Source organism: Ziziphus jujuba, chromosome 9 (assembly GCF_031755915.1).
Source record: "Ziziphus jujuba cultivar Dongzao chromosome 9, ASM3175591v1".
Taxonomy (NCBI): Eukaryota; Viridiplantae; Streptophyta; class Magnoliopsida; order Rosales; family Rhamnaceae; genus Ziziphus; species Ziziphus jujuba.
In genome coordinates, this window is record NC_083387.1 from 21976223 (window position 1) to 22037170 (window position 60948).

Consider the following 60948-nt stretch of genomic DNA (forward strand, 5'->3'; position numbering starts at 1 on the left):
CATTACCATGACCAGCTTAATACAAGTTTTTCAATTTATATTCACACTCAATTATTGATGCTTGTTGATGTGTTTTGTATTTTAAAAGTAGGAAACTTTTATTTACACCTTTACAGATTTGTTATTATTTTAGTTTGATTTTATATTTTTAAAAAATTATTATTAATATTTTTTTAGTTATATATATATATATATATATTAAAATAGATTCATTTACTAATTTTTTTTCCTTTTTACCTATTAAATTTAATAGTTAAAGATAAAAAAAGTTAAAAATCTATAATTTATAATTGAATAACGTTGAAAAATATAATTTTTATTAATTATTAAAATTAACTGATAAACATTGATAAAAACTGATAAAATAGTCTCTTTTGATAATTTTAAAAAACTGAAAAAAAAAGATGAATAATGATTTTAAAAAGCGTATTATTTAAATGAAATAATGATAAAATTAAAAAAGTATCAATGAAATTTTCTCTTTTATAAATTTATAGTAGAACATATATTGCAATGCTATCCGTTTTATACATAATCTTTTCAAATTATCATTTATCAAAAAAAAAAAAAAAAAACTTTTGAAATTTTCAAATATAAATTAAGACTTTTATTTTATTGGACGAAAAGTATAAATTGAGACTGTGAGAATGTACTCATGTTCATATTACAATTTAATTAATTTTATTAATTTACATGAAAATAAGACAATTCATATGTGAAAATGTTCAAACGAATACGTGTATAGAACAGGTAATATTGCAACAAAACTAAAATGCATATAAGAGATTGTTTGCACGTAATCTCTAAAGTATAAAGACATGCAAAATTGGTAAAACATAGGGAGTGACAACAAGGTAAGGAAATCGTTTAAATCAAATAGTTCTTATAAGCAAATGTTAAAGATCGGTGTTGGCATAGGTAACGACCACCATAGCCGCTTCCCATTCTTTTTTATCAGGACGTAGAGATAGCGGAGCATCATCCTCAGCAGCATCTAGATTCAAGGTCCTCTGCCACCGTCGCCGGCGATTCCAATAACCGGCCGGAGGATATCGTCAAAATAGGCGACGGCGATTCTTCAACCAGTAGTAGAAACATGGAGCAGCAGTCGAAGATATGGCTGGGTTCAAGCTCCGATTTCTGGAAAGAGGATGACAACAATGTGAGGGACGGTAATAAAGACGATTTTCGTTTCGTTCAACCAGGTCAGTCGTCGTCGGCCTCGGCATCACCGGAGGATCCGCCGTCGAACCTTATCGGTCAGTTTTTGCATAAGCAGAAGTCGTCCGGCGACATGTCGTTGGATATAAATTTGGAGATGGCTGAGCTCCGCCACGAGAGGAATTTGCCGCCGCTCGCAGAGTCTCCGGCGAAGAGGAGATCTTTCAGTCAGTCGAAGGAGCTCAAGGTTTCGTTCCACCCGACGACGGCGGCGGCAGCTTCGAATGACGACGTCGAGATTGGTCTCAGCGAGTCGGTACGTCGCCGGAATAAGGACTCCACCGAGGAGGATAGCAGGGGTGGTAGTGGTAGAGGTAATGGTGACAATGAGGTCGTGAGGTGTACGTCAAACGCAGAGTTTGAGCGCGAGCTTTCGTTTCAGAACAAGTCCAGTTTGTTAAAGCTGAAGAGAACCAAGTCTAGACTGATGGACACGCCGGTGGAACCCGAAAATGAAGCGGGTCGGGTTCCGAAATCGGGTCAGATGATGAGATCGGGGCACCTTAGATCCGCGATGCTGGGTAAATGGCCTTTGGATGACGAGGACGATGACCTCTCCTGGGAAGATGATTTACCGGATGAGTGCAAGAAAGCTAATCTAAGCGCATTGACACTGCTTCAATGGCTGAGTTTGATTGTGATCATTGGAGGATTCGTCTGCACTCTCTCTATACCCTTTTTGAGGCGTAAGAACTTGTGGAAATTGAAGCTGTGGAAATGGGAAGTCTTGCTTTTGGTATTGATTTGTGGGCGTTTGGTTTCCGGGTGGGGGGTCCGGATGGTGGTGTTCTTTATAGAAAGGAATTTCCTTCTGCGGAAGAGGGTTTTGTATTTTGTTTACGGGCTTCGGAAAGCTGTTCAGAATTGCCTTTGGCTGGGTCTTGTTTTGCTGGCATGGCACTTGCTGTTTGATGAAAAGGTTGAGAGAGTGACCAAGAGTGATAAACTTAAATATGTCACTAAAGTCTTGGTGTGTTTGTTGGCGGGTACCTTTGTTTGGTTGGTGAAGACCCTGATTGTTAAAGTTCTAGCTTCTTCTTTCCATGTTATTAAATACTTTGATCGGATTCAGGAGTCTCTTTTCTATCAGTATGTAATCGAAACCCTTTCGGGTCCGCCATTGATTGAGATAAAGAGAACAGAGAAAGAGGATGAGAGGCTTGTGGATGAGGTTAGGAAGCTACCGAATGCTGGGGCTACTATCCCTCCTGATCTCAAGAATGCTGCTTTCCCAACAGCCAAAAGTAGAAGGGTGATTGGGAGTGGAGGTTTGCCGAGAAGTCCTAGAAGGAGCATTAACTTTTCTCAACCATTGAACCAGAAGCTAGATGATGGGATAACAGTTGATCACTTGCACAAGCTGAATCCTAAGAATGTGTCTGCTTGGAATATGAAGAGGCTAATGAATATAGTTCGTCATGGTTCTCTCACTACACTGGATGAGCAGATTGAGGATTCCACCCGTGGCGATGAGAAAGCAACCCAGATCATAAGTGAAGTTGAGGCAAAGGCTGCAGCTAAAAAGATATTTCAGAATGTGGCTGGGCATGGGTCAAAGTAAGCTTCTTAGTTCTTTTCAATATAGTTGCTCTATTAATTGCCTTAAGTTGGTGTAATTATAATAGTTATTGTTTGCCTTGTAACTTATCTTCCTCCCATCCCACCAATGCTATCTGTTGTGTTACGCGTACTTGATCAATTTTTTCAGCCAAATTTTGATAGAATTTGTAACCACAAGGGACATCCCAATCCATGGATACATATATACGTATATACTGTATCAGCTCCATGACACACCCAAGATTGGTTATTTAGAGTGTAAGTCCTTGTGTCGTTGCCTTTAAAGCTTAGTATCACCACTGGTAATCTGCATAATCATACATGTATTAGGGCTCAACGTACTTTATACAGGGTTCTAGCTGTTCTTTGAGAATCTTTGTTCGTATACTTAGTACGTTGTGTAGCATACTAAATATGACAAACTTCAGTTTATTGATAAGCTCAAATTGAGTTGATGGCCAAAGGTTCTGATCCGTATTTTGATTTAAATTTTGTGTGGAATGAAATTCAATACTAGTGCATGAATTTGGTAGTTTATTTATTTCCTATATATATATATATATATTTGGTCTCTGTTTGAGTCTCAACTTTTGTAATTGTAATTAAAGATCATTGGTTAATTGAAGTGTCTGGTTAGACTAGACATATACATGTATTATACGCCGCTAGTAGTGTGTATATTTAGTATGTAAGAAATAAAATATTCCCAGCATCCTTTCCCCATTTCCGGTGTTACCATGTTATCGTGTTCAGTGCAATCAACTGAATTTGTTAATAGTTGGAAAGCAGGAGGTGACAAAATATTATGTACCAAACCTTCTGGTCTATATACTCCATAGAATGAGTACAATTTTCTTGCATGCTTACATCTCATTTTCTTTATTTGGACCCGACATGAGAATATCACTATTTTGATCTGAAAGTTTGTTTCGTATGTTTATAATATCTTTTTTGACTGATTGTCTCCCACCCAATTGAACTCTGCTTTTGATCCTACTCTTCTTTTTAATGTAGTAATTATTTTCATTTGACTGTTTCCTCATCTAAACAACTTTGTTAACTGTATTCTTTGGCAGGAATATTTACGTACAAGATTTAACACGTTTTTTGCGAGATGACGAGGCTTTGAGGACCATGAGTCTCTTTGAAGGGGCATCTGAGAGTGGAAAAATCAGCAAAACTTCCTTGAAGAACTGGGTGGTAAGAACGAGGCACCAAGTGATTTTGCTCAATTTGTTTCTTAAAAAATGATCGTATGGCACAATTCTTGTATTTGTCTTAGGATGTTGAAAGTTTAATAAGCTTCAAGTGGAAATTGCTTTTAAATGGCTTTTATGTTAGACTTTGTCTATGTCAAGAATATAGCAACAAAGTCTCCTTTGTTCATTATTCTAAAACTTGACATCCTAATCTGGTACAAGAAGATTGCATCTTCTGACTAGTTTAATATTCTTAGCCTACATGAAATGTAGGAAACAAATATGATATATATGGGATCTGGTTATATCACGTTATTTGATTTAGTGTGGACAACAGTCTTGGATTTGTAAATTCTTGGAGTTTGAAGTCTTATATGCTCGGTCAATGTAATGAAGTCAAATGAGTGACAATTTGCGTACTTAATTGGTCTAGTCTGGTGTGGTTAGGGATTTTAGATATTTTCCACCTTAACCCCTCTTGCATTTCTCTTTGTTCCTCTCTCTCTCCCCCTCTGTTCAGTCTTCATATACTCTGGCTAAAATTTGAAAGGAATCAGTTTAGATTTAATGGATTTGTCTTTATCATTTGTAAATTCTCTTTCTTCAATAAGGTGCACACAGCCACATACAGTTACAATTTAAGCTTTAATAAAACTGTATTTATATTTGGCAGTTACTACTTTGCTAATGTGATGCATCTGTTCCAGGTCAATGCCTTTAGGGAGCGAAGAGCGCTTGCCTTGACGCTGAATGACACAAAAACTGCTGTCAACAAACTCCATCAAATGGTTAAAGTAATGATTATTCTCCTTATAGTAGTTTTATGGCTTCTCATACTGGGAATTGCCACCACCAAATTTCTAGTGTTTGTCAGTTCCCAGCTAGTCCTTGTCGCATTTGTTTTTGGAAACACATGCAAGACAGTATTTGAAGCAATCATTTTCTTATTTGTGGTTCATCCTTTTGACGTGGGAGATCGGTGTGAAATCGATGGAGTTGAGGTAATTTATCATCTTTTCTTGTACGTCTGTGCTTTGCCATTCACTTGTGTGTTTGGGGCGTGATTTGTTTACCAATGACTTTCAGATGGTTGTAGAAGAAATGAACATCTTGACTACAGTTTTTCTAAGGTATGACAATTCGAAGATTGTATTCCCGAACGGCATACTTTCAACTAAACCCATCAACAACTATTACCGTAGTCCCAACATGGGAGATGGTGTTGAATTCTGCATCCATGTGTCTACTCCAGCAGAGAAAATTGCTGCCATTAAGCACAGAATAACCAGGTATGCATGGGGCGATTCTCCATGCTTACTTCTACTTGTAAATTAGTATTGTATGCATCTGATTTCGTGATTAATTTCCGTTTTCTTGCCTTTGCAGTTATATCGAGAACAAGAAGGAGCATTGGTGTGCTCAACCAATGATTGTAGTAATGAATGTGGAAGGTCTGGATAGGGTAAGATTTGCAGTGTGGCTAGGTCATAAAATGAATTTCCAAGATATTGGAGAAAGGTGGGTGAGAAGATCCCTTTTGGTTGAAGAAATGATGAAGACTTTCCAGGAGCTTGATCTTCAATACCGCCTCTTCCCTGTTGACATTAACGTATGTTCCATGCCTTCTGTGACCTCTACACGAGTCCCCTCTAATTGGACCGCAACGACAAGCTGAAGTAAGAAACACAGAAGTGAAAATCTTAATTATCTGATCTCATTGGGAAGCATATATTCATTCCCTGGGCAGTTTCGACCCTGCATAGAGTTGTCCATAGAGTTGGATGCTGTAGAAAGTGCAGAGCGTGATTTTCTGTCCCCTTTTTTTTTTTTTTAGTTGAAAATATAGAATATGTATTATTATTGTGCTTTAAAATAACATTGGTAAATCAGACTTAAAAGTTGCCCGAACCTCTCTTTCTATAATTCTATCTGCTGTAACTTGATCTCTGATATCTAAAATGTAGGTAAACAAGTTGCTATTTTGGCGAGCCAAAAAGAGGCTTCATAAAATAAATAGATAAATAAAAGCTAGAAGTTTAGTGACCTGTGAGCCAAAACCAAAAGTCTTTTCCCTTTTTTTTTTTTTTTTTTTTTGGGAGAAAAATCAAAAAGTTTTAAAGTCAAAAAAGTATTTTTTGCGGGCAGAGTTCCCGTCACTTTTAAAGAGGCCTATATACGTATAAACATATATATATATATATATATATATATATATATATGTAAATTACCTTTTCAACTTTCATTTGAATTTTCCCTTCTGAATTTTGCTCGTAGCAGTTCTCCCCTAAATTTCAAATTGTCTCGTCTCCTTTTTTTTCCTTTTCTTTTTGTTAGTAACTAACAAAATTGACCATGTAATATTCTTTTTTGTATTTGTATAAACAATATATGTTCTAATTGTATTTTTTTTAAACAAATTTGACAGAAAATAATTTGAATTTTTTTTTATCTCCGTGTTTTTTTTTTTTAAATTATAAATTATTCTAAATATCTATTATCCTTATGATTCGAATTTATGTTCTTATGGCATTAATAAAAATACTTAACCACTATAGTTATCATCTTCATCTTCTATGTTGTTGTTCAATATATATATTTTTATCAATTGTGATTCTAAACAAGTTATAATTTAGATTATATTGTTTGTATAAGCAGTTAATTTAAATATTAGACAATTAATTCTCCAAATTCCAACCCAAAAAAAATTAGAAAGGAACAATTTGATATTATGAGAAGTTTAAAGGCCAAATTGGAACATGATTAAAAGTTGAGGAGGTTATTTTTGTAATTCATTCTAAAAAATGATAACTATTTTGGGCTTTACTAAATGTAAATAAAGGTGTGTATTTAATTTAATTTAATTTTAATTATTTATTCTTTTTGGGTTTTTAACATCAATGATTTATGTAATTTCAATATTTTTACACTTATACCATATGGTACCAAATTAGCATCATTATCTCTGAAGTTTATAAATGATGCACCATTAATTCAAAGCCTTTTATGCCGTGATTTTTTTATCTGCCTGGTTAGTATATAAAGGTTTTGGACTAATATGATAAAACTTCATAAAAAGTTTTCCCCATAAATTAAAATAGGAAAGTAATGAACTAGAAATTCTATTTTTCCCCCAAATTAAAGTTTTATAATAAGAAAATCAATGTATAACTAAATGTTATCCATTAATAATTGTTATGTCAACAAAGATCCCTTTAATAATAATTTTCTATAGTAACAAATAGCAATATATATATATATATATATATTTTTTTTTTTCTGTTTGGTAATGAGGAAACTTTAATTTATTTATAGGCAAAATACAGATTAGTACCCTCTACTTTTATGTTTTTTCAATTTAGGGTTTGTAAAAAAATTTGATAGATAATACCATCTATTATTCAAACTATTAAAACCAAATGGCTTCTATTAAAAAGTTGATCATGTGAAGATCACATAACAAATAAAATAATTGTTTTTATAATTTCATGTTTTTTCAGAGAAATTTTTTAGGAAAAATAGTGTAAAAATTGAAAATACAGAATAAGGGAGGAAGAAGGAAGTAATGAAGAAGAGAGATGAGATGTCTTTAAATAGCTCGATTTATTCAATGGAGTTGCTATGTAATTGTGACAGACCATGACCTGCTGTGGTGAGAACGTCAATGACCAACGCAAACCTTGGAAGGAGATTTGACTGATGTGATACCCATAAGGTATGTTTTAGGTTTTGCCAATCTTAGGATGGGTTTTTGTGGTGATGGAGTTAAAGGTTTTGCCAATCTTGTAGATAATAAATCCGACTTAGAAAATTATTTTGGATTCAATGACTGGGGAAATTGTTATAGATAGAAAAAGGAAGTAAAATAATAAGTTTTAAATTAATTGATTATTCATTTTTTAATAAAACTTGCTAAATTCCATTTTAAATTCCTAAATTAATAATTCGTTATTGGCTGCAATATACTTATATATATATATAAGTATACCTAATTACACAACTAATAAATTGTCAATGTTTGTAGGATGTTAAAGGATGCAATTTGCTTAAATGGATTGATGCACCTATATCAAATAATGCAAATGATGTGGTTGATCATTTAAGGGGAAAATTCAAAAATTGAAGGATAAAATTGGAGCATATAGGCAACAAGAGAGGTATCACAAGAGAATGATAGATGATTATAAGGCAGAGTTATAAAAATGGATGTCTTGGAATAAGCATATGGAAAAAAAAATGTTCGAAACTTGAGGGCAAAGTAAACAACTATGTAATCAAAGTTATTAAGCTATACTTTATATTAACAGGAATTGTGATAGTTCTTATGCTGTTACTCTGGAGTGGTTGTAGTTGTGGACATAAGACAAATAGAGATTATTTGTATTTGAATTAGTAATGGTTGGTACAATTGTGTAGATGAATGTTCAATGTTTTTTAGTTGTAGTGATGTATTCAATTTGACATTAGACAATAGATGTTCAATGGAAGGTGTTTTGTGTTATGTAGTGGAGGGTTGATTTCGTTTGTATTCCATATTATATGATTATGGATGACCTTATTTACTAGCTTATGGTTGTTAGTCATTTTGATAATAATTCTTAGGTAAAATTGTTTATAATCCTGTGTAATAGAAGTACAATCCAATTAAGAACTATAGCAGTTTATTTGTTTTTATGTTGTTTTGCTTATTACTAGTTAGGGCCAGATTGTTTATATTTATCATTGAGAATGACTGAAACTATATCAATGCTCATTTCAAACAAGATAAGACCTATTTCAAATAGTTCATGTCCATCATAGATCAATAGACTTTTGAGTACAAAATAAAAATAATTCCTGTTAATCTTAAGTAGTGGGGAAATTTCAAACTAAATTAATCTAAATATATAGAGAAATTATATATTTAAATATACTTGAATATATTGTTTAGCACAATATATCATTCATCCCTATCTAATATAATAATAGGAGCACCAAATATGTCCACACAGATGCTAAATATGTCCTTACAAATGTATTCATACAATAACATACCATTTAACAGCTAAATATTGGAAAACATACTATAAAACCCTAAACATCAACTACAATCCATTTTCAATTTGGTTGAGACATTGATTTCGCTCTTCCTTTGCCTTTGCCTTTAGAAATCCTTCTAGAAAATGGTAGTTAAGTATTACTTTCTGTCTTTGGCTCTGTTGGTCGCAGTTGTTGGTCATCATTAAAAATACATTTGCTTGCACTTCCTTTTCCCTCTACATCTTCCTCTTCCTCTTCCTTAGGTTTCAGCTGAGGACCCTTTATCTATCTCTGTATTATGTGTGGCAATCTGCATAATATGTTAAAACAAAAATCAGTAGTCTGTGTGACTATTTAGAAGCAACAATTTACATTAAGACCATAAACAAAAGCCACAAAATATAGTAGTTACACTAACAAGCATAAAGGCAATAAAAGACTTGAGAAAATCTTAATCTTAAACTACATAATCTCATCCAACGCTTTACATAGCTTTTAATGCACTTGCAGGTGTTAATACCATAAATCTAACATGATAGCTTAAATATAATAAGCATGGGATATTTTAAATTAGAAAAAAGTACTTCCAGTTGCAAAGGGAACTGTAGTTGCAGGTGCCATAGTCGTTGAGTTCCCACTTACTACGCCATCATTTTCATTGCCTCCCTACATAAGTAATAAACATGTAAGAATAACTCATATGACTACAAATGTAACAATTACTTATATTGTATAAATTAATTTGAATATTACTATATCTGTAACACCCCGTCCCGAACCATGTCGGAATTTTTGCACGTTGACCGTTGACCAAGGGGTCAAAAGTTGACTTTTTGACCCGATTGGAATTCTAGGTTGACTGAGGTACCGTTACGAAGTACACGTTGGCACGAGTTCGTAGACTAGTAGCACGTTGAAAACAGAGCTACGGTTTGAAAGTTATGAGCAAGACAAGTTGAGGTCCAAATTGTCCAAGGGGTGCCAGAGTTGACTTTTTATTCATGCAAGGTTGAGCTTTGACTCATGCATGGTTGTGAAGTACTCGTCGATACGAGTCCGTAGACTAGCGGCACGTCCGATTTGGACATATAGTTTGGAAGTTATGGACCTATAGAGTTTTTCAAACACCTTATTATTTTATTTTTTTTTTTAAACGCGTAACGATGTGCCACGTGTGACTTAATGAAGGTGACCATGTGTCACCATGTTGAGAAGCCACATGTCAACCATGTGTAATATCAAATTATTTTTATTATTATTTTGTGTAATTATATTATTATTTAATTATTTTTATTTTATTTATTTTATTTTATTTTCTTTTTCTTTTCTTTTCCCCACGTGGGAAAAACACCCTTCCCTTTCTTTTCCCCTTCCTTCCCTTCTTCTTCCCCGAGCCCGACAGAGACAAAACAAAACGCAGACTTTTTCTCTCTCTCTCTCTCCTTTGACTCTCTCCCTCTCTTTGTTTGACCGACCGGTTGGCTGGATTTCAGTCGTCGAAAAGCCACACGCGCCGGCCACCGGTGTAGCCCATCTCCTCACGATCTCAGCCTTCAAATTTCACGGCCAGTCGCCGCCGGACGCGCCCAGATCGGGCCGGTGAAGCCGGCGGTGGCCGGTTACATTTTTCCGGCAATTCTCGCCGTTTCCGACCAATCCAGCTCGACCCATACCTCTATTCCACCATTTTTGACCCCTATGAGTCCAAATATGGCCTCCAATCTCAAAAATTCGAAGCGGTTTGCGAGATACGAGGAATTGAAAACCGGCCGAAGCTTTCCGGCCAAATTCTGGCCACCTCCGTCGGAATTGGGGTCGATGGAGACCGGATTGGTAATCCTCGTCGCTCAAGCTTCGATTCGGTATATAATTTGTCAATTTTGAATAATGTTTGTGTTTGACCCCCCGGGTACCGGGTATTATTTACCCGATTAAAATATTAATTTATTTAACTGTGTATGAATTGTGTTCTAGGAGCACCGGTGAGTTGTGGAATTGATCCCATGGTGGATCATGGTTTAATTGCGTGCTCCAGATGAGTGACCCACCTTTGAAAATGTTTTTGGGGTAATTAATTGTATTTATGTGGTATTAAATTGATATCTGTAATTGGTGCTCATGTGGTGTATTTTAAATATAATCGGGAAAAATATTATTTTATATATATATTTTTTCCATTGGTGCTAAATGAAATTTTGGGGTCATTAAGAAATTCCCGATTATTATTTTATTGTGATTAAATGGTATTTATTACACATGAGCAAGTATTTTCAGTAATTGATTGTGTCTGGATTTTATATCATTTTTGGGCAATTAATTATGTTTAATTGGTATTTAAATTATGCTCATGTGGTACATTTTGGTTATGGTTTTATTGTGGCTTAATTTATTTATTATTCATGAGCAAATTATATTTCGGTAATATTCGTACGTGATTTTAAGTATTAATTTCGGGCATAATTGGGTTAAATATTTTATGAAAATATTTGTTTAAATTTTATAAATTATGCCCGCGGTATTTTTATTGTTGAACCTCGTACTTCGAGAAAATTGTGGTTTATTGTTATCGATGTTTCGTAACGATTTGTTAAATAAAAATATGTGGGATGGTAAGTGTGAAATTTTGATATATTTCCCACGGTAATTTTGGAAAACGGTACGGTTGGTTAATAATAATTATTTTAGACGCACTCATACAGTATTGGTGTTCTGGTGTATGGACACGTGGTAGCGCGCAAGTATTATTTCTCCCGTGGTTGCCATTGGACTGGGCAGGCAAGTTTGATATTGGCCACAGCCGCTCCTCCCTTGGCTGGGATGATGGTTTCAGCAGCGGTACTGTCGGGACACCGAAGTGCCGTTTGCAAGTTTCTCTCTTTAATCTCCCCGCCAGTCGGTGCTCGGGACGCTGGGTATCGGAGGGCATCACTGGTATATGGTGTGGTGCGTCAAGTGTAATTTTCAGATAAAGTTTCAAACCCCAAAGGTGTTCAAAAATTATTTACTATAATTTATTGCAGTTTATTTATATTGGGGTATTTATTTATTTATTTGTTGTTTATTAAATTATTTGGTCCCTTGGTTTTCGGGAAGTACGAATATCGGGTTTTGTAAAAATGTTTTAAAAGGGGAACATTTCCAACTGAGTGAATAGTGAGGTTTTTGAGAGAAATTGTTACCTCAATTATTTATTTATTTATTTATTTAATTGTTCGGTATTGCTTAATTAAATTCCTTTATTTTTTTATATTATTAATATTAAAGGTGTTCGGTAGTTAGGGTCACTCACTGAGATGATTAGCATCTCACACTCTTAAATTCTGTTCCCCTAGGTCCAGGTTGGAGACGTTGATTTTCCGGGGCGAGCCCAACGTCTCAGTTCGTTCCTGAAGTCCAAGAAGTATTTCTTCCCTTTTTCCTCTCCATCCTGTATTACTTCTTATCTGTCATTTTATAAATTCCACATTTATCTGTGTAATGCTCTGTATACTGTATTGGACGTGTAGTTGTTCTTTATGCACTGATTTACTGTTATTGTGAAGTGCTGAAATTTGTGGAACAATTTGTAGTTCGCGGGAGGAATAAAGGGATGAGTATAGAAGTGTGTTTTCAGTGCAGGTAATTTTTGGTTAGTCCTACCCTTAGGGAAGGTGCTGCCGGATTTTCTATTGGAAGGTTCGGTGGTATTTCCCTGGGATCAGGGCTTGTCTAGGGTTCCGGGGAGGAATTCTGGACGGGTCCTGACAATATCAGTTGTAGCCTGATGGTTAAACTCTCTCTCAAGGCGCCAGGTTTTTGGTCTTTTAATAGCAGCTTGCTTACATAATCTCTTGTTGTATTCCTACTCCAAACAATTTTTGCACTTGAATATTGGTCCCCTTGTAGGTCATGCATTATCCTTATTAGATGGATCTCTCCTTCTTATTCTTTTTGGCTTTTTAGCAGCCTTTCTATATGAGGGAGGGGTCAATTGAAGTCTTCGTCCATATTTCTGGTTCACTCAATGGAAAAATAATAGGTTCATAAGCTCTCATGTAGACAATGAAGGGTCAATGTAATCATCTGGGTCATGTTTTATGAAAAAAAATGCATGAAACAACATGTTTACATGGGACACTATATATTTTCCACTTTCTACAATTACACGAACGTTGTTGCAAATTTATAACAATTTTATTATGATGATCCTCTACCTTAAAAAATTCACCACAAGCTCAATATGACAAACAATTCCTATTGTCCACTTTCATCTGCTGTAGCTTTTGTTTTTGCAAAGGTAATGGGCAGATCCTGTTATCATGTTTTCTCATACTCTCTCTATTCTCCCTCATCCTTAACATTAACTTCTGCCATATATATTTTAACATGCATCTGATGGGTTTATCTCTCCCATCCTAAGTCCAAGAGTTAAAAGACTCACTTGTAATATTTGTCAGCAAATCACATTTAATGTCATCTTTAAATGCATATCTACTTCAATGTTTTGGATCCAATCTTAGCAACCATTCAGTTGCCTTCTTTTCTATCTTTTTCAAAAGTTAAATTTTTATCATAAAATCAGGTGTGTAGCTTGCCCTAGTTGCATCCCAAAGCAAATCCTTAAACTTTTTTCCTCTATAAAGCTTATTGAAATTTATATGGAGGTGTCTCACACAAATATGATGGTCCACATCCGACATAAGCTCTTCAATTATAGGAACTAGCCCTGCCTCACATAAATACTATTCAGGTTATTAGTAACAGAACATAATGAATGTTAAATTGTAAAAAAAAAATAAAAAATGTTACTAATAAACATATATTCAAATAGAACATAAGAAATGAATAACTCATACTTTTTGTTGATCACTCATGAAGATAAATTTTTTATCTCCATCGATATACCCAATATCATCTATTAAATATTTGAGGAACCACGTCCATGATTTCTTGTTCTCATTCTCAACCACAACATAAATAATTGGATACATTTGATTGTTTGGATTCCTTCCAACAGTTGACAATAGTTGTCCTCCATACTTACTTTTCAAATGGCACCCATCCAATCCAATGAATGGAATGCATCCAACTTTGAACCCATTTTTGCATGTTACTAAATAATATAAACCCTTTTGAAAATATGTTTTCCACTTTCTTTATCTATTTTGAGTTTACAATTGCTCCCAGGATTGGTTTTAACAATCTTAATACAATAGTCCCACAACCTACTGTATTGTTGTACCACATCACCTAATGCTTGCGCATTAGCCTTTGCCCTTACTGTATATGCTTGTGAATTTGATATACCAATTATAAGATCCTACTTAACCTTTAATTGAAAATGTGCAAATTTTAGTTTAGGATTTTCTCTAAACATATGAAAATACTTCTTAACCAACCACTTCAAATTCACCAACCTACTGTTGAGCTACCTACTGTAAGTATGCTCTTCTTATAAAGTCTTGATTTGGAAAGTCTATTCTTTTTGCATGTTTGAAGCATGCACTTTCCAAGGGCAATCTTTTTCACAAACCGCTGTAACCCTCCATGAGACACTTTTTATAAACCTGATATTGTAACCACATTTTAAAGCATGTTCCATCGAGTACTTCCTGAAAGATGTTTGACTAGAAAACTTCATTCCAATTGAAAAATTCAACTAGTCACCAACTAAACAATAAATAGGGATTGTCAAAATATCCCCATCTTCATTTTAACTTGCCAAACTAACAAGCTCATCTGAATCCTTATTAACTTCTCATGTACTGCTATCATTCTTAAGGCCAGAGGCAGAGGCTCTCCTAACATTTTCTTCATTATTACCCTCTGCATGATTATTCCTTATATTCCCAAGAGAAGTACCAGTACTATTCATGACATTTTTCCTAGGAACTTTACCTTCTGCATTCTTAGCAAAAGTATCAGCATAGTTCCTAACATTTTTTCTAGCAATATTACCTTTTGTACTCCTAACAGAACCATCAGCACCATTACCAACATTTTTCCTAGAAGGATTACCAACATTAACAACCACTTAGACCTCAACCCTCTCATATAAAGCATTGTCATAATCTTCTTCATCCTCGTCATTCTTATATAACCAAGCATTGCCATCATCTTCTTGGTTCTCAACCCTCTCATGTAACCAAGCATCATCATCTTCTTCTACATCAACATTCATATCAGAATTATAGCCTTTACTTCCATTTTCATCATTCACTGGTTCATCGATTGGAGAGTCAAGTGATGAATCAACTGGTTCATCCAATGGTTTTAGCTTCATTTAGCTTCATTTTTTAGCTTCATTTTTGCATAAAGCTAATATTCAAACATACCTTGTCTTTTTTGTCACAATCTTGCACCTTTTTGTTGAAAATACAGAGCTTTTGTAATTTTGTAACTCTCTCCTTTTCCACTTCAAACACCAATGTCGTTCTTCCACAAATTAATAGAGAACAGCAACCCTAAATTTAAAAAAAAAAAAAACTTAATCTTAATCCCTTAGATTGCTTTTAAGAAATCAAACAAAATCAATTGGAATGGTGTGTGAATAGTTTGTGTTCAGGCAGTGAGTTTTGTATTTTCAATTTTTAAACCATTTTTCCCTTATAAATTTCTCTGAAAAAACACAAAATTATAAAACAAATTATTTTATTTATCACATGATAGCCACGTGATCAATCTTTTAACATAAACGGTTTGGTTTTAATAGTTTTGATAATAAATGATATTATTTGTCAAATTTTTTTTTATAGATCTCAAATTGAAAAATGTAAAAAGTAGAGATTATTAACCTGCATTTTTGTCATTTACTTAGTTATAATGGAAATATAACCTGTTATTTTTTTGTGGGGGAATTTGGCCTAATATCCCTTTCGGGATGAGCTTAATGATATTTGCCCCTTCATTTGCTATTATTTTTTTTCTACCCTTCAATATTTATTTTAACCTTAAAACAATAAAAAATGACTTGGATATCCTTTTATGTTTTAAACAAACAAAAAACAAAATCTAATTTTTAGAAAAAGAAAACAAAGTACATCAAGTAATTGTTTTTACAAGAATACACAAAAATACAAAAAAACAAAACTTGCAGTGGAAAAAACAAAGGAAACTTCATCTCAGCACCCTTAAAAAATACAAAGAAAAAATAAAAAAAAACAAAACTTCATCTCATCTCAACACCCTTGAGCGGCTATCTCTGAGGTAATTGTTTTAATATTTTTGTTTATTTGTTGCCGTGGACTGGTGTGGGTTTGTTTTTGTGTTAATTTTTTACCTTGCTGTGACCGGTGTGGATTTGTTTTTGTGTTTATTTGTTGCCTTGTCGTGGACCCGTGTGGGTTTTTTTTTTGTGTTTATTTGTTGCATTACCGTTAAATACTTACAAATTTAGTACAATTTGATGCATTGAAACTTTTAATTTGTGTTTAGAATTGGTTAAAAATGTGGAATTTTTGAAGTTTATTTGAAATTTAGGTTTTTGTATGGAAGTGATTATAACCTAGGTTTTAAGATAGATTGATATTGGGTATCAGTAGGAAATGAAGAGAGGAAAAAAATGGGACCGCTTTGGCCTTAAACGGTGGCCGAAGGTGGGAGAAATAACCGGCTCAAAAATCAGATCGGGACCAGTTCAGGCGGGTTCGGGTCAACCCGGCTAAAGGTTGAAGATGGAGCGAACGACATGTCGTCTGGGATGAACGACACCCAGACGACACATCTTTTTTAATTTTTTTAAAATTTAAAAAAAAAATTTTTTTTTTGGGTTCCATCGACATCCCTAAGCATGGAAAATAAATAAAGGATAAAGGTAGGCAAATCAATGAATTTGATGAAGAATAATGTTAGTTTGTAATAAATAAACATAATATATGTATATATATATATTTGTTACAACTTAGGGATATAAGGATTTTTACCCTGATCGAAGTTTAAATCCTAAAGCTAAAGGTAACTCTCACTAGTGCATGATACTCAAACTCTGTCTAGAAAACTACTTTTGTGGGTTGAAAAGAAGAATTTTTATAAAAATGTACTTGACCCATAAGAAACTAATTATTTTTCTTTTTTGATTTGTATACAGATAAATCCTTGACCTTAAACTAATTATACAGATAAAATAAATATAAAGTGAATGATTTGTATAGCATATATCGGTGTCGGTAGGTCTGAGCTTTTATAACCAAATCAGGTTAAACAAAAGCAGTATGGGGAAGAGATGTAGCTACATTAGTTGACATACTTATATAGATGTGGTGGACATGTTGCAGTCCAGCTTAACCTATATGTTCAGATTATAGTCTGCAACTTTCTGTGCACATTTTTTAGACATATATTGTATATTAAGAAATAATTAAATATAACATGAATATGATGATATGTATATATACAGTCTAAGGGTTGCTTTTGATTGGCTTATAACAATCTGTCTGTTGCATAGCTTCTACGTAGTCTTCCATCTCTATACTTCACTTTCTTGTTTTTCTATTTTGGGTGAATTGACTACTTCCTCTCCAGTCATTTCAATATTTCACTTTATCTACTTCAGCATGTAGCATCATAATTGGCCATAATTATGGGTTGCTCTATTAAAACCCCACTTTAGACTATAGCTGCATTAGAAATCTTTGTTGCTTTTCAGACCTTCTTTTTCTTTTAAGTTTTTTGTTCTTCCTCTTTGCTAGGGTAATTTATTACTAAAAATCAGTACTTGGAGATAAGAGAAAAATACTTTATGATTGATTAGAATTGAAGTTGAGAATTCCAGAGTTAGTACTTTTTAATTGTTAGTACTTTCTAAAGGTATATATATATATATATATAGAAAGAGAGAGAGAGAGAGAAGATCGGTGCATAAAATTTTAGGTACATGGTTAGCTAGAAGCAAACATGCAAACACTTTATCCCCAAAAAAGAAAAAAAAAATTAAAGAAGAAGAAGAAGATAGAAAGATTTAGAAGTAAACACACTGCTATACAGTAAATGTTTAGTAAATGTTTTGTAGATGGCATACACAATATCCTTAGGAAGAGAGCATATGAAATTGAGGATTGCGGATATTTATATATGTATACATAGTTGACAATGTGGTTAAAGGTAGATAAAAATTTATTAATGCTGTCAATGTACATTTGTAGGTTGTACTTTATAATGGCACCAAAAAAGAACTTGTGAGCTCAACCGAAGAAGGGAGGTAAGAAGTGGAAAGTAAGAGACGCAGTGGTAGCACATCAGCACCCGACTCTAAGCGTCGATGAACTACGAGGTAGAAATCCAAAGCTAAGACAGAAAGCACCAAACTTCGAAGGCACATTCCACTTTCCTCTCCCCCAACTGAGATGGTAAGTTTTATATTCATTTATGTTGTTTTGTTCAGTAAATGATAAGACATCTATCAATATTTATTCATGAATGTGAAAACTTGAGAAAAACTTCACCCGATGGCCATCAGTAATTGCTGATAGGCCATCGAGATTTTTTTTAGTTCATTTTAGGTTGATTATTGATGGTTTCATGGGTAATTACCACTAGTACAAAAATGTGAACCCATATGTCTTAAGATTTACTTGGAAATTATTATTATCAAGTTAGGGTGGAAAAATAGGGTATGATTAAATCGTTGATGTCAGTTCCATTTATGTAATTCATTTTGCAGCCCATCGACGCTCCAAAGGAACGGACCTTTCAGGATGTCGATATATTTAAAGTTAGGGCACATTCATTATGGAGTCCAATAGAAGCGAACAAAGTAATTACAAGTGTTCTCACAAGTGAGCAGTTGGAAAAGTATAGACAAACATGTTTTGAACACTTACTTAACATGAAGAACCTTAGGTTCTTTGGTCAGCTAGTGCATCACCTGCTTTGCTGACGAGTTGTGTCCAACAATCCAGAAGTACTGGAGTTTAACTTCGGCTGATCTTGAGTGCGGTTTACGAAGTGGGAATTCGCACTCATTAGTAGCGTAAAGTTTTGTAGGTACCCTTCCATGTATGATATGCAAATTTCCAAAGGAAAGGAGCTGCTCACAAGGTTGCTAGATGACAGGACTGACTTGAAACCGCCCGAACTAGAATGAATATTCAAGGGTACACATTTTGTGGATGATTGGGATGCTATAAGAATTGCGTTACTATATTTCTTAGTTCATGGTATACTCGGAATGGATCCGAGGGTTCAAATAAATAGAAAATTCATTGATTTGGTTGCTGATATCAAGGTATTTAATTCCTACCCTTGGGGCATTCTGAGCTACAAGGAGACGATCAACTCATTCCACAATGCATTCCAACATAGAGGACATGCAGTAAAGAATAAATCACATTCGTATGACCTAAAAGGTTTTCCATTGGCGTTTCAGGTACGGTAATATATGTAATACATGTAGCGTTTACTTAAAAATTATATTTAATAACCTATAATTTATATTTTGTAGTTGTGGGGGCTTGAAGCAATCCCTGATTTTGGTAACCAATTTGGTGAGTGGCGGGTAACCCGTTGTCCGAGGATCCTTAGATGGCATGCTACAAGTCAACCGAACCATTTTGCTGTCCATAATTGGTTCACCTCAAATAGTAATGTAAGGTAAATTTTTTCAGACTACATGGTACGACTACATTCAAGTTACATTACCAAAGTCAGTTTTCAAATTTACTTTTTTTTCCTTTCTTCATTTTATGTAGTATGTTGTGCACTGGAGGTTAGATGCTACCGATGAGGAGAAGACTATGGATTACTGGCGAACAATAGCAATGAACATACATGAAGTTCACTATACGGCACCACCACTTGTATCACCAATAGCCACCGTTGGCTCTAAAGATGCATCCAAAGCTGAGGAGCATTCTAGTGGCCCTCCAGATGCTAATTTCAGGGTATGCAATTGTTACTTGCACACAAATTTGTATTCCATATGTTGTACTAATATATATTGACTTATGTTTTGGATATTGACATTGATTAGCTTGCTTGCTTGGAGGCAAAATTTGATGAATTAAATAAAGAGATGGCATCGTTAAGGAAGATGCTTAGTTCTGTTATTGACCAACAAAAGCATTAGGTATCATTTAAACAACTTAGTATACTTTAAAGTTTAAGCATTATTAAATTATATATTGTAATCCAGCAATTATTTGCTGTTAGGATTTGGGAACTGCAAAATAACCATTGTGTTTTGCACACCGAACATCATATGCACAGCCATTCACCGTCATCTTCGGTGTGACCATCATCCGCTGTGACACTGCCATTTGGAGAGCAAGCCAAAGAATTTGATGCACCCATAGACGATTCCAATGGTAGGAAGGAGGATGATGATTGTATTACACCGTTTGAGCCTATCGTACCTGGAGGACCCTATGTGGAGGATTCCTAGGCTTTGGTGCCATATCGGCCTTTGCATTTGGGGTGGGATATCAGTGTTTCAGCTGACAGTCCACATCATGACCAATCAGCTGAGATTGAGGTGGAGGATTGGACGCATAACATTGGTAATATAAGCCGATTCAGTAGAGTTTACCACCAGTCACATCACGTCATCTCTCCTTACACCGATCCGTGTAAGAAGAAGGTCAAATTTAATCTTAATCGACATATTGATGCATCAAAGGAGAGGGTGTTCGATGAGTGGTATAGGGTGGCACCGAACGAAGCAACCATGTGTACATCTTACATGATGGTGGGGAAGAAATTTTTTCGCGGAGCTACTTACCTCTGAAGGATGGTTGACTTCCGATATAAGTTAGATACTTTATTTTCATGTAAATTCATTGTGTTCCTACGTTTGGAATGATGTTTTATTTATCACCTCGCACTTGTTATTTATTTCCTTTAATGTGGTTTTGCAGCATATTGACACTATTTTGTATTTCATACGAAAAAGGCAGTTTGAGAATGAGAAGTTGTTCACCCACACCTATGCCATATTAGACGTGTTATTTTGGGTAAGATGATCGGATGTTACTGTGTTGCTTAATGTTATATTGATGACATTTTATATTGTATCTATTTCATTATTTGGCAGTCATCCATCAAAGGACGTTATCCCATATGGGGGGCATCTCGAAGCACATATTTATGTGATTCGACACTTCGTAGCTATGTGCATGGGAAGTCACCCAAACCTAGCATGCCGTGGCGGAGATGTGATTATGTAAGTCCCTACATATATTTAAAAAAATTCTCACTAAGTTTCCCAATTTGTGGATAATGAGGTTATGTTCTAATTTGCAGGTGTACATCCCTATCAACAATGGAGGCGTCCATTGGTTGGCAGCATGTGTGGACTTGAAGGCCCAACATATTGATTTATACGATCCAAATATGGGATATAAATATGTCTAGAATAAAGAGTTGAACAATGCGGAATGCCTTACGTATATGCTGCCTTACGAGAAGAATCCGGACGTGCCTCCCACTTTAGAGCCATTCACAATGACCGTGATCAAAGATGCAGCCCGCCAAGATAATGTGTATGAATGTGTTGTCATTTCAAACTACTTCTATTACTGCTGTTTTATTGTGCTTATGTGTGGAAATACATGTGGTTGGTTTTCATTAATGCTAATCATTAATGCTATTTTGCAGGGGTGATTGTGGCGTCTACGCTTTGAAATTTATTGAATACAAGAACAATGAGGAGAATCTTTCATTTGGCTAGGAAGACATTAGGTTTTTTAGAAAAAAAATATGCTGTTGATTTGTACTTTAATAAACTTTCAATGTAGATCGTATGTTTAATGTTATGAAACCCTATACTAATGTTATCTTAATATGTTGAACTTAGCTTTAGTAATGATAACCGTTGACAAAAAAAAAAAAAAAAAAAAAGAAAAGAAGACCCTCGGTTGTGATAAAAATTAAAGCAAAGATGATTACCGATGGTGCATTGATAATTCCCGATTCAACATCGGTAATTAGAGATAAGCCTTCGGTAATATCAATTCACATATTTTTTTACTCCAAAGACTCAGCTAATGGGTGTTTTCGGCAACAACATGCAAAATATACATTCATCAATGCCCCCAAAGAGAAAAACCCCAAATGTTCCGAAAATGTTCTCCAAATGGCAAAAAAATTTGATTACCGTAGGTTTCATCGGTAATTATCGAAACCCCAGTGGTAATGACATTTTACCAATGTTATGGCCCCCACAAGTCCCCTAATGTGTGTTAAATGAAAGAACATGCAAAATATGGATTCTTAAATGATCGAAAGGAGACAAAGCCCCAAAAGTTCTGAAAAAGTTCTCAAATTGCCAAAAAAAATTTGATTGTTGTAGGCCTTCAGTAATTACCGATAAAAACTACGGTAATCAATTTATACTTGCTGGAAATATTACCGTACGTTTCATCGATAATTACCGAAACCCCCGTGGTAATCATATTTTACCAATTTTTCGATCCCCACAAGTCTCCTAATGCGTGTTAAATGAAAAAACATGCAAAATATAGATTCTTAAATGATCCTAAGGAGAAAAAATCCCAAAATTTCTGAAAAAGTTCTCAAATTGGCAAAAAAATATGATTACTGTAGTCCGTCGATAATTACCGATGAAACCTACGGTAATCAATTTATACTTTCTAGAAAAATTATCGTAGGTTTCATTGGTAATTACCGTAACCCCTATGGTAATCACATTTTACCAATTTTTTGGGCCCCACAAGTCCCCTAATGTGTGTTAAATGAAAGAACATGCAAGATATGGATTCTTAAATGATCCTAAGGAGAGAAAACCCCAAAATTGCAGAAAATGTTCTCAAATTGGCAAAAAAATATGATTACTGTGAACCTTCGATAATTGCTGATGAAACCTACGGTAATCAACTTATACTTTCTGGAAAAATTACCATAGGTTTCATCAGTAATTACCGAAACCCCCGTGGTAATCACATTTTACCAATTTTTTGGCCTTCACAAGTCCCCTAATGTGTGTCAAATGAAAGAACATGCAATATATAGATTCTTAAATGATCCTAAGGAGAGAAAACCCCAAAATTTCAGAAAATATTCTTAAATTGGTCAAAAAAAAATATGATTACTGTGGACCTTCGGTAATTACCGATGAAACCTACGGTAATCAACTTATACTTTCTAGAAAAATTACCGCAGGTTTCATCAGTAATTACTGAAACCCCTATGGTAAGTTTTTCCAAAAGTAAAAATTGATTACCGTAGGTTTCATCGGTAATTACCGAAGTCTACAGTAATCATTTTTTTTTTCCAATTTGAGAACTTTTTTAGACATTTTGGGATTTTTTCTCTTTAGGATCATTTAAGAGTCTATATTTTGCATTTTTTTTGCATTTAACACACATTAGGGGACTTATGGGGCCCAAAAAATTGATAAAATGTGATTACCATAGGGGTTACGGTAATTACCGATGAAACCTATGGTAATTTTTCCTGATTACCGTAGGTCTCTTTGGTAATTACCGAAGGTCCACAGTAATCATATTTTTTTTGGCCAATTTGAGAACATTTTCTGAAATTTTGGGGTTTTCTCTCCTTAGGATCATTTAAGAATCCATATATTGCATGTTCTTTCATTTAACACACATTAGGGGACTTGTGGGGGCTAAAACATTGGTAAAATGTGATTACCATAGGGGTTTCGATAATTACCAATGAAACCTACGGTAATTTTTCCCGAAAGTAAAAATTGATTACCGTAGGTTTCATCGGTAATTACCGAAGGCCTACCGTATTCATATTTTTTTGCCAATTTGAGAACTTTTTTAGAAAATTTGGGATTTTTGCTCCTTAGGATCATTTAAGAATCTATATTTTGCATGTTTTTTCATTTAACATACATTAGGAGACTTGTGGGGGCCAAAATATTGGTAAAATGTGATTACCATAGGGGTTTCGGTAATTACCGATGAAACCTATGGTAATTTTTTTCGAAAGTAAAAGTTGGTTACCGTAAGTTTCATTGGTAATTACCGAAGGCCTACCGTATTCATATTTTTTTGCCAATTGAAGAACTTTTTCAGAAATTTTGGGGTTTTCTCTCCTTAGGATCATTAAAGAATCCATATATTGCATGTTCTTTCATTTAACACACATTAGGGGACTTGTGGGGCCTAAAAAATTGGTAAAATGTGATTACCATAGGGGTTATGGTAATTACCGATGAAACCTACGGTAACTTTTCCAGAAAGTATAAGTTGATTACCGTAGGTTTCATTGGTAATTACCAAAGGCCTACCGTATTCATATTTTTTTGCCAATTGAGAACTTTTTCAGAAATTTTGGGGTTTTTTCTCCTTAGGATCATTTAAGAATCTATATTTTGCATGTTTTTTCATTTAACACACATTAGGAGACTTGTGGGAGCCAAAATACTGGTAAAATGTGATTACCATAGGGGTTTCGGTAATTACAGATGAAACCTACGGTAATGTTTGAAGCAAAAACAAATTGAACATTTTCACTTATTAATGTCGTTTTTTCTCTTACTTTGTCAGAAGTTATCATTAATAATGCTACATTTAGCATGTTATTGGTTGGAACACACATGATTGAAGTTGTCAGATGGAATTGTGGTGATTCTTTTACGACTGTGTACAAATGTCAATTATTGACGATGCATCGATCATTACCATTAGGCAGTAATATCATCCGTGCAACAGTAAGAAACCTACAGACAACTGAACCAAAAACTAAACACAGAATGATATGTTATCAACATAATACGACAGATGAATTTGACAATAAAAGAACACATAAAATCAACGTCTATTATGCCAAAACACATGTTACGCAGTTGAGCAACTAATTGCATTCCTGACTACATTGCATAACACACGCATACCGCATAACATGCCCCCATTGTCTTAATATAGCGTCGAGCGATTTATGGGCCTTCGATTCAATGGTGCTGTTGGTTGGTAGTGCTATCAAAAGGTATGGCGGCCGAGCATGATCGGCTGCTGTGACCAATCTGTTTGCACCTTCCACATCTATATTGATGATGCTCCTCTCCTTGAGATTGAATCCTCTTCCTTCTTGGTCTTCCTGACTATTTGCCAATTTGAGGTGGAAGTACAACCTGGTTTATGACATCATCTGGAGCATGCCATTGATATTTATCTCCAAGTGGATATATGGTCTCTGAATATGCGTCACGGAGTGAGTCAACTGAGTAATGTGCCGAGCAAAGGATATATGGAGAAATATGTCGATGCTTACATGCTGCAATTGCATGGACACAAGGAAATCCATCAATGTCAAATTCCTTGCATGAGCACGTCTTATTTTCTAAGTTAACAACTCCAACGAACACACCATGGCCAACAACTTGAAACTCATATAAGTTCAATGGAATAACACGTAAGCCTTTGCCATTATTTGAGCGCTTTTGCATGATATTTTCCAACCAATTAGTAACAGGAGTTTGCATAGCAGCTGTGTTAGTTCGACGTTCATACCACCACTTTTGCAAGACATCACGAATGTGATCTAGTAATGGCAAAACAGGTTTATCCCTAGCATCAAGAAGCACAGAGTTCATGCTCTTTGCGATGTTAGTTGTCATTATGTTGTAGCTATTGCCCGGAAAATGTGATCTAGCCCGTTTTGTAGGATTTGCATCCTTGAGATATTGTACAACTTCAATACTAACCCCTTCTAAAAGCTGCATAGCCTTATCAAAATCCTCAACAATATATGCTCTAGCTGCATCATTAAAAGTTGATATAATCGCATTGACATTACCTTTAAACTTCTTAGCACGTAAATTTGTACCAAGATGATATGTGCAGTGGCCATGGTGATTATTAGGGAAAACTGTACATATCGCTTTTGCAATGCTCTTGTGTCTGTCCGATATAAAAGCTATATTCAGATCATCCCCAAACGCTTCTTTAAATCTCTTAAAAAACCACGTGTAAGCCGCATCCGTCTCCCTAGGGCCTATTCCATAAGCAAGTGGATAAATTTGATTGTTCCCATCCAACCATGATGAAATATATAACAAACCTCTATATCTATTCTTCAGCATAGTTCCATCGACAGCTATGACTCTCCGCATATCTGAAACCCTCTAATGCGAGCTCCAAGTGTCATGAAAAAATATAAAAATCTGCTTTGATCGTCAGTTTCAATTCTAGTAAACGTGCCCGGATATTTGCTCTTCAAAACGTGACTCCATAAAGGAAGTTTTGCATATGAATTTTTTGGCGTGCCCCACAAACCTGATAGTGCAACTTCCTTATCGGCCCATGCTTTGTTGTAGCTTATGTTTACTTCATAATTAGAGCGAATGTCATGCACGATATCTCGGGGTTTGTATTGCTGTGAAATCCCATTAAACGTTGGCTAGATGATGTCTCCGATAACTGAACTTGTTGCTTGACGATGATCCCTTTTCATGATATTTAAAGAGCAAATATGCTCATCCTTGAAGGCCCTAATCGTGAAGGCCTCTGTATTATCACCATGTAGCTTGGTAGCATGCATTTGCCATATGCAATTGTCGTTTACACATACAACCTCATATCAGACTCTATCTGACGTCTTGACCTTGAATTCAAAATTTCTTCTTAGTGCATAAAGACTAAGCTTCTTCTATAGCGCATTCTTACTCGCAAAGAGTTGGTTGATTCGAATGATTTCATGGGCATTGATAGATGAGAAGCGATGGTTAACCTTATGTTCAGCCATGGATGTGGTAGAATCCTGTTGAATGTCCAAATGGTTTTCGGTATAAGGAAAAGCAAGCACATCATCATTCACATTATTAATTGGACTATTACCATAAGAAGGATCACCATGTCAACTATCACCAGCTGAAAGTCCCGAATGTTGGGTCCAACAAATGTCACGTAACCCATCTTCACTATGATCAGTGTTGACCTCAACCTCAAATTGTTCATCTTTATCATAATCATGTCCACGATATTCATTCATATCATTAATGTTGAAGCACTCATTATCATGATCATGTTCCACAGATTGCACATTGTTTTCACAAATTTGATTTTCAGAAAATCTAGGTTGAGTTTTCGGCACATGAAGTTTGGTCGCTGGGGACTACATGTCAGCATCAGAGGTACATATAGCTGTCTCTGGAACTGCCGATAGTGGGGCAATAGTCATAAATCCTGAACTTGTAAGTATCCTATTCACAACACATCCAGCAGTATTAATACCCTGTGGAACCCTGGATAACACATCAACAATAAGTGGAGATATGTCTTGAGGTATGTGTGAACTATACTCTTCTATAAAACTTTGTAGGTCTTCCTCATTTTCCACAACGTACAACTCACATGACAAACACACATGGTATATGAACTTGAAGATTAATTGATGTTGTGTAGAATCTAAGTTGAGAGTGTTGTAGACAACATCTTCAAGTTCTACCAACGTACAATTACTTTTGATACGTATAATCTTTGTTCTTTGACGTTGGTATCTCCAAGTACCTTCAGAACATACACTCCATGTTCCATCATAGAACAGTAGAACTGAAATTTGTGACATTGAGCACAAAGAATTTACCAATTCAAAACATAATAAGTATCTCCATGTCACACGTTTGTGGTAATTCGTGAGGTCATATGACTAAAAATAATTGCAATCGTAGAATCTTTACTGGAAGGTTTAACTATAATCCTGAAGCAAAAATAATGAAAAAATACAAATGCATTTTCAGTAAATGAGTACAGAAAATAAGCCAAACAATTATGTTTAAATGTTGCATATTAACGCCTAGTAAAATAGCTACTCCTGACAGACATAGTGGATCAAGTAGATTAAGATGTCAAGTTTGTGGCACATGTGCTAAATCATAACATAACGTTAGCTTGAATGGATGCAATGTTGAAAATGTGGTGTTCTGTGGATTATTTTGTTCAACATCATAAATATAGTTACATTTAGCATGTCATTCGTATACAATAACATTATCAAAGTGGACAAATTCGATTGTCCAATTGGTGTGCTTTCAGAAAATGGAAAAATTAAATATTCCGATGGAACCGCCATTAAATTTTCCAACAAGCAAGTGTTTCGTAATTACTGATGGACCGTATATAACAAACAAAGGTTGTAATTTTCAAATGGAATTTTTCGAACCACTTATGGATTTTTTTACATAAAATAGCACCAACATAGAACTTGCACTTATATATCATGTCAAAACGTGACAAACAATGAATCCAATATAAGGGGAAAATGTATACATATCTGTACATATATTTATATATATATATATACACACATACCAAAAAATCTTTAACTCTGATCCACACAAACGTACACTTTAATTACACCCTTTTGAAGTCTATGGACTCCATAATGAAGATTTTTAGTCTTGTTGTTATCACAAAAGGTTGGGGATATGCAGGGAGAGTGAACTGAACTGAAGGTGGTATTGTGTTTTATGCAATGGTTGGTCAGTGTGAAAAAAGACTGAAAGATACGTAACCAACAAAAGAGAAAGAGAGAGTTAGACACACAGGATTCATTGAATGTGGTAGCAAGGAGAGTAAGAGAGAAGGATAGAAGTTAATAAGGATAGATGAGAAATGGGAGATGGTAAAAAAAAATTGTTTAAATATTTTCCACTTTATTCGACAGTTAATGAGAAATGAGGGTAGATGAGAAATGGGAGACTGTTACATTTATTCTACACTTTCATATCCATTTATTTAAATATTTTCCACAAGTGCACAATTAATTCCCTCCTGACAACTCTCGTTTGGACATACTGCCATGGAACCGCATTTTAAAAGTGATTGGAAGAAGTTTGCAATCTGGGAATAGTATACAATCTAAAACTAACTACATTTCAATGCATACCATTCAAACAAGTTCAAATGGTCAGAAGCTAGAGAGCCAATATTTGAGAACTCAATTACCATCCATTTAAATTCTCATCCTTCTTATTTATTGCTTTTGCACATCTCAAATAATGTGGAGAATTTAATAATAAAATTGGGTCCTTACACATCATCTTGACAGGAGAATCATGTACAAAAACTAAAAACTAAATCTGAATTAGTAAGAGAAAATTGTAGAAGTGTTTTATGAATAAAAACTAGAAAATATTACAGCTTCTACAAAAGGCTCTGTTGGTATCAATCCCGAATTGACCCAATGTTCCCCATCAATGTCAAAATCTCGAACACCAACTGGCACCACAATTGGTATAATGCCAAACTTTAGTGACAGCATTAAAAGCATATGGGGCACCTCCACTAAAACGGAGACCGATTTGATACCTGGATGAAATCAAACGAAATATCTGCAGTTAGTTACAATATTTAGCATACAAGTTTCAAAGAAAATAATTAAATACCTAAAGTATCCATAAATAAGTAAAAATGTTCAAATCTAACAATTGAGGCAATAGCTCATACCCAGTAATATCCCTTGCTCTCTATGAATTGTATAGAACCAAAATCCAATCTCATAGACAGATTTGCTAAAGGATGCCTAAATCTCCAAAACAGCAAAAAAAAAAAAAAAACACACCAATTTCAATCAATACATTGAGTAGATGGCCAACCTTCAACAAATATTAATCCAGACTGGCAGAAAAATATAAATATTAAAAAAAAAACACTCAAGTCATTTTTAATTTTTTTCAAGGATAAAATAGGTATAAGAGGGTAGATAAAAAATTTTTGAAAGGGAGAAGGTATATTTCATTAACATATATACATATCAACACAAGGGGGGGTATTTTTTATTAAAGCTTTCAAAATAAGGGCATTTACCCAAATTCTTTTAAAAAAATAATATCTAATTTCATACATATTTAGGAACTAAAAGAGTTAGAAAAATATGCTAAAAGGATGTCCGCAGATACATTCTATGAATTTCCTAAAGGCAAGACAAATAACATAAGATATAATTAAAAATAACACAGGAAACATTTCCATGTCAAGTAACACCTTCAAACTTATAAACATGTCAAATTCAAATAACAGTGAAAAAATTCCATCAATGGCATGGAAAATGCTATAAATGTTGGAAGCTATCTACAAATGGGTATAATGAAGGAAAAAACACTCACAAATAAAATACATACTTACCATGAAATAAAGGAATGGAAAGAGAGATGCTATTGGCAACACTGCAAACAAATTGAGAAAGATAATCAGTCATAAACAACTATTATGCCGAGAAAATCATATAGATCATACATCATACAAGTAGTCCCAGACATGTGTGATTCAAGAAATAAAGAAGAGATCATTTCTTAAACAAATTCTATAAAAACATGGTATAAATAAGATTGATCCAAGCAAAAAGTACCAAATGATGAAAAATATCAGTGTGATGCACAACTAAATTCTGTTTGAAAAGGAAAACAAAAGGCAATAATAAATGTCTAATCTATTTACAGAAAAATAACTTGAAAAAAAAATTAAGAAGGGTGAAGAAGAAGAAGAAGAAACAAGGCTATAAGTCGGACTTCAAAAAGGTTGACAAAACTGAATTAAAGTTAAAGATGTTTGTTGGATCTTCATTCAACCCTACTTTAAAGCATGTCTATCAAAAACAGAGTGTCAAGAAGAAGGAAGAATGTGAAAATGTTTTCCATCAAATTCTTTTGCTACTTCCTTGTCAACCTCTGCCAACCTTCCAAAGTGCAGCATCAAATTCATCCATTAGTAATCTAACAAGTACAAAACATATAGCAGAGAACAAAATACACATCATAGATGCAACAAATCAAACAAAACATCAACATGATCAACATTCAACAATGCTTTGGAATGCCAATAACCAAAAATTAATAAAAATAAATAAATAACAAATAGTAGAAGAATAAGAAAAAGCATACCATTACACAACACAACAATCCAAATAAAAAGAAGGCCTCGAATTGGTAAACCACGTTGTATCTCTTTATACTGTTCCACCTTACAACCTGGGCAATTCTCATAGCAAACCACATTCTTCAGCAACCTCTCTCTACTCTTTTCTGCCAACTTTTTTTTTTTTAACTTACTTTTTGGGTTTTCAATACCCTCACAGATTTCTCGTTTATATTGAGAGATTGAGCTGAATGAAACTTTATTATTGCTTCAACATTAAATGGATTTTAGTAAAGCACCGATTAAGCATAGCCAATGAAGCATGGCAAACAAACACAGAAACACCTTGCTTGTCCTTTATTAAGTCCCAACTTATCTAGTGAAACTATAACAAATAACATGTGGTTCTAACTCCTAACAATGTATATAAACTTAGTTGTCTTTTTTTTTTCCCTCCCATCTTTGTCTATTCCAGAAAGTCATATCTAGTTAAAAAAAAAAATTATATATATATATATATATATATACCAATAATAATAATACATATTAAACACATTTTTCATTTCCTCTTTAACTATCATCATTCAATGCGTCAGCCAATCATAATTCATACAGAACCGGTGGTAGATAAGCAATGGCACAGGCAACTAAGTACAGTAAAGACATACATTAAATAAGTATCACATGCAACTACGTAAAGCAATAAATTAATTAAGTATCACATGCAAAACCGTGACTAATGAACAGTCAAAGTTTTACCCTTATTTTGTAAGAGCTCATTTGTTCTATCTATGGAGAAACCACAAACATTGCTTAAATTTAATTGCATCTAGCTACCATTTTTAGAGCTGTCAAGGAAGAAGATTCATACAAATCTAAAAGACCCAGGTATCCATGCAAAACAACGTACATCTAAATGCAGATAAAAAAATTGCCACTACAGTATGCATCATATTTGCAATACCAAATGCAAATTATCAAACACGCAGGAACCTTAAGGGCAACAAATTTTGCATCATAATTAGATGCATAACCATAAGCAACTAACCATCATTACTTAATCAATTTTTCATACCAACCACAAATTTCCAATAAATGGACAAAATTATTCTAAATTTCATAAAATGTTTTAGAGCCTTTAGCATAATTGCCAATGAAGAGTTCATGTTAATATTCAATTTCATTTCTGCGTTGTCATTTTCCAAATAGACCTTTCAACAAAATACCAAACAAATCTTGGGTTCTTATTCAACACATATTCCGCTTGTTAGCCTAAAGCCACTTAAAAAAATGATTAGATAACTTCCTGCACCTTGATATTAATGGAATAGGGTAAGCCGTAAGTCTTAATAGCTCCAAAATTATCCATGACCCTCCAAATAGAAGTTTGAAACATCCATCTTTCAGACTAACTATTCAAAGGGCAATCTTTTCTTTTTTGGAGTTGGGGAACCATATTACAAACCCCCAACTTTAACTAGTTCAGCAATCAAGCTCAATAGGAAAAAATGAACTCTTGTCCTAATAAAGTTAAAATTACTTTTACATATATATATATATATATATAATGAACAACAGACAACAAACAACAAAAACCAAATGCAACCCCTAAATCATCATAGGAGACACTTTTGATGAGTGAGAAATAAGAGATACGAGAATCTAAACCTTTTGGTCGTTGTCTTCTCTCCTGAGATAGAAGAAGAACTCCGTGTAAAGTGAACAGCAGACCCAATTACAAAAACTCCAACAGTTTCATTCATATAAAGCGATTTACAATCAGGATTTTCTATTTTCTTCGACATAAAAATAGAGGGAAAACCTCGCGAGACTCTGACTGACAGGCAAACCAATCCAAAGCTTTTGCACTGGAAGGCACAGCGACCTTTAGAAATCCTCACAGAATCATATATGAAATGAAAACCAAACAAAACGACGTAGTATCAAAACAGCAAATTCTTACGGAATTTTCCAGTACCTGAAACCGAAAGAACCCATTGGAGGTAGGAGGATTCAGCTTCAACTTCCCCACAGCATCTTTGATACTCTCTAATCCCTTCTCAAGCATCAATGTCGGGGGTAGAGTACGTGTAATGCAAGTCTCCACCACAAAATCCCCGTCCCCCATTCTCGAATCCTTGCCGATTTCCATTATCGGACCGTCAAATCGCACACCGAATACTACCTAAAACAAAAATTACAAAAACATAAGGAAAGAAATTACAGAAATAGCAAAAAAAAAAAAAAAAACATAACCCTAATTTCAATTCCAACTTATCCCAAAACCAATCAGAAAAAAAAAAAACACACCCCACAAATGTTTTAAAAACACCCTAAAAATCACTCAAATCGAAAAGTCAAAGGAAAAATGAAGCAAACAGACCAGGCATTTTATCAGAGAGGCCAAGTGGAACAGCAAGCTTGGGCATTTGCTTCCGCCATGCAATACCACCCTTGAACTTCGTATGCAAATCCACGTCCTCTTTTTTTACAATACCCTAATTTCAAATTCCAAACCATCAATTTCTTTGTATGAAATTTGGTGACCGGAGAGACGAAACGGGGCTGTTTGGCAAAAGGGCAACTAAGTGAAGAAAGCTTGATGAATGAGAAGAGATGAGCTTAATAAATGAGAAGAGATGAGCCAGCTTTGGGAAAGGGTGATGAAGGAGAAGAGAACAGTCGGGTGAAAAAAAAAAAAACATAAAATAAAAAAATAAAAATATTTAATTTGAATATAAAAGTATTTTGGAATTATTAAAAATTGAAAGTATAGAAAAATATATATAAATATATATATATATATATCAAATGAAGGGATAAAATCCTTATGGGTACATTGGGCCAAATTCTCCTTGTTTTGTTTATGGTCGAAAAGGCCCAGAAAGAAAATGGCCGCGAACCGACCCAAATGAAAGAAAATGTGGCGTGGTCTGAGTGACTGCTGATAGAAGTAGAAAAACGAGAAGGGAAAGTGGCGGGTGGTGGTGTGGGTCTATGCCATTTCGAAATTGAGAGGGAATAGAGAGAGAGAGAGAGAGAGAGAGAGAAGGGCATGAGGGCATGGCGAGCCTGTCGAGCTTGGTGCGCGAACTCCGAGAACGCATAGCTGCTTCCTCTTCAACTCCTCCAACCAATGTAGACGACGAGGCTTTGGATGCTAGATTCCGAGCCGTCCTTCCTCATCTCCTCCACACCTACGTCGTCCCTTCTCCTTCTGGTTCTCTTCTTCTTCTCTCTTTTCGATACTTAGCCCTAGCCAGCCACCGTTTGTTTCCCGAGAAATTAATAGATGATTGAATGATCTTCAACCGATTCTTTCTAATATTCTATATATGGGAACACCATTGCAAGCTTTTTAATGTCAGTAGTGTTTGTGTGTTTATCTTCCTTGGGGATTTTCAATTTTTTCACTATTTGACAAAACGTCTGGGAAAATTTTCATTTTTTTTTCTCTTTTTCTTTCCTCTGTTTTCATGTAATGATACTGAGAAAATTAACAATATAAATTTCCTAAATGCTTTCCTGTATTGCCTCAAATAAAAAAAAAAAAAGAAAAAAAAAAAGAGAAAAACATTTTGAGTTTCCCGAAGATTGTAACTATTGTTTTTATCAATATACAGCCAGGGAGAGGGAAGTCATAGCTGTTTTAAAGCTCCTCTCTCATATTGCAAGGAACTTTCCAGGGGTCTTTTACCATGGCAAGCCCAGCGCTATTCTACCTGTCGTTGGTCGAATTTTGCCTTTCTTTGCAGAATCTGTGTTTCGGTAAGGGATTGAGGAAAAACATACATCAATATCTTGGCGTTTTAAATTACAGTGTTTTCATTGAAAGAAAAGTGCATCTTTTATTTGAGCAGAGCGCAGATAATGAAATTAGCTTGTTTGTAAGTTAGAATATTTAGAATTTATAATTGAAATGTAATTCAAGTCGTCATGTGAGACCTCTTCTTCTTTTTATCTATTATTTATTAGTATTTATATATTCATTTCTTGAACACACAATGTTTGAGTATTTTTCTTAATACATTCTGCAAGATGGCACCGTGATGGGCTAATTCATTGAATAATGTACATGTTCTGATTTTACTTGTCTTTTAAACCATGTATGTCAATTTTGATACAATTCGTGCAATTACCTAAAAATTTGCTTCACTAGCATTAGTATCGTTACTATAATGTGACTATATATATATATATATATATATAGCTAGGAATTCCGCAATGTTCTTTCTAAATGCACGTGTCCACGCTTCTTTTTGTAAAGTTTTCATACTCCCCAGTAAAATTACCTTGTTTTGTTTTGTCTTTGATTTTTGACTTATTTTTTTTTTTTTTGGTTGTTTTTTTAAAGGTAGTTGTGAATGTTGGAGAATAACTAACCATTTTTAGTTGCTTTTAAAATTTGTGCAGTTACTTTAATGTTCACTTTCATTAGCCATGGAATCATAACTAGAATGTGAGATTAGAAATGAATTCCACATAGTTTCTAAAAATAGGATCTTTCCAGGGCTTCATCCCATGGAATTATCAAATTCTTCACAGTTAAATTATTTTATTTTTCTGATGTAATTGTGACCGTGGGAGGATAAATAATTTATTTTTTATTTTTTTGTCATTTTCTGTTTCCTACTTTTCTGATTGTTTTTGTGATTTTGTTGTTGGTGATACTGCCGCTGCTGTTGTAACTACTTGTTGGAGAGTAACTGTTTTCAGTTCTAGGCATGGTGTGATTTTTGAGACTGTTGGATCGCTTCTATCTCTGCTTCGTACTGGAGCACGGGATGCTTATCGTCTGTTTTTCATTGATGCCATGTTAGCGGTTGAAGGTAAGAAAAAAATGTTGTGATGAACTACTCTTTGACAAGATATTACGATAGTTCTTTCAAATATTTGCCTCACTTGTGGTTTTTGTATGGTGTTTCCTTAGTGTGATGAGTTGCATTGATATTTTGTTTTCTAAATCTTCTTTGAAAACTATTCGGATCAAACAGGATTGAAAGAAAGAGAAAGATGATGATACAAATGTATATTTAAGTGTATTTGAGGATGTATAAAGACATGATGCAAAGAGATGGCCAACTCTTATAAAAAGGAAATGATTTATTATATATAATTAGCCTTTATCTAGGCTCAATTACTGATTCCTATTTAGGGTCAACTATTATTTGCTATCAGTTACACACTTCCACGTAATAAACCTAGGATTAAGGGCCAACCATTTAGCGATTAGCCTAAATACCTTTAACAATCTTCTGCGATAGGAGAATTCATTTTTTCATTTATTATTATTATTATTATTATTATTATCTAGCACAGTTTGAGATCTAACCTCTGTCAAGGGAATGCAACGGCTACATGCTAGGAATCTAAGGAACCACTAACAACTAGGCATAATCATTTACTTTATATGCTTTAAGTATTGTGGTGTTTTACTGCATCTTGTTAGAAATAGCCTGTTGTACTTTGATGTGTTATAGGCAGTCTACCCAAGTCTTTCTCTTGCTAGGGCAGATGTGTTGGCCACATTTACCATTACCAAACATTGCACTGAGACTGTACTTAATCCAGGCCCAAGTAGTCCAGAAGGGCCTTAGAGATTGGTCTCAAGTAACTAATTGCCCTTAATGTCCAACCACAGTAAAAAGAAGGAAGAGGTTCCATAAATCTCTTATAATGTGATTACTATTTCTGCCCCCTTGAAGAAGCAGATAATAATGCTAATATGTCTTTGTCTTTATACAGATATTTTGTATGTTGCATCACTCTGTGCTGACAATACAAGCAATACGGTATCCACAGGATTGACTTTAAGGTGTTTTTGCAAGTCATTTGATGGAATTTTCAGTGATCCTGCTCATCTTGGAGATCTTCCAGCAAGTAATAAACCTGTAGATGGCACTGGTATCTTGATTAACCTTACAGGAAAACTAAGGTGGCAACCTTTTGCAACTTGGATGATTAAGCTTCTTGGTAAATGCTTAACTGAAGGAACTCTCTATGTGGAAGGACTTATTGATGTGCCACTTATTATGGCTGCATGTTCTCTTTTATGTTATGGCGATGCTGATTTGCATATGGTGGGTAACAATTGCTTTATATTGGCATTGTTGGTGTAATATTCAATTCACATAAGCTCCTCAATATAATTGTGTATCAAAGCAGGTTTTTCTTTTTATGTGTAAATGTAAACATAGCAGATTTACAGTTATCTGATGACTTCGAATTTTCTGGAAGGCATGTTTTGATTTTGTATGCATCATTGGATCGGTGGTAAATTTTGACATTCTTCCTCATCAAAATATTATCCAGTCGATGTGTGTGATATTAAATGAGGACAAAGAAGGGCTTCCTGTATTTAGGTATGTCTTTGGATGTCTGAGGCTTAATATTCTATGTTGGTAGAACTTTTAATATCAAGCTTTCAATTGCGCTGTGAAAAACACAATGGTTGATATAGTGAACAACTGAAGCAGCATTTTTTCCTCACATGACATTTACAATGGTCTTTTAAGGAGTAGAAAATTTTTCTTGGTTGCCTTTTCCTTGCCATGGTATATCAGTTTGGATTTTATGGCTGATTTATTTGAACTTTCTAGTTCTCTTGTTTGGCATATATATATCATGTATCTAAATCTATATGTACGTCTCTCTGGCCTTTCAAATTAGGCTTTTTCCTTCAATGTACGTTACAAGTCTCATAGTTTATGTAAATTTTAATATTTATTGTGCCTTTAGTGCAAAGAATACACAGAGATCATGGGTTAAGTAATCTGCAGGTTGGAACATTTGAGAGGTTTGAAGATTATAATTATGTATGAGATTGAATGAGACAAATGATTTTTGATAAATTTATGGTTCACATAGTTGGTTGTTGGTTATGAAAAGAATAAATAAGTATTTTAAGAGTTGATACTTGAAAAGAATGAATCAAATTAATACTGGCCAGCTTATTTTAGCCTAATTATTATTTAAGTTTGAAAGCAACATTCTTAATCACTCATCTAAGTTTATCAATGTTTAGATCTAGTCACTTTCTAATTTCTTAATTCCTAGTCTGGGGATCTTATATAGTTGGTAATGAACGTTTTGGAACTCATGGATTATTGACTATTATGACCTTTCTTTGAGGCGTCATATGTTTTTTTGTTTTTTTTGTTTTTTGGGGTGAAGATCACTTACCTTATTCTGTTATATGCCAATTTTTCACTGAAACTAATAGTGGGGTTCTATTGTTAGAAACACGGTATACGATTCATCCTTGGGTGGTTGTCTGAATGCACTACACTCGGGTTGTCCTGATGATGTTGTCAAGCTAACAGCTGCCGATTTGGTCAATGTATTTCCACAATCAATGAGAAGAACTAAAAGCCAGGAGCTTAAGGTTAATGTTGATGTTCCGTCTTTGTTTGGGAAGCTTAGTTATTCTTGTGAGCTATTCACCTGTCCTGTATAGCTGATAGATCTAAAGTGTTGATTTGTTCTGGGATCTAAAAACAACTTCTCTTTTCAGGTTGCATTATGCAGTGCATACATACGAATTGCAAAGATTTGTTCTCCACATGTATGGAGGCCAGAATCTCTTGTTTCTACACTTTTCCTTCTAGAACCATGTTTCCCACTAATAGATTGCTTTCAAGTGGCCCTGTCTATACTTGGTCCCTATCACATTGGAGGACAAGTGACGAGTGATAGTGATGTGGGCCAATTGACAGTAGATGTTCTTCAAGTTGAAAATTTCAGGGTTGGGGAAAAGAGACCTATTCATGATGTGGATGCTTTCAAGACTAAACGCCAAAAAGTAGATGAAGAAGCTATGGCTTCTGATACTAGTATTCAGGTGGAGCAAAAGCACACTCATGTGGTTACCTGTGAAGGAAGTGACGATTATGCAACATATATACGTGCTTCACTTGTTTCTTTTGTTGAATTTTTAAAACCTCCTATGGTTAAACCTGATACTTTAAGACCGGATCTTGCATTAGGAGCTCTTAGCATGCTTTGCATTGCCTTCTGTAGATATCCAAATACCAATCTGTCACTCAGAATCTTTCAACAGATGTTCTCATGGTTGCCCTGGATAGTGGAGCAGGTATCTAAGTATAAAGTTGTAAAATTTTCATTAATGTAATAATTTTGACTATCATCTTATGTTGTGTGTGTATGTAACAAGTCAAAGCAAGGAAATTCTATCACACTGGACATTTCATTCTACCTGGGAGGAATTCACAGCATATTACTTTTGCAAAGTAAGGCAATGGAACTAATCTTCATTTAAAGTTTCAGTAAAGCTTATTTTAAGTATTTTGATCTATTAGCTTGCTTATATTCTTATAAAATTTGAAAGTTAAGAGTGCCTTTTCTAAATGCAAAACCTACTGTGCACATATTTAAATTAAATTTTACCTTTGTTAGAATCATAAAGCTTGTTTGATTCAATATATTGATATGCTTTGTTTGTCAATTCAATTTTCTCTTCAAGATGGAATGTTTTAGTTTTTAAGGGGCGATCAATGAATTATTTAGGCCTCTAATATAAGGTTGGAAAAGTTTATGGATGTTTCTAATTCTTGAAGCTTCTGGTTCCATGAACTTTCATTTATGTGGCCTTTTCTAATATTTTTGCAAATATCAGGTGGCAGAAAAATAAATATTTGGTCATTTGATTTTTCCTCTAAATTTGCAGAGTGAAAATGGTATTGTAAGCTCCAGTAGTTCTCTTCCTGTAGACTGCTAGTGAGGGATGTGCCTGTCTACTGGGCGTTTTTAAATTTACTCTTCATTACTACTACCTCATTCTTTGAATTTTGATGGCTAAATATTTGTATGTGCTGCTATTGCGATTTCAGACATAAACTAACAATTTGTCCTTAAGTAGGTACTGATTTCATGAATAGTAAGCTGTTGCAAATCAAGGATGATGATGCCGATCTTGTACATATACTGCTAAAGTTGCCATGGAGCCATTCATTTGCATTTACTGAACCAAATCATCTTTGGAAAACAAAGTGCATTTCTATTCAAGTGGCATGCAAGCTTGTTCGTAGCATAAGATCTGAAACTGATCTTGAAATCTTGGATTTGGGTCTTCATGATGAGACTGAGGAAGTTCGATATGAAGCAGTGATATCCATGCCGGTGGTTGTCTTTTGGTCTGGTCTTTGTGTGCTATCACATATATTCAGAATGCTGGAGTAAGACCATTTTATTTTATCAGTTTCTTTGTTTTAGTACTTACATTTGTGATTTCTGTTTGAATTTATTGTTTTATGAAGTGAAGTTGATGAGGTTTAGAATGGAAAAGGGAAGGTGTAGGAGATGTTCAAAATTAACCCTTCATTTGTATTAAATAATAGTAAGTTATGTGACATTGGTTCTTGCTTGAAATTTACATTCCTCTTATAGTCCTGAATAGTTTTCCCTTTGCAATGTATTTTGTTGACTGAATATTCTTGAGGTGGGGGTATGAGGGGCATTGTAATGATTGGTCAATATTTTGTGGTAGTAGTTTGTATTATATTTTTGCTTGCATAATTATGTTATAGAATCTTATTGGTGTGAAGTGGTTATCAAAGAGTAATCAGTACAAAATTGTTTTTGTTCTTTGTGCATGAAATCAACTTACAAGGACTTAGCTTATGTTCATTTAGTTAACTCTTCCACTCTCACTTGCAGGTTCTTGGGGGGAGAAAAACACGAAAAGGTTAAGAATATTATTCCGTTTTCTCTTGGCTACTTGTCATGCCTTTATGGATCTTGTCATGCTGGATATGAATGCAGATTATATTTGAATATGAACAATGAGAAACACAGTGAAACGGTAGACTATTTACTGCAAGGATTTTGGTGTCCAAAGTGTGACAAAAGTGTTCATGGTAATAATAAGCCTTGTTCGAAAACCTTGGTGCCAGATATGCACGGTAGGAAAATTAGTTTGGAGGACTGTAATTTCATCCATCTACAATCTCTCTTTTTTGAACTTATCTATGATGAGTTGTCAGAAGACGTCCAAGTTTCTTGCGTGCAAAATATGCGAAGGATCCTTATACATGTAACCACCAATATTCTGACTGAAACAGGATCGGAATGGATCAGATGTATTGAATTTTTACTCCTTAATAAAAAGAAGGCCGTTAGAGAAGCCTTTTGCACTCAGATTAGCTCATTCCTAGAGGATTCTGTTTTGAATTGTTTATTTTCTGAGGGGGTCGAGCCAAAAAAAAGTAACGAGCAAAAGTTTATGGACATGATTAAACATGCATTGGCAGCAACAGAAGATACTCAAATCTTTGAGACTCTTTTGGAATCTACCGCAGAAATAATTATTGCAGTTGATCATCGCAATCAACTGTTCTTGTTTTCTCTTACCTTACTGGTTGATCAGCTTGATAATGTACACATGACAGTGAGAACGAATGCATCAAGGTTGATACATAAAGCTTGCCATAATAAAGGAGGACTTGAACTAATTCTTTCAAAAGTTGTTCATGTTCGAAATGAACTATTTGATTATTTGTCTGCAAGGCTCTCTAGCCGTCCAATAATGATCAGAGAGTTTGCAGAAGCAGTTCTTGGTGTTGAAACCGAAGAACTTGTCAAGAAAATGATTCCTGTTGTCCTGCCCAAGCTCGTGGTTTTGCATCAGGATAATGATCAAGCAGTTGACACCTTGTATGAGTTGGCTAAGTGTCTAAACACTGATATGGTGCCTCTAATAGTTAATTGGATACCAAAAGTGCTAGCTTTTGCTCTCCACCAAGCAGATGGCCAAGAGTTGATACCTGCTTTGCAATTTTATCAGACCCAGACAGGTTTTGGCAAACAAGAAATCTTTGCAGCTGCATTACCTGCACTCTTAAATGAACTTGTATGTTTTTTGGATGACATTGATTCAGATGAAATAGATAGAAGGTAAAGCTCAATATAGCTGTACAAGAATTTAGTGACAAAATTTAATTTGTATTTTTTATTGTTTTTGTTTGTTTCCCTGTTAATATTATGCTTGGTTTTTTCCCCTTACTGGGTTTGCATCTATGTTAGTAATCTACAACTGTAGGTTATAATGTTTCGTCTCTCTTAGCTATAATCTGTGCTCTCTTTTTGGCCAATGTATTTTGATTAATTAGGGCATCTAGCTACTGGTAGGTGACTATCGAGTTCAGTTGGATAGTATACCTAAATTATATAATTTTCAAGCATGTAATCAATATTTGATTATGCCAAGAATTAAAACATTGCATCTCTTTACAGGCTAGCAAGAATACCTGAGATGATTAAAGAAGTTGCTAGGGTTCTGACTGATACTGAGGATCTTCCGAACTTTTTGAGGAATCACTTTGTTGGCCTCCTTAACATTATTGACAAAAAGATGCTCCACTCAGAGAACTCCTCTCTGCAAAAACAAGCTTTAAAGCGTATTGAGATGCTGATTAAAATGATGGGTTCTCAACTTAGCACATATGTGCCTAAACTGATGGTTCTTCTTATGCATGCGATTAAGAAGAAATCGCTTCAAAGTGAGGGTATTTCCTTATTACATTTTTTCATTGAGCAGTTGGCAGAAGTCTCACCATCTAGCACCAAATATTTGATTTCTCAAGTTTTTGCTGCTCTTCTTCCCTTTTTAGAGAGAGATAAAGAGAATCCCACTGCACATTTAGATAAAGTGGTAAAAATATTGGAAGAACTTGTACTGAAAAATAAGATTTTCTTAAAGCAGGATATCTGTGAGTTCCCTCCACTGCCCAGTATTCCAGCTCTATCAAAAGTTAACAAAGTTATTCAAGAAGCCCGGGGTTCAAAGACATTGAAGGATCAATTGCAAGATGTTGTTGATGGTTTGAATCATGAGAACTTAAATGTGAGATATATGGTAGTCTGCGAGTTGACCAAGTTACTGAACCTGAGAAGAGATGATATTACAGCATTGGTAACTGCTGAAGGGGGTAGAAACATGGATCTTTTGAGCTCTTTGATCACATCCTTACTAAGAGGATGTGCTGAAGAATCAAGGACCAAGGTGGGGCAGCAGCTGAAGCAGGTCTGTGCAGATTGCCTTGGGGCACTAGGTGCAGTTGACCCTGCAAAAGTCAAGGGCATTTCATGCCAACGCTTCAAAATTGAATGTTCTGATGATGACCTTATTTATGAATTAATTCACAAGCATCTTGCTAGGGCTTTTAGAGCTGCACCTGACACTATTATTCAAGATTCAGCTGCATTGGCCATACAGGAGCTGTTAAAGATTGCAGGTTGTGAGGCATCACTAGATGAAAATGCTACTGCTTCTAATGCAGAATCACTGAAGGATAAAGAATCTCCAAAGCTTGCTGCAGCTGGAATTAACGGTACCAGTAGTAGCACTGAGATGAGTAGGAGAGGTCAGAGATTGTGGGACCGATTCTCTAATTATGTTAAAGAGATAATAGCCCCTTGCTTAACCTCTAGATTTCAATTTCCAAATGTTGCTGATTCGGCATTTGTTGGACCAATTTACCAACCATCTATGTCTTTTAGAAGATGGATATTTTTGTGGATTAAAAAGCTGACGGCACATGCAACTGGTTCTCGTGCAAGTATTTTTACTGCTTGTCGAGTTATAGTGCGTCAGGATATGCAGACAGCAGTATATCTGCTGCCTTATCTAGTTCTTAATGTTGTTTGTCATGGAAGTCAGGAGGCACGTTGTGGAATAACAGAAGAAATCCTAACTGTTCTTGCTGCTGTCTCAGAGAATAGTGGGGCTGCAGTTTATGGAGTTAATGGTGGGCAAAGTGAAGTTTGCATTCAAGCTGTGTTCACTCTTCTTGATAATCTTGGCCAATGGGTGGATGATGTTAAACAAGAATTGGCTCTTTCTCAATCTTTTCAATCATTATCTTCTAAGCAACAAGCATCCAAGCTAAAGGATCATGGCCAAAATTCTTTGGTGGAACAGGACCAACTCCTTGTACAGTGTAAAAATGTTTCAGAGCTTTTGTCTGCAATTCCAAAGGTAAGACTTGCTAAGGCCTCCCTTAGATGTCAGGCATATGCAAGGTCTCTAATGTACTTTGAGTCTTACGTTAGAGGAAAGTCAGGTTCTTTCAACCCTGCAGCTGAGAGAAGTGGCATTTTTGAGGATGAAGATATTTCGTATCTAATGGAAATATATAGCTGTCTTGATGAGCCTGATGGTCTATCTGGGCTGGCATCTTTACGTAAATCTTTGGGATTACAAGACCAGCTTTTAATCAACAAAAAGGCAGGAAATTGGGCAGAGGTTTTAACTTCTTGTGAGCAAGCTTTGCAGATGAAACCCACTTCGATTCAAAGGCATTCAGATGTTCTTAATTGTTTACTAAACATGTACCATCTTCAGGCAATGGTTACTCATGTTGATGGTTTAAATTCTAGAATTCCTGAATATAAGAAAATGTGGTGCATGCAAGGTGTGCAGGCAGCATGGAGACTTGGCAGGTGGGAGTTGATGGGTGACTACCTTAGTGGAGCTGATGAAGAAGGTTTACTTTGTAACATTTCTGATAGTAATGCCTCATTTGATATGGATGTTGCAATGATTCTCCAGGCTATGATGAAGAAAGATAACCAGTTATCAGTTTCTAAGAAAATTGCCTTGTCCAAGCAGGCTCTGATTGCTCCTTTGGCTGCTGCAGGAATGGATTCCTACATGCGGGCTTACCCAATTATTATGAAACTTCACTTGCTATGGGAGCTGGAGGACTTTCACACTCTTCTTTCTGGTGACTCTTTTTTGGACAAAAAATTAAATCTTGGTGATTTGAGATTCTCAAAAGTGATACAAAACTGGGAAAATCGTCTCCGAATTACGCAGCCATCACTATGGGCTAGAGAACCACTTCTGGCTTTCAGAAGAATAGTTTTTGGTGCCTCTGGGCTTGATGCTCAAGTTGGTGACTGCTGGCTTCAATATGCAAAGCTCTGCCGCATGGCTGGTCATTATGAGACAGCAAACCGAGCAATCCTTGAAGCCCAAGCTTCAGGTGCACCTAATGTTCATATGGAGAAGGCTAAGCTTTTGTGGAGCACCAGACGTTCTGATGGTGCCATTGCAACGCTGCAACAATCTCTGTTGAACATGCCTATGGAGGTTGTAGGTTCTGCTGCAATATCATCAATTACTAGTCTTTCACTGGTTCCACTGAACCCACCACCTTTAGTTTGTAATACTCAGGCGTTGAATGAGAATCAAGATATTGCAAAGGCCCTTCTCCTCTATTCTAGGTGGATCCATTATACCGGACAGAAGCAGAAAGAAGATGTAATAAATCTTTATTCAAGAGTGAGAGAACTGCAGCCCAAGTGGGAGAAAGGGTTTTTTTATATGGCTAAATATTGTGATGAAGTTCTTGCTGACGCCAGGAAACGCCAGGAAGAGAATTTTGAACTAGGCCCCAGGACAATATCATCAACTAGTGCTGTTGTTGTCTCGTCAAATTTAATCAATGAGAAGCGTTGGTGGTCATACATGCCTGATGTTCTTTTATTTTATGCCAAGGGGCTTCATAGGGGTCACAAGAATCTCTTTCAAGCGCTTCCTAGGCTGTTAACCCTGTGGTTTGACTTCGGGAGTTTTTATCAAAGAAGCGGTGCATCATCTAATAAGGATCTGAAAAGTGTCCATGTAAAGGTAATTATGATTATTTGGTAATAATGGAAAGGAAATTATTAATGTATCTTCATTGGATTACCATCTCTTTTCCTTTCTGTTTAATACTGTGATCTTTGTTTTCTTACATTGACAGGTAATGAGTGTTATGCGAGGCTGCTTGAAGGATTTGCCAACATATCAGTGGTTAACAGTACTGCCTCAGTTGGTTTCCAGAATTTGCCACCAGAATGAAGAAGTTGTTCGGTTGGTCAAATCTATAATCACCTCAGTTCTGCGGCAATATCCACAACAAGCCCTTTGGATTATGGCAGCAGTCTCAAAGTCCACTGTTCCTTCTAGGCGGGAGGCGGCAGCAGAGATCATACAAGCTGCACGGAAAGGGTTCAACCAGGGAAATGGTGGCAGCAATTTGTTTATTCAGTTTGCCAGTCTGGTCGATCATTTAATTAAGTTGTGTTTTCATGCTGGTCAGTCAAAAGCAAAGACAATTAATATCTCAACTGAATTTAGTGCCTTGAAGAGGATGATGCCGCTGGGAATTATAATGCCCATTCAACAATCTCTTACTGTTAATCTACCGACATTGGATGGGAATCTCGCTGACTCTTCTGATATCTTTTCTGTGGCTGATCTTCCTACAGTATCAGGAATAGGTGATGAGGCTGAGATTCTTTCATCACTTCAGCGACCTAAAAAAGTAAGTTTTTTGTTCACTCATCATTTTCTGGATTTATAGCCCTTTTAAATTATATATTTCTGGTTTATACTCTCATTTAATATGCTATAAAAGATTTAGAGAAGATTTTGGAGGATCCTGCTGTCGTCGTTTGCCTGCTTTCTGTAAACTCTCCTGATAATAAGTTATCTATACAAAGTTATGTCTTACTCAATCTATTAATTTATTTATATTTTGTACTTCAGGTTGTTCTATTGGGCAGTGATGGCATCCAACGTCCATTCCTCTGCAAACCCAAGGATGATCTTAGGAAAGATGCCCGTATGATGGAGTTCACTGCAATGATAAATCGTTTGTTGTCCAAATATCCAGAGAGCCGACAGAGGAAGCTCTATATTCGCACGTTTGCAGTGATTCCTTTAACGGAGGACTGTGGCATGGTAGAATGGGTGCCTCATACTCGTGGACTTCGGCATATCCTTCAAGACATATATATAACCTGTGGGAAATTTGATAGACAGACGACAAATCCTCAGATTAAACGGATTTATGATCAATGCCAAAGTAAAATGCCAGAAGATGAGATGCTAAAGAACAAAATTCTTCCAATGTTCCCTCCTGTTTTCCATAAATGGTTTTTGACCACCTTTTCTGAGCCAGCTGCTTGGTTTAGGGCACGGGTTGCTTATGCACACACTACTGCAGTTTGGTCCATGGTTGGGCATATTGTTGGCCTTGGTGATCGACATGGTGAAAACATTCTTTTCGATTCTACCACAGGTGACTGTGTTCATGTTGATTTTAGTTGCCTGTTTGACAAAGGCCTGCAGTTGGAGAAGCCTGAGCTGGTACCTTTCAGGCTGACTCAGGTGAGAGAAGCACATAGATGCATTTTTTTTTTTTTTCTGTATGTGCTTGGGAGGAATTATTATCTCATCTTTCTCCTCAGAAAGCAAAATGTGATTTTGTTTTTCTATTCTCATGTGACTGGTTCATGGTATGGTTCGGCAAACAAATTATGTTATATATGAAACTTCAGAATTATTTAGCATGCACTTTAAGTCTTCTACTGTTAGTTCGCTTTTATTAATATGCAATGAATGTTAAAAGTGGTTATAAAATGAGTATCCAATTTTAGTTTGCTTCTTATACAGTTCCTATCCTGGGTTTTTAGTTTTATGGACTCTTCTTATATCTGCAGAACATGATTGATGGCTTAGGCATCACTGGTTATGAGGGAATATTCTTAAGGGTATGTGAGATTACACTATCAGTATTGAGGACACATCGGGGGACTTTGATGAGTATTCTTGAAACCTTCATCCATGATCCTCTTGTAGAGTGGACGAAATCTCACAAGTCCAGTGGGGTAGAAGTTCAGAATCCACATGCACAGGTTTGGATCTCTGGTGATCTCTTTTATAAATACTGCCACAGCTTAGCTATCTTATGCTTATGCTATATTAACTAAAAGATACTGTTGAATTACATTTTATTAATTGACCAAATTGGGATTATCAAGGCCTGCCAAGTCAAACTGTTGTAACTCAACAACTGATAGATGTTACTTAGGCAAGTTGTCCAGAAAACAAAAAGTAACCGTGTCCTCATTATCTATGGCGACATTGATACAAGAATTTTGAACTATGATCTCAAATGTGCTAGATTGTACTGATAGTAAGATGTAATAGTAAAATATTATGCTATTGTAACCTGTAGTTTCTGGTTTATAGAGAGTAAATTCCTCATCCTGGAAGTTCTGGAGCATTTATAACAGAAAATACTCTTTACAATAATTTTCACAATAATCTTTCTCAATGGGAATATATGGATACTCAGGTAAACTGGGTCAGTAGGTTAATGTGCCTTTAAGTCTAAGCTAGAAGTAATATTATCAAAATCTTCGTATTTGGCCTTTGAAGTTCATGTAAAGGGAGTGACCACTGAATCATACTTTGTTTGAATATTGCAGCTAGCCATCAGTAATATTGAGGCAAGGTTGCAAGGAGTAGTTGTTGGTGTTGGGGCAGCTCCATCTTTGCCTCTCGCTGTTGAAGGTCAGGCTCGTAGGTTAATTACTGAAGCAGTCTCACACAAAAATCTTGGGAAGATGTATATCTGGTGGATGCCATGGTTTTAGTAATTGAATCATTCTAGAGGTTCATTTTGCAGTAAAGTTGAAGCAACATCATCTTCCCTTCTAGGTTTTAAGGTCAGGCTCATCAGTTACCGTTGAAGCAGTGTTACAGAAATTTGGGATGTTCTAGTAATGGTGGATACCATATTTGGGTCAGGTATGCTGCTGTATAAATTTCTTCCATTGTTTATATGCACACATCGTACATATTTCAAAGGCTTTTATTTTTACATATTGACATTTGGATGTAAAGGTAAATTTAGTGATTTTCTTAGCAAGTGTATGAGAGAAAATTAGGAATAATTGATTATATCCATTTGTGTTCTGCATTAAGATGGTGTTGTCTTACTCTCCATTTTTGCATATATAAATAGGCTTAAAATTTCAAAATTGTTCATAGAATCTCAGAGCTGAGCGATGCACGAGTTTTCTCATATGTCTTAGAGTTCAGTTAATTAAGGGAATTTGGGCTGCTTCGCTTGATTAATTGTGGATTAACTGTTTCTTAAATATAGTATAGAAGCTATGTTGGTCCTCCCAGATAAGTTATTTGGCTCCCTTAGGAATTCTTTGACTTGGAAGTTGGATGCTTGCATCTAATTTGAACTCAAATATAAAGTTTTGATTCATATAAAAAAAATAAATAAATAAATAAAAAATTAGATATATAACTGAAGTATGTTAATTTATCATAGTTAAAGGTATGCATGGTGTTGTTCTAGTGCTTGGTTTTACTTTTAGGTGGTATCTATTAAAAATTATTTGAGTTAACTGCTTCTTTATATCATGTTTATTTAATTAAAGCTCGAGTTTTAAAAGTTGCAATGAAGACCCTCAGCTTCTAAATGACATTCCATTAAACAAAAATAGATAAGGAAAGGATACTGAGTTGATATAAAGAACTAATGTGCAAGTCAGGTGGCCAACTTGCCCTAAAATGATATCAAAAATTTTAATTTGTAGTTGATTGAATTATTTTTACAATAGACCATGGTGAATCTTAGTAAACAATATAAACTCAATTAGTTATTTTCATTATGCCAAATATGCATAATGAATTGGACTAATGAACAAAATAGTTATAGGATATAAATTGAGGACAAGATGTGACAGACATGCATTCAACTTGTATGTTTTAGGTGGTCAGGTTGCTGACTTCTTGCTCGTGATAGGATTATAATGTTGTTAGCGTATGCGCAACTGCCTATTTCTGAAAAATCCAAGCTAAAAATTATTTAACTGTTTTTGATGAGAATTAGGACAAGGATAATTACGAAAATTATTCCTGTAGTATCGGGTTGGTGTCTCAGCTTAGTCTCTAAACTTTTTATTTTTTTATTTTTCATTAAAAAAAAGCAACGTAATCTGGAATATCTGCATAATGTTAATTCGGTTTCTCCTATAGGTTATTTTTGTTAGAATTTATGAAATTGACCGCCTAGCAATCAATTATATTTTATAGAGCCTGTAATAAATATATATGTTTGAGTAACAGGTTTTCTGAAACAAAATTGATAGCAAATGACAAACATTGACACTGAATTGTCTCATTTCTTTCTTTTTTTGTTTGTCAATTTTGTAGCAAAAATGTTAAGATTTAAACTTTATATGATTCATATAGGCTATCGACCTTTGTTTTTCTTAGCCCCATATAGGCTATCTTCTTGTGTGCATAGTGATTAGTTTTGTTAATCTCAAGAAAGACACCCAATAGAAGGATTGATTTGATATTATATCTTAGCGCCAGATTGATTTAGGTCCTTATGGTTGATCTTTGTAACCTTCCCAAAAATTAAGTCTTGAATATTTTTTGCAGGAGAGATGGGTATAGAAGATTGTAGAAGAAATAGAACAGGTTTTTTTTAATGTGGCCACTTTGTTTGTTGTTTTGGCTGGTTTTGGGTTTAGAGGGGAGTGGGGTGATTGAATATTTAATTGCAACAGAACTATAGAAAAAAAATACGTGGATCAAATATTATTTTTGTTAACTTCGTTACTAATATTATTTACTATTTTTGCAGTCTGTTTTTGCAGGTAGACAATTGAAGACCCGATACTTCAGATAGTTATCCAACTTTGCCTTTCGCATAATTTCTTAAGATGCTGGATAGAAAATGAATCTTAGCATATGATATCCTTCTGGTTTATGATTTTTGGATATCACAAGGGGGACTACTTGTAAAGAGTCTGGGCATTGTCATGTTGTCTCTAATCAAGGATATGGTCTACAGCTTGTATACTAAATCGTGCCTTTGATGGCCTTGACAGTGGGTGTTCTCTGGAGTTGCATTTGTAATTTGTAGCATATTCAACTTGGATTCTCTCCTTGCGATGATGCACCATGCTCTATAGCCTTTTTGGGGATTTTGTCAGGGCCTGGGTTGGAGGAGTAAATAGAGGATCCGATATATATATATATATATATATATATATTTTTTTTTTCTTTGTACATATTTTGAGTAGGGATGCGTATTTTTCTCATATGTGCTGTGTAATGCTATATATTTTGTATAGTATATATATATAAACATATATATATATATATTTTTTAAATGCCAATTAACAGCATTGTTGATAATGCCGAAATATGCATCCATGATCAGCAGCATTATTTGTTGATTCCCTGCAAGTATTCAAATGCTTGACTCAAATTTCATGCCTTAAATTTTGTGAAATACAATTTAGTGAGCCACAATGTTTTTTTTCCTTTTTTTCCTTCGAGTAGGTTGCTTGTGAAAGTAGTTCATATTGATTGTCAAGGCTAGCTGATGAATTCCTCTTATTATAAGTAAACTGGAATTCAAACACAGTGGAAGTTTAGACAGGTGCAATGGCTGATGACACTCTGCATTGCCCTTCCTCAATCAACATTCAGCATAACCAGTCTTTTACAGCTCTACCTTTGGCAATAAAACAACCTGCATTCTTCCTATCGATTCTCATTGGACTTCTTGTCCGAGCCATCATCTCTTTAATCATAACTTTCACCGGCGATACTCCTCGAAAGTTGCTATGCTTTCCCACTCCGCAAACCACAGTGACCTCTGCTGGAAGGACATGCTTTTCATTGTTGAACCTGCATTTCATCTCCTCCATCCATTCCAACATTATCAAGTAGGCTGAACCCAAATGCAACCCATGCAAATCCAACTTTGCCTCCAAAGAATCCCACTTCATAACCTCCTTCAAAACCCCAGATCCAACCAACTCATCAACCAGCAAAGCTTCATCACCCTTCAAAACCCCTTTCAACTCTTCAATGGAAAACGGAATATGGTCCGAGTTTTGTAGAATTTCCATGATGGTTGGGCAAGAATTTAAGACCGTGTTATATGTCCTCGTCGAGAAAGGAATGTTGAAGGTCTTCATTTTTCTAAGCCACAAGACCATTTCAGAAAGCTCGTTATGGATTCCAAGCGATGAAAGAACCATATTTGAGGAAATGGTGTCAATAGCAAGCCCTCCATTATCCATTTGTTGAACAATCCTGAGCATTTCTTTTAACAAGCCTAAACGTCCATAGCCATACATGACCGACCTCAACTCGAAAACCGATGGTTTGAGTCCCACAACCCTCATCTCCTCTATCAAACTTTCTGCTTCAATTGGCCTATCCATTGTGCACAAACCGCCGACCATCGATTCCAAGGCTCGGCGTTTGACATAAACGGAGGAAGAATTGTGAAGCAGGTGATGGAGGTAAGTGTAAGACCTTTCAAAACCATGACCTGAATTTTGCTTTGAATGCGACTCAACCAATTGGCAATAGAAAAGTGCCAGCTCTCGCTCTCTATTCCCTAATTCAGCAATGGTTTCGGAGATTAAGGTCTCTGATTCGCTGTGTCTTCCTTGTTTATCGAGCAAGGCAGCCATGGCTGCCACTAGCTTGGGGTTCCGCTCGAACCAAGATGCCTCTTTAATCTTTGAATACAACTGCAGAAAGTGAGTGTTTGTTTGCTTAGAAAATGTTCTTTTCTTTCTTTTTTTTTTTGTCTTGTAATTCTTTTTTAGGAAAGGGATAAAAAATTATAAATTTTGAACTGAGAGACGGAAATCTTGAAGCTAAAAATGAATGCAATTTAAAGTGAAAAGTAACAATTAAAACATTGAAGTTTAGAGGGAGAGAGAGAGAGAGAGAGAGAGAGAGAGAGAGAGGGTTTTACGCACTGGAAGGGCGAGAGAGGTGAGGTGGGGATGAGTGGTATCGGGGGAGAGGAGGTGGGAAAGGGCGTTGAGAGCAATGGACTTGGACGAGCTTCCGACGAACTTTCCGATCAACTTGGCAGAGGCTGAAGGGTCTCCGGCATTGACAGAGAGGGTGGAGATGAAGCGAAGGCCTTGTTTGGAAAGTGCGCATTTGATTGAGGAAGAAGATGGTGGTAGTAATGCAATCCATGACGGCCGAAGCAGTGGCAACGGCAGAGAGAGCTGTCTTCTGCCGCAGCTGCTGCATATCATTTTATTTTTGTGAGTGGCTCGGGAGCTTCAATCAATCTCAATTCTAATCTAAATTGTTCAATGTCTTTTTGAAAAATAAAAAAGTAATGGGCTTCTTTTTTTTTTTTTTTTTTTTTTTTTGGGGTGTCGAGTGGTTGTGAGCTTCACGTGTGATGGGCTTACTGTGTTCTATTAAGATGGCTCACTTCCTTTCCATGGTTGGACAATAGGTCAAATTCCCCTTTGGTTAGCTAATTTTCTTTTGTTCTAGTGGTTAATTGGCCAAACCCATCTTTCCCCTATATAGAATATATGTAAATGACCCCACTCGAGGAACACAAAAACCTCACAGAACATGGAAATCATTATTGATAAATAACACTTATATTCATAATAAAAGTAATAAAAAATATATTTTTTTATAAGGTTGCTTAGGGTTTTAGTTCTTTCGTAAATTCTTCTTCTGTTTGATTAGCGTATCCACTTTATAGGGAAAACAAGTTCTTTAATTCGTTATGCATCTTTGAAGTACCAATCGCTTGTTCAAGAAATCATATCAAGAATGAGCATTAAAAAGAAAATATAAAAAAAGCACATAATAACTTCATCTTCATTTTAAAACAGTTAATGCAAGTTTATAAGGACATATGGCAAAATATTATGACTTTCCTGAGAGCTTATCTTTATTTCCTTGTGAGTGTTTCCCTATATTCCATAAGTTTTAGGATCCATATCTGAAAGTACATGTCTCTGTTGGTTCAAGGATTTTATCCCAGCTAAGTACCATGTTATTTATGACCAATATTTTTGGAAACTAAAGACAGAACATATGGCATTGAGGATAAGCAGTTCCCTTTTGAATTTTTCTTTCAGTTATATATTTCTTTGGCTTTGTATTCTCATAATAATTAGTTACTGCTAAGAGAGCGGAAGCCCAGCTTATGAGACTTTTAAAGAAAACTGTAATTTCAGATACTTACACGGAGGTAAACCCAATTTTTATAAAAAAAAATGTAGCAGTTTTAGTAAGATATTTTATACTTTAGAAGTTGACATCTAGGATAAGTTGCGTACATTATGTGCACTTTCGAAGCACAATATTTATTCCCTTTATGATTTATTTAATCTTCATGTGCATCAAAATCTGTTGACTTAAGTTTCCATTACTATAGATTGAGTTACCAGAGTATGTGAAAACACAATATGTGTTATTCCTAAGAAGTGAGGGGCAGTATTGTGCTTTCTTTGTTACGATCAGTATTTACGATATAGCTTCTAATTTAACTTCTTTGTAAGGTTGGCAAATTCCAAAAGGGCAGAACAATGAAAGAAAAGAGGCAACAACCTATATGCAAAGAGGTACCAGTTACATATCAATACTTGTTGTCGTTTTAATATTTTGATGTTTGTGGATTTTTAGGAGCAAAATGACCTTGTAAGCCAGTCTGCACTTCATAGGTCTTCGAAAGGACAAGCAATACTGTTAAAACCTCTATACCTTATGGTAAAATCTGTTTTCAATATCTTTTTATTTTGCTTTTATCTTGTGCATGCACTTATTTATATGGTGAAAACTTGACACTGACTTTCATAGCCTGTGCATGCAGTGAAACAAATATCGCCAAGATAGGCGATAAGTCGGCGATAGCATCGGGTGTTGGAGGCCGCCGACACCGATAGGGGAAGGAAAAAGTTTCTATCACAGTGCCGGAGAAATGTCACCGGAGTCGAAGGATGTCGCCTGAATCATCAAATATCAGAGAGGGTTTTGAGTTTAGGGTGGAAAATGGTGGAAAACGAAGTGGAGAAGTTGGTTGTCTTTGGAATTGTCGATGGAAATCTTGACAGGTCCACTCTTATGATCTGCGAAAAGATCGGTGTGTGTGTGTGTGTGTGTGTGTGTGTGTGTGTGTGTGTGTGTGTGTGTGTGTTTGTGTGGGAGAGGAGCTGTCCGAACAGGTGAAGCAGAAGTAGAAAAAGAAAAAGAAAAAGAAAGAGAACGAGTGGGAGAGAAATGCCATCGAAGAGAGAGAGAAAGAGAGGGAGGAAGAAGACGAAGGGAAGAGAGGAAGAAGAAGAAAGGAGAACAAAAATCCCACGTGGGGGAAAAAGGAAAAAGAAAGAAAAAAAACAAAAAGAAATAAAATAATATAAAATAATAATATGATAGTATTATATTAGGCCATCTAAAATTTTTAAAGATTGTAGGATTGTAGCATCTCAATACACATCCCTTTATTCTTCTTATCTTTTTGTCCATTCTTTTAGTGTTTCATTTGATTATCCGTTCAAAAACAAAATAAATAAATAAATAACATTATTAGTTTTTGTGTTGTATAATATATAGGATTTTAGTATATATGTCTAATTGGATAAGTATTTTATTATCATTGTATTCTAATTATTGTATTTTTTTATATTATTTTACTATACTAATGATCTCATATGCAAAAATTTATATTCTGAATTAAATATTTATAGTTTCCATAGTTTTATCGACATTTTCATCGATATCAATATTTCCATCGATATTTCTATAAAATCATACTCTTGATATTTTCGTTAATACCAGTGTTTTTATCACTGTGTGCATGTATGTTTCATTATAATATAAAGAGAAATCTACTTCTTATTTCCTACATACACTTTATCTTATTTTCTGTTTCTCTTGGTTATTTATCAGCATCCATTTCTTCCTCCATATTCGAAGTACAAATTGTTTGTAAGTTCTGTCTTATGTCCACTGTCTTCTTAGTGTTTACTCATTGATATTTATCTTTTAAGCATATCTTGATTATGCAGCCCTTTTTTGGCATGTTTGGATATGGAGGACCTATTGCATCTATGCATTTAGGAAGGTATGAGTTGCACCTTCATTTGTGTCCTTATTCTGATTGAATATTTCAAAATGTTTAGTTTAACCCTTTTTCATTTCATTACCCTGTCCTAGGCATGCTCTTGTTTCTTTGAAGACAAAGAATTCCAAGAAAGTATATATGTTACATCTTGTGGGAGAAGCCTTACTCGGCAGTTCTGGCTCTGAACATACTTGGAAGGTATTTAAGTTGCATACCAGTTTCTTGATCTGTCAAAGGGCCATATTTTCTAATGCTTTACTTTGATTTCTCTTAATCTTTGCAATAGAACCACCCAATGGTTTTCTATCTATTGCATTAATGGACAACTTCATTTCCATTTTAGATTGGTGGTGGTATCGGAAATCCCTCAGAAGATGAAATTAGGGACACATCCCATGAAAGTTTAGGTAGATTGTTGCACCATTATACTTGCTGTCTAATTTTTCATCTATGTCATCTTTTAATGTCATTGTTTTTATTAATAAATTTTTCCTTTGCTTTGCCTTTTTTTCTAGTAGATTTGGCTAATACAATTTTTAAGTTGCTTCTTCAAAGTCCTTCTAGAAAATGGCATGTGATCGTACTAGTTATCCGGATTGACATAGCTTGTGAGTTCTTAAAGCTATGGCTTTTGTAAACTTTAAATAGGCTTTTAATTTTGTTTCTATTTCCAAAATAATGATAGGTTGAAAGTTTTGAACCTGTATCAAAAGGTTGGGCATATCCCAACTTCAGTGCAGGCTTTAGGACATATATTTTCCTTAGATACAGCTCTGGCTTTATGACATTAGTTTCTTTGCTTATGCTAGCTTGTACTCTTAAATATTGCAACTTAATGTGGTGTGGTAAGTCTTATGGTATGTTTGAGGAAAGTTGTTTATAAATATCGAAATAATATTCTGGTCTAAGACATTGCTTTTGTGCTTTCTGCTCTTCTTTGTGCTATCATTTGTAAGATGCACATCTTGTGGTACTTGGTTACAGGTGAAGGTGTTTCCATATTTGGTCGGATGGTTCTAATAAATTCATGAAGGATGCTTGATGCAATGTCTTGAAGTAACACATTAGAATACAATTTTCTAGTTAAGTTCTTAAAGAACTTTTTATTTTTCCTTTTTTACTTAATCATGCTTTCCTATTGTCTTCTAATATTAATTTTGAAAGCCAAGATGTTCATCCTTTTTGTTGATTGATAATTTAAGCTTCTTCCAATGAGTTATGGGTGCGTTGCACTTTATATGATTAAAAATAACCTCAATATGTTGTCTTCTGAGGTTCTTACACAAGCTACTGTAATTGGCTACTACACAAAATATCATATGCATCATTGCGGTATACATTCATACATAGGCATTACAACATTATTATTTTTGTGAAATGATACTCTTTTAAGTTCTTTTTCTTTTTGTCCCCTAAATTTATATTTATCTGTATAATCTTGTCTACCTTTAAATAAATAGATTTAACATTAGCAAGAAGATTGAGTGCTATTCTTTTGCAATTGCAATTGGTCTTAACTGTATACGTTAGTAATTGAGAAACTTTTTTGTTTTCCACCCTATAGTTTACAAATTCTGATTTAGATCCTCTTAGAGAAGGGTTGTTATATACACTAGGAAGCGAGGAAATATATTGGAGGTTGGACCTGAAAATGTTTCATAGGTTCTTCAGCATTTTCCAGTTACACTCGCTCATATTTAATGGTTAACTATGCAATAATTTCTGTAGTTGAACTTTTCAAACTATGCTTAGTATAAGCAATGTAGTTGAACTTTTTATTTTAAGCTTATCTGCATTTTCAATGTTATTTTGAATAGGAAACCTATATGAAATAGATGTCTAAGGGGACGGCTGGATGACGGGCTTTGTAGAAGAATAAGAAGAACAAGTACTGTGATTTTCTTTGTCTTCGAAGTAGTGTTATTCCATTCCCGGACGAATCCCAGGAGCCCTAGCGCTCTGGTCATGACGGTGGTAATACTAGAGCAGTATTACCACCTTCATGACGAAGAAAATTAACAAATGGGGTGTGGAAATACCAGAACGCTCGAGGTACTGAGATTCCTCCGGGAATGGAATAACACTACAAGTAGGACCAGTCTTACACAGCATCATTTTGTCTTTCGAAGACGAAGAAAAACTGCAGTACTTGTTCTTCTTATTCTTCTTCAAAGCCCATCGCCCAACCGTCTCCTTCAGCATCCATTTTCTAACCACAATGCCTCCACCATTGAACGTAAGTTGTCTTCTTTCAAGTTAATTTCTCTCATTAATTTATTGTTGTCACAAATCATGTTAGCATTAACGAAATGCAGTCTTCATATTGGATTATATTATCAACCTTCAATGAACTTATGGATTCCTTAAGTTGTGGTTGTGCCATGTAGATATATTTTATTCTATTGAGCAAACTCACCAATATTAGAAAACAAAAGCTAGCATACTTACTGATGATACTGTACATTAAAAGTGTAGCTTTTATGACATGATTAGTACTTTAGGTGAAAGTGTAGCCTTGTTGAAGGGAATCATATGTATATGTTTGATCTACGATTACTTTCGCTCATGTCTTTTCCACATTATATTTGTGGGCTAAATCACTTTCCTTCTTGGTAGTTTACTTCTTTTATTGTTGAATGTGATCTTGACTTATCTTATATTGATGTTATTTTTTTGGTATATGCAGGTAATTGTTAGCGTTGAGGAAGGAATAACACTATTTTTTGTTTGCTACAACCCGAACTATGAACATAATGGACATATTAATTTTTTCTTAGGGCTATAACAACATTTTGGTCTACTGCAATTGGACGTATTCTTATTTAGAAGTTTGGATTTTTCTTGGTTGCTGTTGCTTGGTAACCAATTACATGCTTTTCTTGGTAGTTGTTGTATAATTACATGTAACATATTTTTTATACTCGGTTCCACCATGCCATGTATTAGAACCTGTAAATGAGTTCCAAGAATTGGTAAAAAATGTTGTGAGATTCAATATTAGATGGTACAAACTGATATTAGGTTATGAATTAACTTATGGAGGTTGATAAGACCATGTATGACTATTTCTTATTATTTTAAAATATGGATAATTATCAAAGAGAAGTTTCACCTTTCAATTGATCAACTTATTTTGCCTTTGGAAGTCGCTCTCATTCTTATTTTGCTTATGATCAATCGTTATCATAATAACAATTAAAATGTAGTTAAAGTATGTAGAGTGCCATATTATTAAATATTTACTAATAAATGGAGACTTATGATCTTCCATTGGTCCATATTAAATAGGAAATGGAAATGCTATTAATGGATATGGAGAGTGCCATGTGATTAAATATTTACTAATAAACAGTGGCTTATGATTTGTAATTGGTCCATATAAAATAGGAAATGGAGATGCACAGGTTGGATTCGAAGAGTGGCACATGATTACATATTTACTAATAAATGGTGGTTTATCATCTTTGTAATTTTCGATTCAGTATGTCCATCATACAGAAAGAAAGAATATGCATTTTGTTGGCCTTTCACAAGTGTCAACTTCATTGGCTCACATGACATAAATAAATTTTTTTTCAATCTCTCTCTCTCTCTCTCTATATATATATATATATACATATATATCTCCATAAAAGAACACTAATCTACCACATTTATTTCTCTCTTCCTCTCTTTACTAATAACATCTCCTATGCATTTAATTTCTACCTCTATCTCTCTTTTCCTTTCCCAACTACTATGCTTAAATGAATTTCTATCTCTGTCATTCTCTAACTCTTTTCTACATCACATAACAATCAACCTGAAGTTTTAGGTAACCACCCTTTCATATAACCAAGCTTTTCACCATATCATCTTTATAACTCATCTGTTCAACTAGAAGATACAAAAGAAAAAAAGAAAAAAGCCTCTATGTGGAGCCCATTCAAGGATTACCTGGTGAGCTGCAAATGTACATTTCTGCTCAACTTAATGTATTGTTGGTATGTGTTCATACATATATATAGATATGTTTATTTTTCTTATGTTGTTTTATATATATGTTCACATTTTTATTCACTATATAACTGCATCTTCTACTCCAATATTTATATAAGGAGTTTTGTATTCCCATTTGTGCTATTATTAGGTTAAATATATGATATGGAATTATAAATTCAATATCTTATTTTCCTTGACAACCTATGCTTGTTGGCCATAATAACTCTTACATCTTAACATATTCCATTTTCATTATCGAAATGATTTAAAGTCTTATGACTTTGCTAGGTAATTGAAGGCGATACCCGAAAAATAATTTTGTCAATTTGAAAAATTAACTTTTGCCATCAATATCACACATTTCAGTTCTACTTTTTTATGATAGAACTTGGAATTTAACTTTTGAAGGCACGTGGAGGTACCAAAATCAAAAAAATGATGACTATACGTATGAAACATAATTCTACATTGGCAGAACTTCATGATGTTGTCTACAATGCTCTCAATTTGAATGCTATGCAACACCATTTAATCTTTAAGGTTATATACCATGTGTATTTTTCGTGCAAGCCATATGTAGTGAATAATGATGATGATGGACAAGGTTTTATAGAAGAGTATACTTCATATAGACCTCAAGATAGATCTTCACTTTTCTTGATGTTTTACCTAGGGGCCGACATGATATCAATAATGTAGACAACAATTTGACCGTTGTAAGACATGCAAATGTGCATGGAAGCACATTTGCTTCAGGTAGTGGACTATATTCTGTTGCCGCAACAATAGGAACGATGTTTATTGCCCCAGTGTCAGGTTTCAGAGCCAGCAATATGTATCCTTGAAATTGACATGCAATCCCCAATTATCGAATATCATGTCCCAGAAAGTCAAATACGAGTCCCTGAAACTCAAAATCCTGAAAGCGATGTGCAAAATGTGATACATAATCATGAATATGAGCGCATTAACATTAATAATTTGAATGAATACCGAGGGTATTATTATGAAAATGATGTACAAAATGACGTAAACACTGATCTTGCTGAGTTGGCCCCAACAATCAAAATTTAGCCCTGGTGACAGTGGCGATGCGGATTCTCCTCATGGTAATAATTCGCTTGCTAATGTCGACGATGGGAACATTAACGTCAATGGTGATAACATTGATTCTGCTCATAATGACATCAATATGCATATTATTCAGGGTTCGACTATGTTGACATCTACATGTAGGAATAACAATTGTATACCATTAGTCAATGACCATGAAGTCTTTCAAAAGATCCACTATTTTTAAGTAAGAATGCGCTACAAAAGAAGTTGTGTTTATACACAATGAGGATGAATTTTGAATTTAAAGTGAAGAAATCAGATAGGTGCCCATATGAGGTTGTTTGTGTTAATGACAATTGCAACTGGCGCTTGCGTGCAACAAAGATACAAGGTGAAAATACTAAGTCCTTCATGATTAGG

The 60948-nt window shown here is 35.0% G+C and overlaps 4 protein-coding genes across 15 annotated transcripts in view; 3 read left to right on the top strand and 1 right to left on the bottom strand.

The window, feature by feature from the left end:
* Positions 1-5969, top strand: part of LOC125424095 (mechanosensitive ion channel protein 6) — an 11835-nt gene extending 5866 nt beyond the window's left edge. Inside the window, exons 2-6 of the mRNA XM_048480460.2 lie at positions 935-2778; positions 3858-3981; positions 4688-4981; positions 5067-5269; positions 5367-5969. Of these exons, the coding sequence (XP_048336417.2) occupies positions 935-2778; positions 3858-3981; positions 4688-4981; positions 5067-5269; positions 5367-5655 (2754 nt within the window). The 3' untranslated portion in view covers positions 5656-5969. The remainder of the gene's footprint in view (positions 1-934; positions 2779-3857; positions 3982-4687; positions 4982-5066; positions 5270-5366) is intronic.
* A 27763-nt stretch (positions 5970-33732) lies between these two features.
* On the top strand, positions 33733-50755 carry LOC107427404 (serine/threonine-protein kinase ATR). Of its 12 annotated transcripts, none has more exons than XM_048480443.2 (17): positions 33733-33971; positions 34375-34519; positions 35453-35580; positions 36497-36831; positions 36989-37113; positions 37991-38135; positions 38265-38843; positions 38925-39000; positions 39627-39945; positions 40427-41662; positions 42002-45401; positions 45517-46080; positions 46305-46928; positions 47261-47455; positions 48032-48353; positions 50013-50051; positions 50218-50755. In XM_048480443.2, exons 1-15 carry the CDS (start codon positions 33815-33817, stop codon positions 48197-48199), a joined length of 8196 nt encoding a protein of 2731 aa, XP_048336400.2. In that variant the 5' UTR covers positions 33733-33814; the 3' UTR covers positions 48200-48353; positions 50013-50051; positions 50218-50755. The 12 variants fall into 12 exon arrangements, with proteins under 12 accessions (XP_048336400.2, XP_048336405.2, XP_048336399.2 ...); XM_048480448.2 differs by lacking the exon at positions 50013-50051 and having other exon boundaries at positions 42002-44253; positions 44407-45401; XM_048480442.2 differs by lacking the exon at positions 50013-50051.
* Positions 50756-50826: 71 nt separating this feature from the next.
* Positions 50827-52722, bottom strand: LOC125424099 (pentatricopeptide repeat-containing protein At2g17033). Its single transcript, XM_048480479.2, has 2 exons — positions 52364-52722; positions 50827-52129 (listed from the first exon to the last, which is right to left on the bottom strand). The coding sequence occupies exons 1-2, from the start codon at positions 52652-52654 to the stop codon at positions 51068-51070; spliced, it is 1353 nt and encodes a 450-aa protein (XP_048336436.2). The 5' UTR covers positions 52655-52722; the 3' UTR covers positions 50827-51067.
* A 2621-nt stretch (positions 52723-55343) lies between these two features.
* LOC112492750 (structural maintenance of chromosomes flexible hinge domain-containing protein GMI1-like) lies at positions 55344-58514 on the top strand. Its single transcript, XM_048480485.2, has 5 exons — positions 55344-55491; positions 55584-55689; positions 55835-55898; positions 56476-56573; positions 58178-58514. Exons 1-4 carry the CDS (start codon positions 55430-55432, stop codon positions 56520-56522), a joined length of 279 nt encoding a protein of 92 aa, XP_048336442.1. The 5' UTR covers positions 55344-55429; the 3' UTR covers positions 56523-56573; positions 58178-58514.
* Positions 58515-60948: the final 2434 nt, after the last annotated feature.

Excerpts from the sequence above, each read along its gene's own strand:
- LOC125424099 (XM_048480479.2), bottom strand. The coding sequence starts at position 52,654 with ATGATATGCAGCAGCTGCGGCAGAAGACAGCTCTCTCTGCCGTTGCCA. Across the intron at positions 52,130-52,363 it reads TCACCTCTCTCGCCCTTCCA|TTGTATTCAAAGATTAAAGA; the intron begins GTGCGTAAAACC and ends CACTTTCTGCAG.
- LOC107427404 (XM_048480443.2), top strand. The coding sequence starts at position 33,815 with ATGGCGAGCCTGTCGAGCTTGGTGCGCGAACTCCGAGAACGCATAGCT. Across the intron at positions 39,001-39,626 it reads CAGCATATTACTTTTGCAAA|TAGGTACTGATTTCATGAAT; the intron begins GTAAGGCAATGG and ends TTTGTCCTTAAG. Across the intron at positions 39,946-40,426 it reads CATATATTCAGAATGCTGGA|GTTCTTGGGGGGAGAAAAAC; the intron begins GTAAGACCATTT and ends TCTCACTTGCAG.
- LOC112492750 (XM_048480485.2), top strand. The coding sequence starts at position 55,430 with ATGCAGCCCTTTTTTGGCATGTTTGGATATGGAGGACCTATTGCATCT. Across the intron at positions 55,492-55,583 it reads GCATCTATGCATTTAGGAAG|GCATGCTCTTGTTTCTTTGA; the intron begins GTATGAGTTGCA and ends ACCCTGTCCTAG. Across the intron at positions 55,690-55,834 it reads GCTCTGAACATACTTGGAAG|ATTGGTGGTGGTATCGGAAA; the intron begins GTATTTAAGTTG and ends TTTCCATTTTAG.